The 72,089-nt window shown below is 37.3% G+C and overlaps 1 protein-coding gene, 3 long non-coding RNA genes and 1 pseudogene across 6 annotated transcripts; all 5 read right to left on the bottom strand.

The window, feature by feature from the left end:
- Positions 1-950: 950 nt before the first annotated feature.
- On the bottom strand, positions 951-2,322 carry LOC147522583 (uncharacterized). The gene is made up of 3 exons (XR_015195439.1): positions 2,099-2,322; positions 1,831-1,930; positions 951-1,004 (listed from the first exon to the last, which is right to left on the bottom strand). It is a non-coding gene; the product is annotated as an uncharacterized LOC147522583 (long non-coding RNA).
- Positions 2,323-10,210: 7,888 nt separating this feature from the next.
- Positions 10,211-10,893, bottom strand: LOC147522582 (uncharacterized). Its single transcript, XR_015195434.1, has 3 exons — positions 10,801-10,893; positions 10,604-10,720; positions 10,211-10,502 (listed from the first exon to the last, which is right to left on the bottom strand). It is a non-coding gene; the product is annotated as an uncharacterized LOC147522582 (long non-coding RNA).
- Positions 10,894-23,514: 12,621 nt separating this feature from the next.
- Positions 23,515-26,332, bottom strand: LOC147522581 (uncharacterized). 3 transcript variants are annotated; one of them, XR_015213154.1, is made up of 8 exons: positions 25,727-26,332; positions 25,332-25,548; positions 25,143-25,257; positions 24,763-25,045; positions 24,501-24,606; positions 24,298-24,410; positions 24,080-24,205; positions 23,515-23,945 (listed from the first exon to the last, which is right to left on the bottom strand). It is a non-coding gene; the product is annotated as an uncharacterized LOC147522581 (long non-coding RNA). The 3 variants fall into 3 exon arrangements; XR_015213155.1 differs by having other exon boundaries at positions 25,332-25,526; XR_015213153.1 differs by having other exon boundaries at positions 25,332-26,329.
- A 2,003-nt stretch (positions 26,333-28,335) lies between these two features.
- Positions 28,336-34,364, bottom strand: LOC147522580 (putative protein phosphatase 2C 43). The gene is made up of 4 exons (XM_086568062.1): positions 34,155-34,364; positions 33,446-33,575; positions 28,694-29,067; positions 28,336-28,464 (listed from the first exon to the last, which is right to left on the bottom strand). The coding sequence occupies exons 1-4, from the start codon at positions 34,362-34,364 to the stop codon at positions 28,336-28,338; spliced, it is 843 nt and encodes a 280-aa protein (XP_086424188.1).
- Positions 34,365-48,004: 13,640 nt separating this feature from the next.
- LOC147522579 (small nucleolar RNA R71) lies at positions 48,005-48,098 on the bottom strand (annotated as a pseudogene).
- Between the last annotated feature and the right edge of the window lie 23,991 nt (positions 48,099-72,089).

Below are 72,089 nucleotides of genomic sequence, written 5' to 3'. Positions count from 1 at the left end.
ATGCGCGAGCGTGATGTTACACTACTCGCCTCGCACATCCAACCGGTCCAAGTAAACCAAAAGACTAAACTTCCAAAACTTAAACTTTGTCTGGGCTTAATCACTTATTTTTTCTAAAAAGAACCGTCAATTATCTGGTGAATTAGTGAATTAGTAGAAAGATACCATGTCAATTAGACAATTAGTAAAATGCGTCTTAGAAATAAAAGTATTAACATTTGAACTAATGAATCCCGGTGAACAAAAAGCATTTGCCATAGAAAGATACCATGTCAATTAGACAATTAGTAAAATGCGTCTTAGAAATAAAAGTATTAACACTTGAACTAATGATTTCATACTAACTCCGAGATAAAATCAAACAGTAAAACCCCAAATGACAAAACAAACAAAGAACGATTCAATAAAAGCAATACAACATTAATCTAGAGATTAGAATCATGTTTTTTTTTTAATCATTAATAGAACATTTGAAAATAAGAAGATGGCACAAACTATATAGGAATCTATATTGTCTAAAGTATTAAACCACTAAAGAAAAAAAAAATCCTTGTACCTTGATCGATATTGATTTCATCTCAATGGGTGAGGATGAAGAATCTTCTGCAATATCAAAGAACACGTGAAATTAATGTACTTGGGGATAACAGAAAAGATAAAACCAAACACACTATATTGCATTTTAAAATGGTAACTTATAATTAAAAAATAGCATCGAAATCCCGAGGAGATCAAAGGAACTTCAGCAAGAAAGGATTGAGTCCGAGGAGATTGTTTTCTAAATAATTTTCAAACAAAGAACGATTCAATAAAAGCAATACAACATTAATCTAGAGATTAGAATCATGTTTTTTTTAATCATTAATAGAACATTTGAAAATAAGAAGATGGCACAAACTATATAGGAATCTATATTGTCTAAAGTATTAAACCACTAAAAAAAAAAAATCCTTGTACCTTGATCGATATTGATTTCATCTCAATGGGTGAGGATGAAGAATCTTCTGCAATATCAAAGAACACGTGAAATTAATGTACTTGGGGATAACAGAAAAGATAAAACCAAACACACTATATTGCATTTTAAAATGGTAACTTATAATTAAAAAATAGCATCGAAATCCCGAGGAGATCAAAGGAACTTCAGCAAGAAAGGATTGAGTCCGAGGAGATTGTTTTCTAAATAATTTTCAAACAAAGAACGATTCAATAAAAGCAATACAACATTAATCTAGAGATTAGAATCATGTTTTTTAATCATTAATAGAACATTTGAAAATAAGAAGATGGCACAAACTATATAGGAATCTATATTGTCTAAAGTATTAAACCACTAAAAAAAAAAAAAAAAATCCTTGTACCTTGATCGATATTGATTTCATCTCAATGTGTGAGGATGAAGAATCTTCTCGCAATATCAAAGAACACATGGAATTAATGTACTTGGGGATAACAGAAAAGATAAAACCAAACACACTATATTGCATTTTAAAATGGTAACTTATAATTAAAAATAGCATCAAATCCCGAGGAGATCAAAGGAACTTCAAAGAAGAAAGGATTGAGTCCGAGGAGATTGTTTTCTAAATAATTTTCTCGGTGTTGTGAGAATGAGAGAAGGGAAGCTTTTGGGTTCGAGTGAAATGAAATCAACATGCAATAGAAGCTTTATTGTTTCATGGAGGTGATTGCTTTGCCAAAAAATTTTGGTGTTTTGAAAAGCTAAAATTTGGAGAAGAAAGTACGAAAATTTTACAATTGTTATCAAATGAACTAAAATGGATTAAAACAAAAAGTGAAAACTAAAAACCAAATGAAGAACCAACAAACCTCAGCTTCTAGTGATGTTCCAGAATCCCCCTTGGTGCCACATAAATCAGCAAAAAGAGTAGCCCACTTGACTGCCTTCCTCAGTCTACCAATAAGGTGCCTTGGCGTGCATTTGGCCCATCTGGCAACTGTCTTTTCTCCATGGCATGACTCCAAGCCCTCTCTGAAGATGGATATACCTATTTCAAAACTTAAAAGATTAAGTACATCAAGATCAAGCATTGTGACAAAGAAAGCACATGACCACTGAAGAACCATGACTTTAAACAGAATGACAGCTTTCCATAATACTATTGCAATTTTGTGTTGAACTATCTAGGCTTTCCACTTCAAAAAAACAAAGATGAACATGGAATAAACCAACCCATTATCTGAAGATGGATTTCACTGGGAAAAAAATGAAAAATGAAAAATAAAAATAAAAAATAACAATAAAAATTCGGCTAACCTGCCTGTGTTTGTCCAAAGAAGAGAGAGAAAGTTATGGGAAGAGAATCCCATAACTCCACTAACTCTTTCCATCACACGCTTGGCTGCAACCTCGGCTTTCGGCTTTCCAACATCTTGGAGCCTACACCACCAACACCCGTAATCAAAGAAAGCCTTCTACTAAATCGTAAGCAGTAAGTACAGAGTACACATGAAACATAAAACACAATTATCCTAGCATCATGGTCAAAAGCACGACATAAGTGTCTAACTATCTAACAGTGTACTTTAAGCCTAAGACTCTTTCAAACAGATCTCTTCCCTCTACTTATCATATTCTATTCTTCTTTGTTTCATGACAACATTCCAAGTTCCACGCCCATAGTGGTTATTACTCAACTTTTCTTACTTGACTATCATTTTCCATACTCCTTACCAGTAGACAATCACTTACTAAGGAGGCCACAATGTATAAAGACTATTTTTTTTTTTTTTTATTTTTTTCCCCTATGAAAAGTCACTTCTTGAAATTAGGAAATAAACGTATTCGAAAGATAAAATAGTAAACCCAAGAGAAACCGGACGATTGAGATTAGTAACTTCAATAGTATCCATATCAATAACATGAAGATTAGTAAAGCCAGATAAAGCCAAATCCTTTAAAAGCTCACAACCCAATCCACCAGCAACAACTACTAAAACCTTTGTGTATTCCCCACCTTAAACCCAACTCTAATTGGTACAAACCACACCGGGTGCATAAACCCTTGAACAGACTGACATATGACGATTCGGCTTCGGCGATTTGTGTGAGGAAGATCTGAACATAGGGTTCCACACGCCTCGATTAATGAGTTTGGTTCGTGCGGGTAGAGAATCTCAAGAGATGTTTTTAATTTTAGTCATTTTTTTTTTTTTTTTTTGGGAACAAATGTGGGTTTTGAGGTGGGGTTTCCATTTTAAGTGGGAGACATCTATCGCAGTTTTTTTCTCCACTTTACTTTTTAAGTGGTTCGGCCACTTTTTTCTCCACTTTTTTCTTAATCCATCCTAATTTCTCGTGAGTAAAAAGGGTACTTAAAATTAGCCTACGTGGACACCCTCATAGAGCAGGAAAATGGACTGCTATTATATATACTAGTTTTCGAACTCGTCCTACGAACGGGTGCCGTTATATTAAATTATTTAAAAAAATATTAGCAACTATGCATAGCTATGAGATATGATTTTTTTTTAATATGGAAGCAGCAGACATTGATAAAACCCATTAGTTAATCTCTGATTTTATTTATGTAATATATCTGATTAGAGCAATTTATCTCTTCAAAGATAAATGGTTACATTTATTACTAAAAATATGATTCCATATATGTAAAAATGTCTGATAAGTCTTCTCATCTCCAAGATTGAACAGATAATTACGTAGAGAGAATCATAACTCTACCATTCTCTATTTATAATTGGCTTTAGATAATCAATATATTTTTTAGAGGGTTAAGTTTTTGAAATTTGAAATTTATAGATCAATTTATTGTTAGTAAAACACTTTAAAATTACAATTAACCAAAAAAATATAAATGTTAAATTTGTTTACCTTTTTATTGAATTTGTTGAGACTCGAAAATCGTTCTTTATTTTCCTTGATCATGAGTTTGGTATTGTCTAAAATAATACTTAATAATATCATCTTTGGATATTCCTCGGCGTGTTTCAATTCTTCTAACCTAAACTTAAAAAAAGTTAGTGATATATAACATATAAAAATCATATTAAATAAAAAAACTTGACTTTGTTTGTTGTTTGATATTCCAGTCTTTTCAATGAATTTTGATGGTCATCATTTAAAACTTATGATTTCGGACGCACCTTCCACACCAACTACATCATTTCTCACCCTGACGCTTGCATTGTACATTCTGTTATGTATTGAACTTTCGTAAACAGGTTGATCCAGATTTAGCTTTTTAATTATTTATTCCAGCATAGGTTTGAATGACACTTCAATCCCTCCTAAATATTGCTCTGTTCTCATATCCATAGTGATCCTTTTATGTGTTTTTGTATAAGATAGCTAAGAAAAAAATGTTATGTTCACATTGTAGTAAGTAGAAGATTATTTTTTTAATTGAAGACAATGTGAAGGTTGTGGAAATGGATTTTGGGCAATCTAGAGGGAGTACAAAGAGCAGGAATGGCTATTTAACCAACGATCATGTTGAAAGGGCAGATCAAAGATATTCACCACATTATTATGCAGAACTAAAGCAAAATTGTCTCTGCCACATGTTATTAGCAAAGATGAGCCCTAATGCCTGCAGTAGACATTTTGCTTTGATTACTCGCTGAGTCTGAGAATGAGAGCAGGCGACTCCACAACTTAAGTGTGTCAAAACCTGATCCAAGTTTATTAAGTATTTTTCAATTTTGGTCAAAGCTATTGTAATAAGGATGCTTTCTAGCTTATCCGGAAAATAAACATTATTTTGATATTGAAATTATATATCTAAAGCTACATGATGTTCTGTACTCATGTAAAATATCAGAACAAACCTTAATTCCACAAAATATAATTTTTATTTCCTACCCTGTGTTTTCGTCCTCCATTTACATCCAAAAAATTTAATATGGATATGTTATCTTTCCTTGGCATTGTTATCAGGCACATTGCAGCTGAGTGTTCCACCAAGTCATTGTGCTGGAATTGTTGTTAGCCTGGCCACATGGACTTCCAAAATGGGGTGACGTAGTAATGGTAGATCTTCTTGGTCGTGCTGGACACTTGGAAGAAGCCTTAAACCTTGCAGCGACGATGCCTATTGAGGAGTGTGTGGAGCACTGTTTGTTGTTTGTCAGATCCATGGAAATCCTGATTACAGAAAAAGGAGTTAGAAAGAAACCTGGCTGTAGCTTGATGGAAGCAGAGGATTCGATTATACATCAGTTATTTGCTGGTGACATTACACACCCAAAGTCAAAAGAGACCAAGGAAGCACTGGAGGATCTTTTTACGACATCATTTGGACTATTTAGTACGCATTTCTTTGGAATCCCCATTAGGATTGTAAAGAAACTCATAATTGATTGTGCTCTTGTGGTAATTTGTGGTGATTTAGGAGAGTTTATATAATGGAATTGCAAAACTGCCCGATAATACTAAAAAATCTAGACATCTAAGAATGTGTTCCGACTGCCTAATTCTTTTCGAGACTACTAATGGTGTTTTTTTTTTAAAGTTCATCCGGTATTTGGCATTAGAATTGAAGGAGGACCTCACTATCTCATTGATATTTGGAAGACAACGGCCCAAGATTTACATTGTTGAATGTTCAGGGCTTCCACTTATTTACAATTACTCACTTCTTTTAGAAGGTCAGCAAATGAAACAATGCTATGATACGAATACCTACTCCAAAGGTGACAAATGACTTATATTTTTTTCGATATCGAACACAATATAACTTGAAGTAGTCGAATTTGAAAAGCGAGTGTGCTAATATTATAAATTTAAACTAAAAATTAACGGACTCAATAGTTACAAACTTTCATAAATAAAAAGCGTTAAACTTCGGCCATTAAAAAAATACTATGTGACCAACATAATAAAGTTTTGGTATTTAAGTACTAATCCTCATGGTTTTATTTTCTTTCTTATGTAACTCTACATGCCTTTCATTCCTTTAATTTTTTCTTCGAGATAATATATTTTATCTTTGTTGTGTTTATCATCAACCAAACAATCTAGCATAATATTTTTGAGGATATCGAGTTGATTCTGCTTCTCTTCAACTTCTATTCTTTTCTTCATAAGTTCTTTGAAATTGAAGTCTTCAATTTCCATATCACGTTCATCCTTTATAAACCCGTATTACGTGGAAAAGTCTGCTTTGAATCCTCTGCTTTTGCAACAGAATATGTTGGGCTTCCATCAATTTCTTTAACTATGACGTCTTCACTGTTAAAGAATAAGTCTTTTGTTTGCTCGAATGTGTTGCCTTGGGGCATATCTAACTGATAATGATCTTTGCGTGCTTAAGCCATTGTTTTTCACACTTTGCTTGCCCATCTATTCTTTTGGAAACTATCTTTGTTTGTCTCCCTTGAATCTTTGTGTAGAATGTCTTTGGGATATCTTGAGGTTCTTTTTAACCATGATGAGGATGATGAGAGTTCGGTGGTTTAATTACTCATTCCCAATCTTACCATCCTCGCTTCTTTACCAAACCCACCTTTCTTTGGCTTTGTTTTGGACCCCAATGGAAAGGTTGTTTTGGTGTCGTCGAAGCGGATAGTTACCATTGTAAGTTTTTTTTTCTTTCTTTTTAAATATACAAGTTTCAGAAGTTCTTGATTAATACATAAGCTACTATTGGCGGGTTGACTCTACAAACAATTTGCCATTGGAGTGTGTAATAAGGAGAGTGTTGAAGTTCTCAAGGGATGACAGTATGTTGTTGTGCCCAGTTGATACATAAGTAGTTTTGTTTCTAGAGCAGCTATGCCACTTTCTTTTTATGTAAATTGTAATCGATAACTTGACTCATGCAGGTCTGTTCAGATCTTGAAGAATTACATACATCTTTATAGGTGAATGATGAGGAAGTTGAAGCTATCTTGCTGCTGCGCGGCATATGCACTTGCAAAAATTCATATGCATCTTGTATACAGTGGGTAAGACCACCATGAGTTAGGGGTTTGGTTACTTTTCGATAAGCAACATTTTTGGAAGGGATGTTTTCATTGTAGATAGTGACATGACCTTATCGGGGAGAGCATGATACATCACACGATTTTTGGCTTACTTGATTTCATTTACATTCCATCTTCTTTCTTTTTTCTGGTACCTATCGGATTACATTTATACGGCAAGGGGAGGGTTCTCGCTATTGAGAAGAGGATGTTTTGAATTTGGCAAGGTAACATCCATTTTCCTTCTTTACTTATATCTTCTATGTGGTCCATGTATCTTAGAAATTAGTTTTACCATTTCCTTAAATTGTTAAGCAAGGGGCATTGGCTTACTCAGGGTTCAGCTTTTGATCCAACTTCTGAAAAAGATTCTTTCCACTTCTTGATTTGGATGCGTGTAGTGTGTTATCATCCTCATTTAATTTATGCACAACTAACCTCGAATCTGAGTGAGTTGAGCCCATAACTTTGTGATGAAAATTTAAACTCTTTTCTCCTTTTCCGAGCTTATCCACTGTGCCTCTGCCCTTTTTGGCACCTAGTGGCTTAAGGTTTTTGGGTTGAGTATAAGATCTTCGAGCATGGCAGCTGGTTCCAACTAATTCCTCTTTCCTCTTGCTAAAGAAATAACCACCTCCCTCATCCTCATGGTTGTCATCCCACTCACACTATCGTAGATTGAGAGAGAGAGAGACCTTGGCAGATACATCTTGTCTTATATGCCATACGTAAGTGTAATAAAGCAAACATGTTGAATAAGGTGTAAAAAAATTCTTTTATTCTTGACCTGATTGGGTGTCCAGTGATTCTAGTGTCTTATAAAGGAATTTTGTTTGTTTTGGTTGAATTTGTGGGAGGGGTTGATTGACACCCCGTTTGTGTTTTGGTTGACCATCGCTTTCTTGTAGACATAGCTACGTAGTAAGAAGAACTCAAAATCATGTTAGTGTGAAAGAGATAAGGCCGTTAATCGTTAATGTAAAGTTGCTAAGAGAACTCGCTGAAATAAGACTTGTAGAAATAAGTCGATAAATATTGGAAACTTGTGTATAGATTAGGAAACTAAATTAAAACTGATCAAAGAAACATAATTAATTGGGACCCTGGAGCTCTAGTAGTTAATATTGGAGACCTTCTGCAGGCAAGACCATAGCACATTGAACTTTATAGGTATACACAATTCCTAATTGTGTATATATTGCTTTTTCCTCTATTTAGGTTTTGTCTTGTAGAGGGTGTGATTTGCGGTTTCGGGTTGTCCATTGTCTCTTTTGAAGTTGTTATTGTCATTTCCCGACTTTCCTATCTATTGGTTTATGAATAATTTTTTTTTCTTTGATGTTATGAAGTTTCATTGTCTTTGGCGGGATTCTCTTGAGAGCGTATGAAGCTTGTAGAGACTTTTGGCCGTTTGAAAGAATCATTGGCAGTTTGGGGAATTAGATTACCAGTTGATGCCAGGTATTTACATTGCTGCTGTTATTTGTATTAAATATTTGAACGGTTAGAAAAGAAATGGAATCAAGCCAGATGGAAAGAAGAAGTTCATTAGTCAACTTCAGAAGGATCAGAAAATTGTAGCCATGGTCAGCGATGGAATCAATGACACAGCTGCCTTGGCAGCATTAGACATTGGAGTTGCCATGGGTGGAAGTGAAAAGTATCAAAAAGTAATCTATATGGTGCGTTTGGTAGGATAACTTGGCAAGATGGAATACACAATGTCAGTATGCCTATTGCAGTTACACAGATTAATGTTTGATGTTTGTGTTTCATATAGATAAAAAGCCTATTAGAGGTATAATTTATTATTACAGTTCGGTGGAACCATTCTACTTTGCTAAGGAATAGAGGGTGCTAATCATTCTACTAAAATTTCAATAAACATTCACGGGTAGGTCAGCCACAACTACTTGAACATTTTTTTTTTCTTTTTCTGATTTCTTTTCAGTTATATTCTTCGTATGTCAGGGGTTCCTCTTGTCTACTTCAAATACATATGAATGTTTGCACATACACATGATGAGGTCTAAGAACGGCATGAGCTAGAAGGTCAGAAATTGCAAACTATTTTCAAGCTTAGATGGTTTGTTGAAACAACAGTCCGATCCTTGCTCATTGTAAGATGAAGAAGCACCAATACTTGTTGACCCAAAAGAAGTTAAAGCAAGAAGTTGGGGCTCAGGGTGTGTAAGTTTACATGGTTGGAAGGATCAAAACAAAATCGGCCTTGCAATAGTAGATCCAAATCTAGAGGAGTCGAGTTCTTCTACCATTATCAGCGGACACTGATCTCTATAGTAAAAGATTATTAAAGAATTGTTAAGCTTTATTTTGATTATGAAAGAAGATCTGTTAAGGTTTATTTTGAAAATAATGAGACCAGTCCAATATTAAATTTGGTGGTACTCTTACTTCGCAGTTTATTCCTCCTTTTTTTTCTCCTGATTTCCAGAGAGTACGTTTTTCCTTTCCTGGCAACAGATAAAAGCTTTCTCCGATTCCAAAATGTGGGCATGTTCCCCAAATGCATCAATGCTGGCAAAATAGCACTCACGAACTTCGATTCGAGCATCCCTTCAATGTACTATACATTCTAGTTAAAGCGAGAATGCATGTACTCATCAATCTTGAGATAAGGTCTTGACTTCACCAACCATATGCCTAATAGAAAAAGCATAAAAGGGTGCGGTAACTCACATAGTTTGGTTGGAGGCCATTTTCTTTCATCTTTGAAAAGTAGCTCCCAAATTGAAGTTATATTGTGATGCTTTGCATGTAGAGAAATTAGAATGTTGTACGTTCTCGTGTCAGGAAGACATCGAAGTTCTTCCATCTTATTTATCAATGAATCAAGCTCTTTGAACTTCCCATTGTTCCCACATATGTGAATTATTGTATTGAAAGTTACGATGGTGGGGACAATTCATTCTCGTAGCATTCGTGAAAATGTATCAGATGCATCTTGGAGTTGGCCACCGACCTTCATACATATCCATTAAGGTATTATAAGTGTAAGAGCTGAAAGTTAGCAAAGGTTCAAACTTGGTATTATTAGTATCAGCAATTTTGCCTATACCGTTAGCCATGTTCTTTGATCCATTGTCATTTATACTCTATCGTACTTGTCTTTTAACAACAACAATATAAATTTATGGTAATGAGGTTTTTATATGCTAAATCTAGTAAAGAATTTCCTAAGATCCCATTGTGTACCATGTCTGGAAGAAAATAATAGAATAAATCAGCTAAGCACATGTGCAAGTACTAATATCAACATGGATAGAATGGCGTTCATTAGATCATACAAAGCTCTAAAGAGCATGTTAAAATCAAGGTCAGAGTGCAATAAATTACAGATAACTACTATTCAATTTCCTTCCTTGCTAGGTGTTTTCCTTACATGGGCATGTCGACAATTGCTCTTCAAGTTGCATGAGAATGTAAGAGTTACCAAATGGTCTGACTCTACCAAGAACTACTTTCTTCTGAAGTTGTAGATCAATAGCTCTGGCCTTGACATGAGCTGTATCAAGAACTTATACATGAAGGTATACCTGGCAACAAATTATGAAATGAATACAGACCACACAATTTTGAATCTAGAAATTTTAACAAAACAATTACTCCAAATAAGAGTTAGTACTCAAAGACCTACCATGTGCCTAGCACCTCTGAGCACAGCTTGAGGAGTCTCGAACATCGCACAGGTAAAATTTTGAGCTAAATCTTTAGGAGATTCCTTCTTCTCTGCATCATTCAATGGGACTATGTTCTACAATCAAGTGAAGATGAAGCTTAGAACAACAACATTTTAAAGATAAATAAAAAATGCGAATAGAGAAATAGAATTACAATAGAAGTCAGCATGCCATGATGCCTAAGCTGCAACAGCAGTAGCATTGACACCTTCAGGTTCATGGGCAACAAAAGTTTCAAAGACATCAGTAGCGATTTCTGAACATAATTGGGGCACTTTGAAAAGCAATCACGTGCCTCGCTATGCCTCCCAACCTTCAAAAATGCTTCAATCATACGGAGAACTACAGAAGTAGATGGATACTTCTTATTCGATCACAAGCGTTCGAGAAAGCTAATAGCATCATCCCTGGACCGGACTTGGAGATATGATCGATAAATGGATCAAGAAAAGGTGAGAAACCGCGGATCTGTTCATCAATCCAAGAAGGATCAATGCCTCATTGAACCTTCCCTCAACCAACAACTTCCAAATCAACATTTTGTATGTTGAATGTTGAGGCTTTAAGTGGTGTTCACGAACCGTCTTGAACAGAAACTTGTACGCCTCTGTAGTTTTTCTCTGGCTGGCAAAACCCGTTCACCACTTCTTCAAAAGCGGGACCGAGCATCTGTGATCCCAAAGTTTTTGACCATCGTTCGAACAGAGTTGGATGCCTTTTTCACATCACCGGCCTACGATTGCCCAAAAATCAAAGAAGTCCAAGTCTTGGAATCGGGAATGTGTCGGATGCTTTCATCTCACTCATCATCAAAACTGCTTCACCTCCGACAAGTAGCAAGATGGTAGATGATTTTATTGTCAAGTTCACTTTGGAAGGTGCGCGATCCTCCTTTTTCCATGGCCTTGAGGATTTTATCACATTCCTTCACTTTTTTTTCAACACGATCAATGACTTAACAACTTCATCAAAAATAGACGTTGTCGGGCTATATCCACCCTCGGTGAAAGTCTCCACAACTTTAGAAAACAACCGCAAATCTAACTCTCTACCCCACTCTACAACATTTGAAGAGAGACACGCCATCCGAGCGGGAGGCTTAGTTGCGTAGAACCCATCTTGTACTCATACAACTCCCAAAGCATCCTCAATAAGTTGCTTCTCTTACAAAACAGTAGCATAACAAAAGAATATGTCTCCATCTCCATTTCATGACCACATGCCTTCATTTCCACAACAATACGCCAAAAGGCATGCACCCAATGTAACGAAAAATTGTGTGAATGGGCTAAAACCTTAACCAAGCATCATATAAGAAGTAATCGGGTTTAAAAGAGAAAGTAACTTGAAACCACCGAAGAAGAGAAGAATTTTCTGTGGATTACCAACCACCTTCTCAACTACCATTTTAATTAACCGGGGAGACCAAATACGGTTGATATCAAGTATCTTACGTTGGACGTCATTTGGGGAAATCAAACCAATCTTTTTCATTAATAACATTAGAAATCCTAGAAGCCACTTGCTTCATAGAATTCTCAGCCTGACTATTACTATACATTCCCTTCAACTTGTCCAAATCATCCAGCAACCCATCCTTTTGAAAACTGTCAGCAACCTTATCATACGTTGTCTTAGAAATCCCGGAACCCTTTTTCTTTTTCATAACTTGCAATAACCGCCAAAACTATTTTAATTATTTAACCTAAAGCCTAGTCTTACTACAAATACTATAATGGGATTTTCTCTTAGGCCTCTTAAATTGTCCTTCATCCACACCAACTTCCCCTGGAGGAAAATGCAAATTAAACTTTGAGTCGACATCATCAACCTCTCTTTCTGTTTCTGCGGTCTTAAGCGAATCGATGATTGATTCGAAAAGCTTCTGGTTTAAATTGAGTCTGGTTAGATCATAAACCCGTCTTGACTATTCTCTTATAGTATGACTAAAGAGCGCTCTTCCGCTTCTGAAGCAGCAGCCACTTTTTGTCCAAATCCTTGATGGCCCAAAGTACCTACAAAGACGTACCATCAACTGCTCAACATTTAGTTTCATCGCAGATGCAAGTGATGATGAGTGAGTATCCTTCATCTTTTCTATGAAAAACAAATTACCTTATGCCACTTCAGTTTACGTGTATCCTTATTCCTATCCTCATTCTAGTCATTTCCTTGGAAAAATCTTTCAATAATGTGGGGCAACTTTCCTTACAAGACATATAGCAATGAAGGGAATCTGAAAAAGGAAAAGAAACAATTAATGAGCATATAATAATGTTTTGGAGAATGTTTTGGAGAAGGCACATAATACTTTAGTTCCATAGGGTATATATAAACAGGATAAGGGAATCTGAAAAAGGAAAAGAAACAATTAATGAGAATGATGGGTTTTGGAGAAAGCAAAGCCGAGCGAAGAAGAAAAGTAGCTGATTTCAAGCTCCGTTGCACTTCAGGTACGAATGATTTTACAGCACCGTGAAAAATAAACAAAACAAAAACTCTTTTAGAGTTTCTCTTACCAGGTTCGAAAAGCGGTTGAGGTTAGAGTTAACCTTCCATTCTGAGTGGGAGACCTCTACAGCAGTTTTTGTTGTTTTTTTTTTTTTTTTTTTTCCGATTCATTGTTTCCTTCTTTTTTTTTCCTCCTGATTTCTCGTGACTATGTAGTCATCATGAACCATCTTAGCGAATTCTTCCTAGTCATTTTCCTCTAGAAAACAGTTATATCTTACCGAAGGACCAAATGGATCTGAATTCATAAAAAATAATTATTTCAAAAACAAATAATCAAATTAGTTCGAATAAGAAAACAACATACGCGATAATCCAAAACCCATCATTCTGAACAAAGTCAATACCTTAACTCAGGCGATTTCATCGAGTCGCTATATATTTGAACATCAGATACATAAGGCACATAGTATTGAACAACATCGTCACTATCATTGAGTATTAAAGGTGCCCTAGCGCCAAAAGCACTCCATTCTTTAAAAGACTCCCATAAATCAGCTAACATAAAATAAGATTGAAGAGTGAGTTTGGAGTGAATAAAAGAAAAGCTGCCCATGGTAATCCCCGACATTCATAATTTCTGCAATTGATTCTAGAAGAGTTTCATACGAAACAAAGATTCGGTGGGTTTTGCAGACTTTTTAAGGTGTTCACCAGCTTTTTCTCCGTTTTTTTTTCTTAATCCATCCTGATTTCTCGTGAGTAAATAGGGTACTTAAAATTTGATTACGTGGACACACTCACAGACCAAGAAAAGGAACTGCTATTATATATATATAAAGATTGCTCTATGCATTTTTCAGCAAGTCAAGAATGAATTTGGCAGATTTCACTGGCTAGCGCCCTTGCCCATTTGAATGGCGATTCTTTGCTTGGGCAGTACGCCCAACACCCCTACAAAAATGCCCAACCTCTTTCTAGTTTGTCTGCTAGCATATCCTCCAAATACCTTTTTGCCTTCCCCAGTTAAATCTTTTTGATTGAATGTGTTGTCTATCTAGTGTTCTTGAAGTGAACACGTAGATCAGACCCTTTAGCCTTGCAAGACTTGGTGGGATTAACCATGGTTACTCTCCTTATTCTTCTGAAATATTGCAAGAAATATCAAATTTAGAGAAGGGAATGTAAGGGTTTTACTTGTAAAAGCTATTGGGTTTATCTTTCCTTTTTTATAGTTTGAGACTTCTACTTATTTCTCCTAACTATTAAACAATTATGAAAAATACTTGCAATTATACAGTTATGAGATATGAATATTATATTGATCACTCATCTACATTTCTTGCACCTGAAAACCCCACCCTCCATAGAAATATATAAATAACTCACCCTTGTTAAAACCTTTCGACTTCTTTTTGTTGTTTAATAATAGTAGCTTGACTGGAGTTTTGTGAGAATACCAAATGAGGAGAATATCATATTGAAGCTACTTGAATAGAAAAACATTCTCAATCATGCGAAAGAGAGATATGATAAACACCATTTTAAATGTCGAGACATTCCCACTACTAATAATACAACTATGTTTTATGGTTAGTTTAATGCATTTTCATCTAGTTTTCAATTTCTCGTTAATCACTCTTTGAGGTTTTTCAATGCATTTTCATTTCGTTTCCGATTTCCCGTTAATTATTCTCTAAGGTTAGTTTAATGCAGTTGCATCCAGTTTCCGATTTCCTGTTAATTATTCTTCTTTGATGTAAGTTTAATGCATTTGCATCTTGTTTATGATTCCTAATAATTATTCTTTGAGGTTAGTTCAACGAATTTGCATCAAATTTCCCGTAAATTATTCTTTGAGGTTAGTTTAATGCATTGACATCTATGCTAGTTTATGATTTTTCGTTAATTCTTCTTAGAGGTTAGTTCAATGTAGTTATTAATTTACATCCAGTTTCTGATTTCTCATTTCTGATTTTTTGAGTTTAGTTTATTGCATTTGCATCCAGTTTACGATTTTCTGTTAATTATTATTTGATATTAGTTCAATGCATTTGCATCCAGTTTCTGATTTCTCGTTAATTAATCTATGAGATTAGTTAAATGCTTTTGCATCTAGTTTCAGATTTCCCGTTAATTATTCTTTGAGGTTAGTTTAATGCATTTACATCAGGTTTTCGATTTTTCGTTAATTATTCTTTGAGGTTAGTTCAATGCATTTGCATCCAGCTCCCGATTCCCCTATAATTATTCAATAAAGTTAGTTCAATGCATTTGCATCCAGTTTTCGATTTTCCATTAATTATTTTTTTAGATTAGTTCAATACATTTGTATCCAATTTCTGACTTTTCGTTAATTATTTTTTAAGGTTAATTTAATGCATTTGCATATAGTTTTCGATTTCTCATTAATGATTCTTTGAGGTTAGTTTAATACAGTTCGTTGCATCAAGTTTTTGATTTCTCGTTAATTATTCTTTTTTGGGGTTAATTCAACGTAGTTGCATCAATTTTTCAATTTCTCGTTAATTATTCTTTTTTGGGTTACTTCAAAGTAGTTGTATTCAGTTTTTGATTTCTCGTTAGCTATTCTTTCGATTTCCGGTTAATTATTCTTTGAAGTTAGTCCAATACAGTTGCACCAGTTTACGATTTCCTGTAATTATTCTTTTTTGGGGTTAATTCAATGCAGTTGTATCCATTTTTTGATTTCTCATTACTTATTTTTCTTTGAGGTTAGGTCAATGCAGTTACATTAATTTTTTGATTTCCCATTACTTATTTTTTAAGTTTAAAATGCATTTGCATCCAATTTTTGATTTCCCGTTAATTATTATTTGAGGTTAGGACAATGCATTTGAATTCAGTTTCCGATTTCCTGTTAATTATTTTTTTAGGTTAGGTCAATGCATTTGCATCCAGTTTCCAATTTCCTGTTAATTATTCTTTGAGATTAGTTTAATGCAGTTGCTTCCAGTTTATGATTTCATGTTAATTATTTTTTGAGGTTATTTCAATACCATCTATTTCCCAATTTTCCGTTAATTATTCTTTTAGGTTAGTTCAATGCATTTGCATCAAGTTTCCCAATTCTCGTTAATTATTCTTTGAGGTTAGTTTAATGCAGTTTCATCCAGTTTCCGATTTCCCGTTAGTTATTCTTTCAATGTATTTGGATCGAGTTTCTGATTTCTTGTTAATTATTCTATTGATCCTTTTGTAGTGTCCTTGCAAACATGACATGCATATAAAAAAAAAATTATACTTGATTTACTTTGTGGGATCATCAAAGATTTATATCTATCTATCTATAAATATATATGCATTTTTTTTTTATAAAAATTGTAATTGAATGCTAATAATATAACTAAGAATTAACGGCATTATATTTATTTAATGGTTAAAAAGGGTAATTCTTACGATTTCCATGGTTGCATCTTTTCCTCAATGTAGATAATAAATCCATTAAATAGCAATGATAAATTTACAAAGTTCTAGGTACGTAAAATCTTGACTAATTGAAACTGAGTACATAGATCATGAGTTTGTTTACGTTAGAATGCAATTCAAAATATTAGCATGGTGTTTTAGCAATGGACATGATAAATATATATCAAAGTTGGCAGGTTACTATTGTACTTCTAATTCGTATTGACAACGTGAACCATATGTATTGTTAAGCTCATTTTAAATAAAGTAAATACGTTTGGTCGTTACGTTGTTGCTGGATGTATTTATCAGTAGATTCTAGTAGACGGTATTATTGACTCCTGCTATGAAATTTTGTCAAGCAAGCCCATTTTACTGCTAAAGCAAAGCCTTCTTCAAATGTTCTGACTCCACAATCAAAAGATAAAGATCACACTCTGGTTGTTGCACATTATTAAGTTTAGCATGCACTGCACATTGAAGGAAAATATATGCATGGGCAGATTATTGAACTATTGATCACAGAGGAGATAATGATGGATTGGCTTACAACTAATTAACTAAAGTCCCACGAATTCAAACTTTAGGTGTTATTGTTCATATACGTATAACTTTTGTGAGGACATGTGGAAAAAACGTTGTGTGTTCTTAGGTATGTGCCTACACTGCTAGAATTGTGCCCATTTGATATACAATGTTAAGTATCACTGATCGAACATCTAGGGTGGAGCAAAGTGTTTGTTAACACTTACGGTAAATAAATAGTTTCTCTATTTAAGTCCTGTATCCACAGACTGGTTCTAATTACTGTGGGTCATGGTGTATTTCTAAAATAGAAGAAATAGTGTGGCTGTGGAGCAGGTGGCCTGCTGTCAAGAAAGTGTGCAGAAATGAGGTGTCTATCCCCACTAAAATGTGTGCATATTGTCTCTTTTCCCGCACCTCACCAAAGTCCTTGATTGAATTAGTTGAATTTAGGTTAAAAAAAGAGCATGTTGTCTGTTTTTCTCCATCCTTATTAGACTATGTGGAAGGATTTTGTTTTGTTTGTCTAGAATTAGATCCATGTATTAATACAATTCATGAGCTTAAGCCTTTCCTTTCATAGAGGATGGTTTCCATCATGTCTTGAGGCTGCCCATAAAATTGATTTGTTTTTTACCTTGCTGCAGGTTGCAGGAGTATTTGGTACTGCAAAGTTGCCGACCTGCAAATGTTAGCTTAAAGAATTCTGGAAACTTTGAAGGATCAGAGTGCAAGAATACAGAGGCCAAAGTAGTTAAAGATGAGGGCACCTCAAACTTTAAAGGCGTGCTTGCTTGCATTTGTTGGAATAAATTTGCCGAAAAGATCACTCTTCTCTGTATACCTCCCTGTAGCTATGCATTCTGGCACAATAAATCCAAAAGTACCTACGACTTGTGCATCTACATGCCTTTCTCCGTAAGGAGTTGATTTAGAAAGAACAAAATCAGACAATTTTGCACCAAAATGTTGGTCCAAGAAAATGATATGTGCCTATGGATAATGGTTTTGGAGTTGGCCAAGTGTAGATAGGTGAGTGCATCGGCAATGTCCATATATGGCAATCCTCAACTGGGTTTCCAATATCAAACTTTAGGGTAGTGAACACTTCTCTTTAACCTTAGGTGCAGACATAAGCTTAAAGTGGCATTCACCAATCATCATCTGCTTGTTGCTTTGGGGTTATATATTTTTTCTTTACAAATTTGTTCGAGTGAAAAAAAGGAGAGATACTTTAGTAAGAGCTTATTTTCCCGTAATTGGCAAAGTGTTTCACTTTTTTGAGAGACTATTTTTAGCAATTTCTTCGAATAAGTTCACGTAGTAGACCAGTTGAAGGTCCTCATGTTCGATCCATGGACCCTTACGAGTTTCTTCTTTAACCATCTTTACTACTTGCAAATTTCTGTCTTCCTAAATCTTTTCTGATGTTATAGAGGCTTATTACCTTCCTCTTTGAGAGCTGTGACTCTACTTACCAAGTACAGTGAGTCTTATACACATTTATATAAGACGATGTCCATGATTAATAATCTATATGATAGCACTTATATGCTATTTTAGTATTAGTGACACAACTTTCACCGTACACTTGGCACATTTTTGCGCATTCTTGGAGATAAATTGGGACCATTGAATTAATTGTAATTTGAACCAGATGAAAAGTACAATAGGTTTTATTTTGAACATTTTAACGAAATTTGAACAATAATGAAGAAAGTCGTGACCCTGAAAGCAAGCCTTGCTACTGAGACTCTGTGAATTGTGTACATCGATTAGTCATGATACAATATATTAGAATATGTTAGTATTAGTATATGTCCAATATGGAAAATCCCATGTTTCTATAAGTGTGGACATTCATATCTAGTAGTTGCTATTATCATATTTTAGGTTAGTATAAGTATGTAACTCTGGATAGAGAACAAACTCTCTCTCAGACTCTAAACTCCAACCCTAATTAATCTCTAGTCTTTTCTATTCTTATTCTTGGTTTCTCTAATATATCTATGTCTTAACTCTCCTAGCATCACCACTAACATAGAATTCAACATGGTATCAGAGCAAGGTTCAGTGGTATGCTAGGAGAGGAATCCCTCGCCAAGAAAATCTAAGTTTGTTTTAATTTTCAGTATAATATTCAAGTTAAGTTTCACAAGAAGAAGGTCTCAATTGAAGTTTCAATTTTTTCTCTGTTTGCGGGTTTACTATTCACCGCACTGTTCACCGGTGACACTATTCACATGTACTGTTCATCGTCACTATTCACCAGTATTGTTCATCGACATGATTAAAGTAAGTTTTCAAGATTCTGCTAGTGTTTAAAGTTTGTTTGAAGAATGCTAGGAGAGAGATCCGAAGTTTAAAGAATGCTAGGAGAGAGATCTGAAATTTCTCAGTATTGGTTTCTTAGTATTGTTTCGCTTCCACAATCTACATCTTCCGCAATCTCTCTGTCTTAGTATTGATAAGAGGGGCACAACCTCTCTGTATCTTAGAGTCTTTGAAGTTAGTATTGGACGTGGCGCACATGCGCTCAGTCCGCATGCCAAAAGTTGTTTTCAATATTGTTTGTTTTTTATTCAGAGAAGAGGGCGCGGGGAGCGCTCCAGAATTGCCTGAGATGGGCGCGGGGTGCACTCTTGCTTGACTCGACTTCCAGGCAGTTGGGCACGGGGCGCGTTCCAATATGCCTTGACGAAGGCGCGCACGCACTCATGCCTCCACACATAAGTTTTCGAGATTTTTGAAGTATCAAGCCTTTGGAAGGTAGTATGACAGCTGTAGGTAGTGAAGAATCCCCTGTGCGGTGTGACGTGATAGGATGCTCCTGTATCTATCACCCACTATGTATCCTGGCATAAGGTACTATGACAACACTCACCACAATCTGACATAATTCCCACTAGACCATCATCGACTAGTGCGGTAGTATCTCTGCCTGAGTTTCCATTCCTTTTTACCATGTTTTTATGTACACAGTTATTATTCTCATCCCCCTTCAGTGTTCTGCACTCATATCTGAAGTGGCCCTTGGTGGCACAACAGTAGCACTGTCTCTCTGCCTTAGGAGTTCTAGCTTCACCCCTAGATTTGCTTCTGTCATCACCTCTAGAATGAGATGGTTTTCTGCTTCTACCTCTCCTCCATTTCTCTGTGACAAGGATCCCTGAGTGAGAGGAGCTGCTTTTTGAACTCCTTTTAGTCTCCTCATTCAACAAAGATGCGGTAACCATTTCCATATATGGAAATGATTCCATCTTTGGCTGCTCCGTGTAGAGAAACTGCTAATGTTTCCCAACTTTCGGGTAGAGAGCCTAATAGAAACAAAGCCTCAACTTCGTCTCCAAAATCAATATTCATCAAATGCATCTGATTGATAGTATTCTGTACTTCGTTAAGATGCTCAGACATTGAAGAACCTTCTTGGTACTTCGTCTTGGCAAACTTCTTAACGAGCAATACTTTGTTTCCGCTCGACTTCCTCTCATAGAGGTCTTAGAGTTTCTTCCACAAACCGAGGGTTGTAGTCTCTTGGGATACATGGTGAAAAACACTGTCGTCAATCCACTGTCGAATGCACCCAATCGCTTTTCTGTCAAGCTTTTTCCACTCAGCCTCATCAGTCTTTTCCGGTTTTACTCCCTCATTCTCAATGGGTAGTGCCAAGTCCTTGTAGTATAACAAGTCTTCCATCTTGGCTTTCTAGATGGTGTAGTTCTTCCTATTCAGACTCGTCATGCGAGTGTTCATGGAATTGTCCATCTCTACAAGTTATTTAAACTCAAATCTTCTCTCAGGAGTTTTGTCAAATACCTTCCGACCAAGATTTGGATAACTCCTTAGGCTAATCTAACCAAGGTTCTGATACCACTTGTTGGGGTTAACCACCAATACCAATCGATTCCCCACTACACAGATAACTTGTATTTGAACAATAACCACTCCAATCGACAATCTAAATATCAACTACAATCTAGCTAACATGCCCAACTCGCTAAACAACTATTAACAACAGATAATAATGTAAAGCAGTAAAAACAAACCACAACACAAAGATATACCGTGGTTCGGCCAATGGTGCCTACTTCCACAAGAGCTGAGCTGTCATTTTATAAAGTGGGAAGGAAGATTACAGTCACTCCTTTCAGTCTCTCACCTTACTAGATCACTCCTATCTCTTTATAGGGTTATTTCTTTGTAAATGTTTTCTCTTAATCTTGATTGCTTTCAAGATTGGGTTTCCTCTCTGTGTGCTGTGTATTTTCGTGTCTCAGCATGTGTTAGGTTTTGCCAAAAACCCCAACCCTTATTGCAAACTCGCGATCCACAAAAAAATAGAATTCTCCGAAAATCGACATGAGCTCGGGTCGCGCCTTGGGCAAGGCCAAGTCGAGCGCAGGTCGCACTGAAGGTACTGGAGGTCGACCAAGGCATGAGCGCGGGTCGCGCTCAGGCTTTTGCATGCAAGCAGAATTCCTTTTCTCCTCATGTGAGGGATAACTCCAACATAATACTCGTAGCTACTACAAAGATCACATCATATACAAAGTAGATTATAAAATTTTTGAACAAAATCCTACAAACCTCATTGCTTCAGAATAACTTGGTAGAGATTGGAGATGGAATTTTGAAAAACCAACATATTAAGGATTTGCTAAGCCTATACAGCAAACATGAAAACCAAGGCACAAAATAATGTATGGAGAGACATTAGCATATTATACAAACACACACAATCTCACGATATTCTAAAAATTAAATATTTGTGTTTCATTTGATTAAAGAGTGGAACAAAATCAGAAACAGATCCAAATCATTCCATTAGACCAAATTCATTCGAATAATACCGGATTCGAGCCATAAGAAGAAGTTCAAGAGTGAAACCGAACTCACCAAAAAATATAAACTGGACAAAGATAAACTTCTTTGAGGGATACACACAACGGGGAAAATAAATCCGCAGAGTGCTTCTAAATCGAATTGATTGCATCTAAATCGAATTGATTGCAAACAAATGACGAACTTAAATACTAAGCATAAAACATCGTAAAGTAAGTAAGTTCAAGACAGAGTGCTAAGTGCTTAATTTTTCAAATAAAAAGTAATTAAAAATGAATAACAATTATGGTGTACAGCAAAAAAAAAGTGCAAGGATGGCCCAATTTGTAGATCAATAATGATAAGAGAACCCTTACCCATTAGCGACATATGTTGATTATGAAGATAGATTATAGCGTTGAACATTACAATTCTAAAGAGAGACAAAAAGAAAAAGAGCTAATCAGGGAAAAAAAAACATAAATTGATGCTGGGGTTTAATTTTTGATTACCATTTTCCTTCGCCTTTTTATTAGCAACTGATTCACTGACATTGGGGCATGAGTAAGATAGTATTCTTATGGGAGAGAGAGGCCGGTTTGGGAAAAAGATTGGAGAAGTTTCTTCCGCTGTGTGCATTTGTGCATCTGTTACCATAATTAAGACTCCTAATTAATGGGTTTGCACACGAAGGATTTTCACAATTAAGATATTTAATTAATTCCTAATCCAACGTTGCATGGTGACCCTCCATTTATACCCTGAAACCGAATCCCAGCATCAACTCAGAAGACAGCCCTGTCTTGTTAAGTTGATTGAATGATTTTATTTTCGATGAAATTTTGAAAGTCTTGTTGGTAGCAATATCTGGAGTAACGCGTGCTAATTTTACTTCGGTGTCTGTATATTCTTTTAACCCACTCATTGCCTACGTACTCCTCTCCTCACATTTCCGCTAAATGTCACCAGTACCACCTTGTTTTCTTGCCAAAATTGTGCTTCTGCTACTCACCGGAGCTGAGTCTCTTTGCTCGTTTTGTACACTACTGTAGAGCCATAACTACACCTGAACCTAATATGATCTCAAACTTTTATCCCAGGGATGGCTAGACTACAATTAGGATGAGTAATTTTATCTCATACAGTTGTTGAAACAAATAAAGATAACCAAAAGTGAAAAAATCAAATGGGACTCAATTAGAGTGAATTTTGTGCTTAAGATGAAGAGGAAAAAGACGAGAGAGAGTAGAGAGCGAGACCATCTATACTTCATTTTCTGATTTGTGCATTAGTTTTTAGTATCTTCGAATATCCAATTTTGGAGGTCTCACCTAAAAGAATTTTGTTAGCATTCATTCCTCCTGATAATTTTTTTGTGTGGTGTCCTTTGCCATGGGAAGTGAATATCAACAACATATCAAGGGAAAAGGAGAAAGGAGATCCTCAAGTTAATAGAGGCGGCATTCCTGTTGGATGCAACTCTTTTCTTTTCAGTTGAAATGACATGTTGGCAATATTCTGATTTCCCTTTCACCAAACGACCAAAGATTGTTTTCATGATTTACTACTGAAAGACTTCTATAATTGATGCGGTAGGCAGGAAGTAGCAAGGCTATATAACATCAAAATTAAAGACACGGTGTAAGATGCACGAAAAAGTGTGCACGTATATTATATGCTTTTCTTTCCAGACCAAAAGCATACGAAGATACGTTCAAACTCTCTCTTGCAGTTGCAGGCTTGAGCCCTACAGCTCCTCAAAAATTTTAAATTGAGCACGAAAACTTTAGTAAGAAAGAAAGTATCCCAAAGTGTGACTTCAGGTTTTGTTGTCCAACAGAAAATTACAACGAATAGACTGGACACTGTCATTGAACAGCTTCACAGATGGTGAAACAAATTTGTTTCTCACAGAAATTGATGTACATCTGCACAGGATATGAAGCAAGTATTAGTTGTTTGAAGCGACAAATCAAAGGACTCCCTTCCAAAACCATCTTCCTAACTCCTATTGTTCAGGAGCTCAAGAGAATCCACAATTTCCGATATTGTTAGCCTGAACTCCGGCTCAGTCTGTGCATTGCAGCGAAAAAGCAAGTATCATAATATTGATATCTGCTAACTTCTGAACAATATTATGACGTACTGCAATTAAATGCATATCTGAAATTTTTGTCAGAGGTATCTGAATCTTTGATCGGCCTTACCTGAATACAGAGCTGGAGAAGAACATTGGTCTAGTTGTTGGATCAACCATCGCTTCTAAACATTCGTAATCATGTAGACGGGTCAAAGCCCATTTCACCATAGATTGTTCCTGTCTTGGTCTTGAACTATAATAGATAGCAAAACATGATCAGTCAAATATAACAGTATGTGTTCCCATTTAACTTAGGAGGGAAGAGAAGGTTAAGACTTAAGACACCTGTCAATGGGTTGTCTTCCTGTTAGAAGCTCCAACACGCGGAAGGCATAGAGATCCCTCTTCAGTTGATCTACTCCGGGTGGCTGTTTTCTTGAGCAGTGTAGTCCGTGAAACTAACAGGTTCAGAAGCCTGTTACTTTATATGCCATCTTATATTTTACATCCAACTTGATTAGGATATGATTTCTGTTCAAATTGCTCACCTTAAGCTTAATGATATTGGTTGTGACTTGTGAGAGACCTTAAAACAGCTAGTCCGCAGTCACAGAGACGAAGCATAAGCTCATTATCAAGTATGATGTTAGCAGGCTTTAGATTGCAGTGTGAGCCACAGGTGACAAGCAAGTCGAATGCAAAAATATGTACAGCACAAATATTTCATTAAATCCAGAAAACTAAAACACACAGACAACTTTACACTCCCTCCAACATAACAGAACCATTGACGAGTAAAGGCAAACTTACGTTTGTGACGCATTGACGAGTGAAGGCAAGAAGTAACGTATTTCATCCTGTTTGGAGTTGGAGCAAACATCCCTAAGAGCAAGTCAAATGGGGTGCTATATGGGTCTGCTAAAGGCCATATAGCAATAGCACCCCAAACACTGTGACGAGCAACAGACTTCTCAACATGATCACCTCCATGATAATGCGGAGAAAGCCAACTCAACAGACCGGAACCAAATTCAGGGGGTCTACGCTTCCTCTGGCTGGATAGTTGATTAGTTGACCTGATGACCTCCACTACCTACATAAAAAACAGACACGTCTAACAATGGGATACAAGAATATGTTTCAAGGAAAAAGCAAAGCATTCTGTAACTTTGAAACTGGTGATAACTTACAGGTGGTCTTTTCGATAATAGTACAGCATCCCTTGGCTATCAAGAACAAAAGACCTTCTCTTCCAGTCACCTCTCAAGTTTGATGAGCGTGTTAAAAGAAAGCATTGTCGAATGGCTAAAAATATGTAGATATTAAAATCAGAGACTAAAAAGTAATTAATGATGATTCAAGAGTTCCCTGACATGTACCTTTCCCTTACAAGCAGATTGCATAACTGCCTCGGTCACTTTAAGGGAACTCCTACCAATGGTTTGTATATCATGTCCATTTGGATAACCACGCAAACTATTACAAGACCACCGACTTTCTAGGTCGATCTTCCTTTTCTACTCTTGCATCCTTTCAGCAAGAGCCGCTTGTTCATAGCTCGACCTTTCCCTTGACTGTTGCGCATTAAGTCAAGATCTTCAATATAACATGACAGTAGGGGATTATGTCAAAAATCAAATAACATGTAAAAATATTGCAGAGGCCATGCCTAAAAAAATTAAACGAAATTAAAGGGAAAAAACACACACAAGCAACAGGATACAGGTAAAAGGAAAACAGGATTAATATTACTTGTTAGACTTGAATTACGTACTTTCAAATGCCAAATAAGGAAGCCTCAACTTGTTAGACTGATGATGATGATGGTGATTAATTGATCGATGCACCAGCAAATAAGTAAAGATGGAATCATAGAAAGAAGATAAAGCTACAAAGATGATGGTTAAAGTGAGATCCCCATAAAAATTAGACACAGCAGTATCAAGAACAAAGGAAGGGATGAGAAACATTATGAATAATTAATGGACGTCTAAGCATCGAGCCAAACCAAAAGGTGGACGGTGGTGGTCAGATGCGACAGTAAACTTTTAAGTGTTTTGGATCAGCTATTCTGTGGAGACTTGGGCCAAACAAAACGAATGCAAAACAGAAACAAAGCAGCAACCTTCTACCCAGTCAAACCCTTGGATCATATTAATCTTACTGTCACTAAAATGAAAAATGCTCTTTAGGTTTTGCACTAATTCATGGCCACAAAACAATCACAATAAAATGTATACATATTGATATAAAAACTGGTGAACAAAAATTTCACAGTAAAATGTAAAATGTATGCATATTGATATAAAAACTGATGGCCAAAAATCAGATGGATAATAAATAAATATAAATAAAAGAGGAAAAATAGAAGAGAGAGAGAGAGTATACCTCGTTAATATGCAATTTCAAAAAATCACTTCTGTTTTGGAGGGGAGGGAAAGGGGTGAAATTGAAACGAAACGGGGAAACCAATAATCGTAATAATAATATTGGACGGAAACCAAGTCCGTACCGAACTCGGTGTCATCTGGCCATCTATATAAAATTATAAATACAATACGAGCATACAAAATTACAAATACTTGGAACTCAACTATAGTGAATAGATTGTTTTATTTTTTCTCGCAGTCCACGTAAGTCTTGTATTCTTTACTTTTGTCTCTCAGTTTGTTCTTCATCTTGATTCTTTTAGTGCGTGATCTTGTTATATGGTACGTGATCCGCAACATTCCCTCACAACTCATATAGAAAAGTTTTTTTTTTCCCTATAGTTTTTGGGGCTGTGTGAATTTGGAGTCTAAAAAATGTTCATCTCCAACAAAATATTAAGTCGGGCACTTACTTCTTGTTCTAACTTTTTTTCCACTAAAGAAGAAAATAGTTTACCGATGACATCATCTTCCCACAGATACTCACCCACCTATCAGCCCACATTCTTTCCAAACTCAAGTGTGTGTCTAAGCATTGGAACAAAACAATTTCTGGTCCATGGTTTGTAAATCTCCACTTCCATCGATGGAGATCTCTTCCACCCGGATTCATCAAGTATGACAAAACTAAATATTCACACTACTACTACAACAACATTACTGGAGAGAAGTTTGACATGAATCTATCTGACATTTTGAAAGTCAACTTGGATCCAATATGCTCTTGTGATGGCTTGCTTCTTGTTTCGGCTCCTAATTACTGCCAAGAACTTGGTGATGATTGTGATGTTGATTCTTACTACATTGTCAACCCAGTGACTCGCATTTCAACCAAGATACCTTGTCCCTCAAAGGAGATTAATGACGATTTTGATTATTTTCAACTTGTCTTTGACAATACTAAACACCAGTATAAGATTCTGGTTTGGTGTTCAAAGGATGATGATTATGATGATGAAGATGATTATGATAATGATGATGATTATGTTGATGATGATAATGGCGATGATTATGAGGATGAAGAAGAGGAAGTTGATGATTCTACGGAGGAAGTGCGAAACATAGGATCATTATTCGAGTATTATAAAAATAAAATATGGAACTATCTCTCTTATATGACATATTTCACTCCAACACGGGAAGAAGAGGATTACAAAGACTATGAAGGTCCTACTGATGGTCGTACATTTTACACTGGTGCTCATCAGGAGCTTTTAGTGTTCACTTTAGGTGGTACATGCAACGAAAAAACATCTTGGCGGGAGTTGAGACTGCCAGAGCGTTGTCCAGCTGGATTACCTGTGGTGTATAATGGAAAAGTGTATTGGGTTTCTTATCTTAAGAGTGTCGAACGACATATAATTTTCTCGATGGACATTGCAAGTGAAAAGTTGCAGCAAATTGAAATGCCAAACCTTAGCAAGTTTGATATGAATTTGTGGTTGAACTTAATGGATGTTGAGCTTAAAGTTAATGGTGTTTAGGGGATCTTTATATCTTATAATGAGTTCTCTTGATTACCATTGTTACATCATATGGATTTTAGAAGACGTTGAGAAACCAACATGGACTAAACTTCACCAAAAGAAATATGAGTTGACTCATGAGTCTTGTGCTTGCAGCTCCGACTCTGACTATACTATGGTTCATGGTTGTGAAGAATCGGCTTTAAGTGAATTAGAGTCTCAAGCACGAAGTTTTATTTGTTTAGAAAAGGCGAGCCGAGTGACTCATATCAATAGCTTCGTCTGTCTGGAGACTGCCGACCCAAAAAAAAAAGAGATGACATTATACCCATCAAGTTGCACAAAAGATGGTGTTTGCTCAGTTTTATTCTTGTTACTATTGAAAAAAGTTTTATGACGGATATTTTATTGTTTTTATTAGGCTTTTTGGTAAAGTTTCAACTGTACCAATTATTGCTGTCATAAATAAATGGGTTTGATTAGAGTTCTCAATGATATAGGCTCAGTATGAACCCTTTATCAATTGGTGATTCAGGATGAAAACGTGGTTTGGTTTCACCAAGGCGATCAAGAAATCCTGGCCGCTTCAAGTACACATCCCCAATGGATCTAGTTATCTGTATGCATTAAAAACATGTTGCATAGTATTAGACACAAATTCACATTGTTACTACTTACTACATCAGTACGCCCACAAAATCATCAGTGTGATGTCCCTATATATTTTTCATATTGATGTGTTTGGGATAAGAAACTTGAATATAAGAAGCGGTCTACGTGATACGCATATGATGGGAATAAAAAACTAAGAACTATCCAACACATACAGAAGTTAAAATGACAGACCTGAATAATGCCTTTGACACACCACGTCCTATCCTCCCTTTCAGCTACAAGGCCTGCTTCGTCTCCATGTTCTGCAACAAATTTGTTCCTAAAATCCAAGTCCTTTACATTGTGGTCCACGGTCAATTGCGTTGCAACAGCTTTTGTCTCTGACTTACTGGTGGAACGGCCTATTACTGCTTGAGAGTAGCCCAAGTTAGCAAAATACAATGCCCCTTTCCATATAATTCCAACCAGACAGCAAGTTCCAATAGCAGCGAACAACGGTGTAGTTTTGAGTTCTCTTTTCACATCTGAAATAAATCCTTCTTCTGTTTCATAAAATGCCTGCCTAATAACATTTTCAGATATACACCCTTGTGCTTGTGCAATATCTGCAATAGGATAAAAAGGAGTTGAGAATCTGGACTGACTGAAAATTTGTATTGTTAGGAATATACAACTTAATTGTACTTACTCTTTACCAATTACCAAATTATACAAACTTTTTGTCTTGTACGTGTCTTGTAATTCTTAGTTAAATCCGAGCCTATTGTAGATACATTATGTCTTTAAGACAGATTTTTCCCCTCACGGTGCTTGAAGGTTGATGGGAAACTATCTCCAAAGATAGAACGGATTTCATTCTATAGAAAGAATTCTATAAAATCAGTGAACACAACATAGTATATGACTAAGAATAGGGGGAGAAGAGAAATATCAAAACTCTGTGTGATCTGGTTTGTCTTTCTCTCCAAATTCATCCACTATTTATAGGTGAGTGGTGCCTTTTCGAAATAACACAGTGACTCTTCGGAAAAAGTAAGCAACTCTTTGAAAAATCACATGTTTCGAAAAAACACACCATTTCGGCATAAAGTACTGTTTCGAACCAGTGCCTATTTCGAAAGGTCACACCATTTCGGCATAATGCACTGTTTTGAACCAGTGCATATTTCAAAAGGTCGCACCTTTTCGGCATAATTCACTGTTTCGAATAAATGCATCCTTTTGAAAAGGTTTTTCTCACTTTACGTACTGTTTCAAGGAAAACCCATTTCATCTTAAGTGGGGTAACTTGGGAGACAAATTACTCATTCATATTTGGATTTGTGCAAATTCATTTTTCTAACAATCCCCCACATGAATGAAAATTTGGCTTTTTCTATCATAAACATCGGATTTCTGTTCTTTTACAAATGAAAAGATACCGCATCAGGTCAAGCAGCATGGGAGGCCTTGAACTTGCCTTAGTGAAAGACGATCGGATTTAATTGGACGATAAGTAGATTTCAATTAATGTCCTTGAACTGTCAGCCGTTTGTATAAACCTAGACAATCATCTTCACGCAGTACCTTCTCGAATACTGTTGGTTCTCACGTTTGTTTGTGTTCATTTTGGCCTTGAGCACTTTTTGGTTTCAGATAGTGCTTTTGAGACATTTGCCTTTAAAATTCTCATAGAAACGGCCCTACTTCACACTAACATAGGTGATTTCTATAAAGAGTATCCTGCAATACTCCACTTGGATAACATAACTTTCCAAGATATAATAAATTATTAAAAACTTGACTTATCCTGGGTTTCGCAGCAGATATACACTGTCTTATATAGGAATGAGTTAGAGTATAATATTACTTTCCAGTGCTAACTGAGTCACAAACATAATTCAGTTGGCCCATTGAACCTAGATCTTGGGATCTGCAGTCAACTAGGTTGGTTTTTCCATTATGATGACTCTTGGTTGATTACCTCAAAGGCTTTAATCCCATTCCCCTGGATAATCTTTCCACTTGCTCTCTTGTTAAATCTTTTGTAAGCGGATCCGCAATGTTATCTTTTGACCTTACATAGTTAATTGAGATAACTCAATTTGAGAGAAATTGTCTAACGGTGTTATGTTTACGACGTATGTGTCGAGACTTCCCGTTATACATGCTACTCTGTGCTCTACCAATAGCAGATTGGCTGTCACAGTATATACACACAGCTAGCACAGGTTTAACCTAGTTTGGAATATCCTCTAAGAAATTTTGAAGCCACTTTGCTTATTCTCCAGCCTTGTCCAATGCTATGAATTTTGATTCCATAGTGGACCTCGCTATGCACATTTATTTTGAGGATTTCCAAGAAACAGCTGCACCTCCAAGTGTAAAGACATATCCACTTGTGGACTTTGAGTCTTTAGTGTCAGATATCCAATTAGCATCGCAGTACCCTTCTAGAACGGCTGGATATCTTGTGTAGTGTAGACCAAAATTCTGAGTATACTTTAAGTGTCCCAAAACTCACCAAGATGGCGATCAATGATCTCTCGCGGGATTACTTTGATATATCGACTTAGCTTGTTCACAGAGTATGCTATATCAGGCTTTGTACAGTTCATGACATACATTAAACTGCCAAGTATATGAGAATATTCTAGTTGAGATATGCTATCTCCAGTATTTTTGGCTAAATGAAGATTTACGTCAACTGGTGATCTTTTTGGTGTGATGTTATATTTCTTGAACTTGTCAAGAATCGTCTCAATGTAATGAGATTGTGATAGAACAAGTCCATCCTCCGTCCTAGAGATCTTAATTCCTAGGATAACATCAACGACACCTAAATCTTTCATGTCAAACTTACTAGACAACATTTGTTTGGTTGATTTTATGACATCCATATTACTACCCAAAATTAGCATATCGTCTACATATATAGAGACAAATAATGACACATCCCTTTTGAGTGCTTTTGACATAGACACACTTGTCATACTCGTTTATTTTGAAACTGTTTGACAATATTGCATTGTCAAATTTCTCATGCCATTGCTTAGGTGCTTGCTTTAATTCATATAAGGATTTAACAAGCTTGCAAACTTTCCTTTCTTGTCCAGGAGCAATAAACCCTTCGGGTTGTTCCATGTATATTTCTTCATCTAACTCACCATTCAAGAATGTCGTATTTACATCCATTTGATGTATCTCAAATCCATGTATTGATGCTATTGCTATTAGGATCCTTATGGAAGTTATTCTTGTAACTGGAGAATAAGTGTCAAAATAATCCAATCCTTCCTTTTGTCTAAAGCCTTTAACCACAAGTCTAGCTTTATACTTGTTGATTGATCCATCAGTCTTACATTTCTTTGTGAATATCCACTTATATCCCAAAGTCTTGGAACCTGGTGGTGTAAATCCACCAATTCCCATGTATGATTTTGCATTATGGATTCAATCTCGCTATTTATTACTTCTTTCCAATAAGTAGCTTCTGGAGATGGCATTGCCTCCTTGAATGTTTGAAGATTATTTTCCAATAAGTATGTTAGAAAATCAGGTCCAAAAGACGTCGACGTCCTTGACCTTTTGCTACGTCTAGGTTCCTCCTCAATTTCGCTTTGTGTAGGATGGTTACTAGTTGTAGCGTTTAAAGTTCTCTTTGTTGAACTTGGTTCTATACACATGTTATACGAAAACGTATTTTCAAAGAATGAAGCATTCCTTGACTTAATAATCGTATTAACATGTATATATTGAATCTCTGATTTATGAACGAGAAAACGATATGCACTACTATTGTTTGCATATCCAATGAATACACAATACAATCAATAGTCTTGGGTCATATCTTCATCTTCTTAGGTTTAGGGACTTCCACTTTAGCAAGACACCCCCACACTTTTAAGAATTTGTAGAAAGTCTGATGACTTTTCCATAATTCGTATGGTGTTTTAAGCGTCTTCTTGTTAGGAATCTTGTTGAGAATGTAATTGGCAGAAAGCAAAGCTTCCCCCCACAAATTCTGGGGTAAACCAGAACTTAACAACATAGCATTCATTATCTCTTTTAGAGTTTGGTTTTTGCGTTCCGCAATACCATATGATTGAGGTGAATAAGGAGCTGTAGTTTGATGAATGATTCCATGTTTATAACAGAAACCTTCAAAAGGTGATTCATATTCACCTCCTCTATCACTCTTTATAGCCTTAATCTTTTTGCTTAGTTGATTTTCAAATTCATTTTTATAGTGTTTGAACACTTCGATTGCCTCATCTTTACTTCTCAACAAGTAAACATAACTATATCTAGTGCTATCGTCAATAAAAGTAATGAAATACTTTTTACCACCTCTAGTTTGTATGTACTTAAGATCACATATATCTGTGTGTATTAAGTCTGGAGGTTCAGTACTTCTTTCAATGGAATGAAATGATGATCTGGTCAACTTGGATTTTACACAAGTTTCATATTTATGGTGTGGGTCTATTTTTATCTTTGGTATATAGTCTAAATTAATTAATCTACGCAAAATATCATAATTAACATGTCCTAATCTACCATGCCATACATGTGAAGACTCAATCAAGTAAACAGAAGATTCAACTTTATTGGTGCTCTTTGGCGCAATAGTAAAACAAGACATCCTAAAGAGCCCATCCTGAAGATAACCCTTTCCCATAAATACATCATTCTTAGTTAGTACAAATTTATCAGAAACAAAGACTAACTTAAAGCCATTCTTGCTCAGCAGCGACCTAGAAACCAAGTTCTTGCGAATGTCAGGCACATAGAGCACCTCATTCAGAGTTAGTTCCTTCCCAGAAGTCAACCTCATCACCACCTTTCCTTTGCCTTCAACCTTGGACGTAGAAGAGTTTCCCATAAAGAGTTGTTCTTCCTTTTCCACAACATGATAAGTGGTGAACATCGACTTGTTAGGGCATATGTGGCGAGTAGCACCAGTATCCACCCACCATTTCCTTTCATTTCCAATCATGAGACATTCAGAAACCACAACAGATAGGTTCATGTCGTTAACATTATCAGAAAGCGTGTCCATTGTCACATTTGCTTCAGTCTTTTGCTTCTTGTACTTCTTTGGCTTGCGACATTCACTTGTCTTATGTCCAGCCTTCCCACAGTTGTAACACTTGCCCTTGAACTTAGTAGGCATACTACTCTCTTCACCTTGAGCTTTGTCTTGGTGCTTCCTCTTTCCCTTAGCACTTGATCCTTCCACAACATTGGCTTTTGCCACCATGGGATCCTTGCCCTTCTTCTCAGATAGGCGGTTATCTTCCTCTATCCTTAGACGGACAATCAGTTCTTCAAGATTCATATCTTTGCATTTATGGTTAAGATAGTTCTTAAAATCCTTCCAAGATGGTGGTAATTTCTCAATCATAGCAGCCACTTGGAAAGATTCTCCTAGGGTCATTCCTTTAGCAATGACATCATGGAGGATTACTTGAAGTTCTTGGACTTGGCTTATGACGGTCTTACTATCCGTCATTTTGAAATCAAGAAATCTGCCAACTATGAATTTCTTCATGCCAGCATCTTCACTCTTGTATTTCTTGTCCAACGAATCCCAAAGTTCCTTAGCACTCTTGAACACACTATACACATTATATAATGAGTCAGCCAACCCGCTAAGAACATAATTTATACACAAGAAATCAGCATGAAACCAAGCATCCTTGGCCAAAACCTTCTCCTTGTCGGTTTCATCAGGGCTTACATCAGGAGCCTTATCCCACAGAAACCTTGCCAAGTTAAGGGTGGTTAGATAGAAAAGCATCTTCTGTTGCCAGCACTTGAAATCAGTTCCATTGAACTTTTCAGGCTTCTCCCCATGAGGAACAAAATGGGAAACATCAGTAGGAACAGTAACAGCAGGAGTAACTGGTGGTGTTGCCATATTCTAAAATACAACTACACTTTGTTATTCCCTTAAACCAAAAAAGAAAAGAAAAAAGAAACAAATTCTGTTCAGTAAAAAAGAAGAAGAAAATGAAATCTGTCTTAAGTTGTTAGGAATATACAACTTAATTGTACTTACTCTTTACCAATTACCAAACTATACAAACCTTTTGTCTTGTACGTGTCTTGTACTTCTTAGTTAAATCCGAGCCTAGTGTAGATACATTATGTCCTTAAGATAGATTTTCCCCCTCACGGTGCTTGAAGGTTGATGGGAAACTGTCTCCCAAGATAGAACAGATTTCCTTCTATAGAAAGCTAGCACTTCAATTCTATAAAATCAGCGAACACAACATAGTATTTGACTAAGAACAGGGGGAGAAGAGAAAGATCAGAACTCTGTGTGATCTGGTGTGTCTTTCTCTCCAAATTCATCCACTATTTATAGGTGAGTGGTGCCTCTTTGAAGCAACACAGTGACTCTTGGGAAAAAGTAAGCAACTCTTTGAAAAGTCACATGTTTTGAAAAGACACACCATTTCGGCATAAAGCACTATTTCGAACTAGTGCCTATTTCGAAAGGTCACACCTTTTCGGCATGATGCACTGTTTCGAACCAGTGCATATTTCGAAAGGTCGCACCTTTTCGGCATAATGCACTATTTCGAACAAGTGCATCTTTTTGAAAAGGTTTTTCTCACTTTACGTACTGTTTCATTTCATCTTAAGTGGGGTAACTTGGGAGACAAACTACTCATTCATATTTTAATGGATTTGTGCAAATTCATTTTCTAACATGTATTAGACTAGTGATCAACCTAAACTCTAATCTGATAATGACCCAGGTTGGTAACTTGATATAGATCGAGAGAAATCAATAAAAAAATCTATCAGCCCAAAACAACCAATTGATAAAACCTTTGTACGTAAATTATGCAAGCTTTAAGGGGCTTCAACCACTTGGTGGATGGTTATACTTAATACTTAATAGATATATATTATAGCTATACTCTCTTGGCTCTATTTTTTAGAGCCTTCACAGAGACTCTAATATTTTCACAACACTTAAACTAATTACAAAATTTAGGAAAAACTTTGCGTTGTCTCAAACTAGAAAGGAAAGCTTCTCCCTATTGCCAAGTTCTCTTTAACCTTACCAAGAGAAGTCAATATACTTCCATCATTATTCTCCCTATTACCAAGTTCTCTTAAACCTCACCAAGAGGAGTCAATATACTTCCATCATTATTCAATACCGAAAAAGTAAAAAAAATAAATAAACAAAATTTAGCAAGTCTGGTTAAGATATCAGATCAAATCGTATACAGCTTGAGCTTCTTCATGTGTTTGTGTCTTCGGAGAACTTGATAGATGGTGAAGCTTTCCATTATCAAATTGTCTATGGGACTATGATTGTTGTTTGTAATTGCAAATTTTGGATGGTTACCTTTTTCTCCGACGTTGCGACATTTCAAATCAAACTACGCTTATGGGAGTAGTAGAGTGACTTCCGCTTCTTACATGCTTTAAAGTTACAAGTTATTAAAAGAGGTAGTGGAACCTGAAATTGTAAATGTGTTGCTAACTCTTAACATGTTTTGATGATTCTGGCTGATAATTTATACATCAATCTCAATTTTTATCCAATGTCATTTTTTGCCAGCAACTTTCAATCAACTTTCTTAGAGAGTTGACGCTTAATCACAATTTGGATCATTACATATTCTTGAACTATTTTATTAAATGGATAGTAGGATGCATTATAGACTAGTTACGTAATTATGTAGAATATGTAAAGTACTTAGCAGTAAATAATCACTAGAGAAAAAAACATTGTGGTAGTAAACACTCTCAAAACATATATGTAGGTTTATGTTTTAGGAAATTGGTCTACAAGGGACACGTAGACCACAAATGAGATGTAAGACCAAAAGAAATATAGGTTATGGATAAGTGTATAGGTAGGGTTTGTTAGAAGCTAACAGGTGACTAATTCTCAATTTATATTTTCATATGCACTACTATATCTAGAGTGTAGACTCCATATAGTTCAGTTTAATAGGAAATGGAAGGAGGCAAAAAGAAAAAGGAAATCAATTGACTTGAGGTGAGTTTTAAGTATGGGGTAAGATGTATGTTGTATACTTATATTAAACTTTTAAACATGATGTAGGTGAATGAAAAATCCAGCAAAATCAAGATAACATAAAGAAGAAGTTATTACTACTTATTTCGTTCACAGGGGATTCATTAAGAAAGATGTCACAATTACTAAGACTAGCAATAGAGTAAATCTCAATGCAAAGTTGCTTGAGAAGGAGGGACATGAAGCAATTTTTATCTACGTGCACTGTGTTACTATTGCGCATTCAAAACCCAAAATGAAATTGGGATTTCCCTTGCTTTAGAGTCGACTCCACTATTTTACCGTACCAATATTTGAGTTGCATTCTAACGTAAACTCATGATCCATGTACTTTGTCTCAATTGGTCTAGATTTTACCAAGAGCATTCAAAATTCAACATTGCTATTTGATGGATTTATTATCTACTTTGAGGAAAATATTCAACTATGTATATTGTAAGAATTATCCCTTTTAACCATTAAATAAAAAATATCTAATGCAATCAATTCTTAGTTATATTCATAGCAATCAAATACAATTTTTTTTAAAAACAAATGCAGTTAGAATTCTTTGATGATCCCACACAGTGAATCATGTATATATAGCAAACCTCAAAGAAAAATTAACTTAAAATAAAAAACTGAATGCAAATGCATCGAACTAACCTCAAAGAATAATTAGCGGGAAATCAGAAACTGGATGAAAATGCATCGAACTAACCACAATGAATAATTAACTGGAAATTGGAAATTGAAAACTTGATGCAAATGAATTGAACTAACTTCAAAGAATAATTAACGGGAGATCGAAAACTGGATGCAACTGCATTGAACTAACCACAAATAATAATTAATATAAAATTGGAAACTGGATGCAAATGAATCAAACTAACCTCAAAGAATAATTAATGGAAAATCAGAAACTCGATACAACATCATTGAACTAACCTCAAAGAATAATTAACGGGAAATCAGAAACTGGATGCAAATGTATTAAACTAGCCTAAAAAAATAATAAACGGGAAATCAGAAACTGGATGCAATTGCATGCAAATGCATTGAACTAGCCTCAATTCCCTTAAAGAATAATTAACATGAAATCGAAAATAGTTTGCAACTGCATTATTGAACTATTCCGAAATAGTAATTAATAGAAAATCAGAAGTTGTATGCAACTGCATTAAACTAACCTCAAATTATAATTAACGGGAAAAATAGTTGCTAATTAACCTCTAAAAATAATTAACTGGAAATCAGAAATTGGATGCAGATGTATTGAACTAATCTGAAAGAGTAATTAACGAGAAATTGAAACATGGATGGAAATGCAATGAACTAATCTAAAAAACTAATTAACGAAATATCGAAAACTGGATGCAACTGCACTAAATTAACCTTAATGAATAACTAACGAGAATTCATAAACTTGATGCAACTGCACTGAATTAACCTCAAAGAATAATTAACGGAAAATCAGAAACTTGATGCAATTGCATTGAACTAACCTCAAAGAATAATTAATCAGAAATCGGAAACTAGATGCAATAACTACATTGAACTAACCTCAATGAATAATTAACAAAAAATCGGAAACTTGATGTAAATGCATTGAACTAACCTCAAAACATAGCTCTATTATTTGTAGGGGGAATATAATGTCTCGACAAGTATAGTTTTGCATTTTAAATTGTGTTTATCATAATTCTTTTATTATGATTGAGAGTGTCTGGCTATTCAAGTAGTTTCAATATCATCTTCGCCACATTGAGCATTCTCATCAAACTTGTATCAAACTTCAATTATTAAACCTAACAACTAAAAGAAGTCGATAGGTTTTATCAAGGTTTGGTGTTTTCTTTTTATTGAGAGTAGTACAAGAAATTTGAATGAGTGATTAATATAATTTTCATATATATATATATATCTCATAGCTCTGCATAATTGCTAATATTTTTTTAAATAATTTAATATAACGACATCCGTTTATAGGACGAGTTCGAAAACTAGTATATTTAGGTGATTCCATCCGTCACTCATCAAATTGGATTGGGCAACCCCTAAAAAAAAGAAATTTTACAAGTTTGCCATCAAAGCCCAGGCCAGCAACCAATTCAATCGGTCTCGCCAAAATGAACTCTCCGGGCCGTTTCTGTATACACTCAAACGACATGACCATATCGTACACTCAAACGATATGGCCACGTTGTTTTGGTATGCACTCAAATGATATGACCATATCCTTTGAGTGTATTCTCAAACGATATGACCAAGTCGTGTCGTGTCCATATCATTTGCGTATACACTCAAACGACTTGGCCATATCGTTTAAGTATACAAACGATATGGTCACGTCGTTTGGGTGTTAGTTTGAGTAATACTCAAATGATATAGCCACGTTGTTTGAGTATACACTCAAACGATATAGCCACGTCGTTTTGGTATACACTCAAGCGACTTTGCTATATCGTTTGACTATACAATCAAATGACGTGGACACTCTTCTTAAACTTCTGTACAGGTTACCCAATCAAAATGCCAATGCTCTTGGTATGTCTCACTCTGCTTTTTGCCAAAGATTGCTTCTCTAGTTACCAGGTTTATCCCTCTCACCCACAACTCAGCTACTTCAACCCCACCTTCACAAACGAAGTGAAACTCTTTGTTTTTAGTTGTTATGACCCGAAACACTCCTGCCTAATAAGCATCACCTTTTCTCCGCCGGTTTCTCTCAAATGCTGAACTTGGCCCCAACTCTGTGTCCATGCAGATCACATTCCTCTTACTTGACTTTCCCCACTGCAACCCCCTTGCTGCTCCCACCATTCTCATCACCGTCCTGTGTGGAGCACCCTTGCCTTTCTTTGTGTGTTTTTTAACAGAATCTCCATTAAGCACAAACGCTAAGTACAAACACGTGAGCAACCTCATCCAGTATCACACGCTCTGTGTTATTTCGAGCACTACAGAAAGAATTACCAATATCAAGACGATAAGTAAGTTAGCTCAATCAACTTAGGAGGGAAGTTGCTTCATCCAAAGATAGTATATTATTCTCACTAGAAGGAGGATAACAATGAAAACAAATCTCCCAGTAAATATAATCCAAAGCACAGGGGGAATAAGTTAAATACCAACTTACCACACATGGCATAATGTCGCAAAGAACTGGGCTTCAAAGTTACAAACAGATGAGAGTGTGTGCTAACTTGCACGAAAACAACTACCAAAGCAAAACACACTAAATCAATACTTCTTATCCAAAAGTAAGCATACCGACATACCGTGCAAGAACCCTGGGTGACAATGATCCAGTTTAGGCAATAGGCATATTTTTTATCAGAGGCAATATGCGTATAACTTGCACAAACATTGGCCAAACCAGCCCACCATTGAATGGTTTGATTTTCCACAAAATAGAATCCTGATTCCTGAGATCAACCCTGGGCAAGAGTTAGATCTAAAGTTCCTACATTAGATCACACTGAATGATGTTGAGTGTCCAGTCAATATCAATAAAAAAAGTGAAGACAACATAAGGTTTTTTTCATAAATGTCATACGTAATAAGACAAAGAAATTAGACAAAGTTGGTATGAAATAGTAACCCATGGAATAAGAGGTTTATGAGTTCACATAATGAATTAGATCATACTTAATTCATTTCCTAGTGTTATTTTTTCACAGTACTATAGGAAATAAAAACGCAATCTTCTCCTCGGCTTCTAATGCAGTATCATCAAATCACCATTCCAGCATACACACATAGTATTTCTGCAAAAAACATGTATACGATTTTAGTGGTAAGTCCTTCACTACAAAAATCAGATAGTAATAGAGCCTTACAATCACTTGCAAAGGAATTTCCAACGCAAACAGAAAATATTAATAATAATATTACAAAAAACATTAAGTATTATGATGTTGATAAGTTTAATCATAAGTGATAACCCGTAAAAACTCAACTAGATTACTCTAACCTTATTCTTACGATATCAATTATTTATTTTCTACTATCACATATAGATTTATGCAATATATATAGAGTACGTAATCGTTCCACTCCTAAACTACCAAGACATAAAGAAATCAATTAATCAATACAAGGGAACAATGGTGAGAGTAATATTTATAGAGGTGAATTTATACTATGAAACTAAATATATGAATTTAACTTATACTAATTTAACTAAGTAATTGAATATGAATTGAATAAAATATAGAGAAGAATATGGAGAAGAGATTAGGGGAATTTGATTTCACTTAAATAAATTGCTAATATGCTAGTGTAGATTATTGCAATTATAACTAATTAAGATTAATTGTGATCCCTAATTATTCATGGCAATCTCTGCCAATTAATAATTAGTATGTGAGGAAGTTTAATCCATTCTCATGGCGAATCAACTAACCCACTAGAGTGAACTCTTAAATGCAATAATTCTAACTAACACATCAAGTCTTCATCCAAGCTTCATCAAACCCCTCTAATGGAGGTTTAGCTAGAATTCATTAGACTATCATTTCTAACACAAGAACAGTAAAAACAAGTTATTATTGAATAACTAATTAAACTTTCTTAATCTAAATTAACAATAGTCTAAGATTCAAACATGGATTACAATTGAAATTTAAACTAATTTAGAACTAAGATTATGAATACTAATTATCAATTTAAAACAACTAAATCTATGAATGAAATATTGAATTCAAATTTAAATATTGAAATATAACTAAGTAATTTATTCTAAAATTCAAAACTTGTTCTCACAACTAATAAAATTAACAACTAACTAGATTAATCTATATAAACTAATTTAATCAATTAAAACTAATTCTATATTACAAAACTAAATTTTATAAACTAGAACTAGGTTTTGATCTCCATCTTGGTTATAATAGAAATTGACATGGTGGTAGAAATAAGCAGTTAGCTGGGGTGAATATGAGTCGTCATCACTTACCAGTAGATGGCGCCATCCTAACTGCAAGATCCTATCGCAAAACCAATGTCCATAAGACTCGCTTCCCATAAAGTCTTCTAAAGATGGCTCGGGTATGACTGTAGGAGATGTCATCACAAACTACCCTGTAGAACAGCTGCAAACGAGTCTGGAATAATCCATGAAAAATCGGAATTTTTCAAGCCCACGGGGGTTAGGGCGCGGGTTGCGCTTAACTGAAGCCTTGTATGGGTGCGGGTCGCGCTCAACCTATGCTTGGGTAGGGCGCGGGTCGCGCTCAAGGTAAAATTTGACTGGCAGTACCTAGGGCACAGGTGGCGCTCCACTGGGGCGCAGGTGCGCTCCGAGGTGTTGAAATAGGGAAGTGAGAAGGAAAAAGAAGGAAAACGTGGGAGTGAAAGGTGAGAGATGTGAGTTTTGTGTGGAGAATGAATGAAGTTTATATAGGTTTGAGTTTCCAAAATGAATCGGGAAGTTTCCAAAAAGTTTTAAGGCCCGGAAACAAAAATTTCCAAAACCGAAAACGAAAACAACCCATATTCTTGATTCTATTACAAACCTAATATCTCTTAGACTGAATCTAGAATAGTAACTTCTAAACTCTTATAGATTTCATCCTACCACCACATCTAATCCTAGGCATGCCAATATCGACAATATTCTCAACCATCACTCCAAAATAACTTCTAAAATGGAGGATCATATAACAAATCATGCTATAGTAAATAATACCACCCCCAAACAATTCGGGAAGGTGGGATTAACAATAAAAAACGCACAATTTGAAAAGAACTGCATTATATTAAAATTGAAATTCATACAACATATAACTACCAAATTCAAATTTAACTACAGAATCCAAAATTTAACATCCGAACTAAATAAAAACAAATACAAAATAACATCAACGCATAATATCCCTAAAGAACGCGCTGCTGGTAGTGGATGGCACATGGGAATGAGATGACTCCTGAGCTCCCGATGGGCCAGAGCCATCCGTCCTTTGGCGACGACGCTCGTGCCTCACAGACGCCTCCTCAGAAGAAGAACCCCTGTGGGGTGGGTCTTTTAAAGTCAGATTCCCGAGACTTCCTAAATTACTATTTTTAAGGATTTGATATGTTTTACTTTTTATGAATAAAATTTAATATAAGAAAAACACTAAAGCAATAAATGCATAATTCACACCATAGAGGAACATGACTAAAAAATCGAGAAAACATGCAAGAGTGGAAAACGTGAATTATGTTAAATGTGGACTTAGGATCCGGTACTTACAGCCACACACTCCAAAGGGAGGGCCTGGTTACCTGAATGGTGCACTTATCAATATATGGAAATGAACGGAAGTACACCAACGAAAAGGTTAGTCTTCATAGATAGGGTCCTGTAAAAGGACTTCCTCTACATCAGGGGACAAAAGCTCGTGGAAATATTTCAACCGTTGGCCATTGACTTGAATGGTACTGTTGTCCTTGGGATTTACTAAGGTGATTGCCCCGTGAGGGGTGACTTCAGTAACCAGAAAAGGACCAGACCAACGGGTTTTTAATTTCCCTGGAAAAATATGTAGACGGGAGTTATAAAGTAAGACCTTTTGACCTACCACAAACTCTTTGCACAAGATTTGCTTATCATGAACACGTTTCATGTTAGCTTTATAATCCTTCGCGAGATCGAAAGAATCGCTACGGATTTCTTCAAGCTCATTCAATTGCAACTTGCGCTTGACACCCGCCTCATCAAAATTGAAGTTAAGGCTTTTTATAGCCACATAGCGTGGTGCTCCAATTCAACGGGCAAATGACAAGGTTTCCTAAATACAAGTCTAAAGGGAGACATACCTATAGGAGTTTTGAAAGCAGTCCTATATGCCCATAAGGCATCAGATAGACGCTTTGACCAGTCTTTTCTATCAAGATTTATAGTTGTTTCTAAGATCTTTTTGATTTCCCTATTAGAAACTTCTACTTGTCCTCTAGTTTGTGGATGATACGGAGTTGCTACCTTATGTGTAACTCCATACTTTTTCACGAGAGATGCAACAACTCTGTTGCAAAAATATATTCTACCATCACTAATGATGGCTTTGGGAATGCCAAATCGACAGAAAATATACTCTTTAACAAAAAACACAATTGTCTTATGGTCATTGCTACGGCAAGCCATGGCCTCTACCCATTTAGACACGTAATCCACGACAACTAGAATATAAATGAAACCGTGGGAAATTGTAAAAGGACCCATGAAATCAATGCCCCATATGTCAAAAATTTCTACCACTATGATTGGATTTAAGGGCATCATATTACGCTTCGTGATTCGCCCAAGTTGTTGGCAACGAACACATGTCTTGCAATGCACTTGGGCATCTTTAAAGAGAGTAGGCCAATAAAACCCACATTGAAGAATTTTAGCAGCTGTTTTCATACCACTAAAATGGCCACCATACTCTTTGTCATGGCAAAATGAGAGAACCTCATTATATTCCCATTGGGGAATACAACGACGAATAATCTTATCCGCACAATACTTGAAAAGGTAGGGCTCATCCTAGTAGTATAGCTTAACTCTGGCCAAGAACTTCTTACGTTCATTTCTTGACCAATCATAAGGAATAACATCAGATGCTAAATAATTCACAATGTCAGCATACCATGGTGCAGAAAAAATAGCATACAAATACTCATCAAGAAAAGAGTCCGGTATGGACTCAGAATCACTATCATCGTCGTTTGTAAGTCTAGATAAGTGGTCGGCAACTACACCCCTCTTTTGTCCTTTATTTCTAATGTGAACTCTTGCAGGAGAAGAATCAATCGGAGTAGTCTCTGCTTAGCATCCTTCTTTGCAGAAGGTACTTAAGGGCTGCATGGTCCGTGTAAACTAGAATCTTAGAACCAACCAAATAAGGGCAAAACTTATCTAAAGCATAAACGACAGCTAAGAATTCTTTTTCAGTAGTTGTATAATTCCTTTGAGCATCGTTTAGAGTTTTACTAGCATAATAAATAACAGTGGACTTATTATCTAGTTTCTGTCCCAAGACAGCACCAACTGCATAATCACTAGCATCACACATGAGTTCGGAAGGTCTAGACCAATCGGGAGGCTGTATAATGGGTGAAGAAGTTAAGGCCGTAGCTTTTAAAGTTTCAAAAGCCTGTTTACAGTTAAAATAAAAATAAAAAATGGCATCCTTTAAAAGCAGATTAGTTAACGGTCTAACTATTTTCGATTTTTTTTTTTGATAAAGCGCCTATAAAAACTTGCATGGCCTAGAAAGGCTCTAATATCACGGACAGTCCATGGTATAGGTAGAGTCGCTATCTTATCTAGTTTGGCCTTATCTACTTCGATGCCATCACTAGATACAATGTGACCTAGTACTATGCCTTTTTTCACCATGAAATAACATTTTTCCCAATTTAAAACCAGGCTCTTCTCTTCACATCGTGTCAAAACTTTAGACAGGTTAGACAGGCAGTCCGTGAAAGAGTTTCCATAGATAGAAAAATCATCCATGAATACTTCCATGAAACGCTCTACCATGTCACTAAATATATGAAGCATACACTGCTGGAAGGTACCAGGAGAATTACAAAGGCCAAAAGGCATTCGTTTATAGGCGTATGTTCCAAAAGAATATGTGAAGGTAGTCTTTTCTTGGTCATCAATATCAATAATAATTTGGAAATAGCCAGAGTAGCCATCCAAAAAATAATAAAAAGCAAGACCAGCTAGACGTTTAAGCATCTGATCTATAAAAGGTAAAGGAAAATGATCCTTTCGTGTCATGGCATTTAAATGTTTGTAATCAATACAGATCCTCCATTTCATAGGGCCATGTGTGGCAACATATTCACCCTTGGCATTACGTACCATGGTAATCCCTGATTTTTTAGGAACTACATGAATGAGACTGACCCATTCGCTATCAGAGATTGGGTATATGATACCTGATAAGAGCCCAAAACTGTAGTTTTAACCCTATAATAGACATACTTTTAGACCAATTAGGTGAGTAATAATTAAGAGTTAACACTGATTACGTATTTTTATGCATTTCAGGCTTCAAAGTCCATTATGTGCAGAAATGTGCCACTTTAGCGAGATAAAGGAGCAAAGGTCGGTTACTAAGGAGTTCCGTGATTAAAGGCTAACATTCAAGAAGACAAAGCCTTTCTAAAGCCCGGTCAAAAGCTGAAAAGTCGACACGGGCAGAAACAGCACACAAAGTCAGCAGAACTTCCGAAGGCCATATCTTTGGACTCAGACCTCGGAATGGGGCCTACCTTATGTCAAAACGACCGGCTCGGAAAGAGCTTTCCAATGGTCTAAGCCCTGATCCAATCAGAGGAGCAGAAGTGGACTAAAAGTCTGTTGAAGCCAACTGCAGCTGAAGAGGCCTTTTTGGACTGAAAGAATTGGGTTTTGGGCCTGATTCTCTGGCCCAAAACATGGCTCCAAGCCCATGCACGATTTTTGGATCTGAAAGTGTAAAAACAAAAGCTTAGCTCTTTGTTAATGGTAGATTTTTGAGTAGAGAATAGTAGATTTTTAGGTTAGAAAATAAAGGAGCTTAGAATAGAAAGTAGCCATTAGAATAGCTTCTAGATCTAGATTTAATTGTTTTAATTAAGTTTAATTTCAATCCAATTCTTGTTTTAGATTAAACTATTAGAATCATTACTCTTAATTAGTTTGATTAATAAAATAGCTAGTTGTTAAATTTCGATTATTGTCATTTACATTTGTGTTAGATCTGATTCATTTACTACTTGTTATTCAATTCTTAGTTATTAATTAGATTTTAATTATTGTTTAATTTAGATTAGTAAATTTCAATTCTTATATCATGTTTAGTTTAACTTTAATCGAAAATGATTGCGTAATGATTCTCGGCTAAACCTCCATTAGAGGGGGTTGAGAAGCCTTAATGAAAGCTTGATTCCGACTATCGTAGAATCGTCGTAATTTCCTTTCCACTCTAGAAACGATTAGTTCACCATGAGAATGGGTTTAATCGTTCACATGCTAGTTATGAATTTGTAGGAATGCCATGTGTAATTAGGGATTAGGAAGAACCAATTGTTCTCGCTGGGCGATTCAATTCGGATTCTGACGATTAAATGCCGTTAATAGGATTAAGTCGAGTTAAGGTGGAATCAATCCCCCTCTAACTCCTTATCATCGAATCAACATAGCATTCCCTTAGTTATTTTGATAACCGACTAGTTGCATCTTGTGGGTAGTTGCATCGTAGTCTAGTTGCCTTTTCGTAAATCTCTCATTAGACTTTTGAGTTAAGAGTACTTATACGTAGAGAACATTAACATGCGGAAGGACTAGGAGTGGAACGAACTTCCTACTCCACTATATCTCATAGGATTGAGAGTAGAATCTTTGATAAGCATATAGGATCATAAATAGTTTTAGTTTACTTACGTTTTGAGTTTCATCGTTCATTTCGTAGGTAAGCTATTCAATTTTATCATTACCAAATGGCGCCGCTGCCATCTTAGTTGCACTTTCGCATTGTTTTCGTAGTGTAAGTACTTTTCTTAAAAGTCCCATTTCACCCACCCACCCGTGTTTGATTCATACTGTGGCTTTCCGTTTCATCGTTGAAAAATTTCAGCGAGAAATTACACCTGAAGCGCGCGCTGCGGAAAGGAGCTTACACTGCACCCTATACTTTGAACAACGAGCGACCGCCCCATGTGGGAGCTGACCGACCCTAAAAAACACTATAATTTGAAAAATTACCCGAGCACGATCCCTATGCAAAGCGCACCCGCCTTTGTTGTTTTTTCCGAATTCTACAGTTTTTGACTCGAACTTTGATTTTTCAAATTTTTCGGTGTTCTAACTCGGTATATATACCGAACACGCCGTAAACAAGACGCTTATTCATAAGCGAAGCAAAGGGCCGCAATCAGGTATTCCTTTCTTCCACACCTCGCGATCTCCTCGTTAGAGTTTTATACTAGTATATCGAATTGTTTGGAGTGTTGATGTGTTTAGTTAAGTTTGGTTTTAGCCTTGTATGAGATTAAGGTCCGGCGAACAAAACACCGAGCGTAATTACACAACAACGTCAACAAATAAGTCTATCTAGTATACCACCCACTACACCTCTAGCTACTATTTCACACATCATCACCGACCAATGATGCGGCGAAGAAGAGACTCCTCTCTCGACTTCTACAAAGCCTTGAGCGATAGCCCCAAATCTTGCATCGTTCTAGCGGACCCGATTGGGGATTTCGAATCCCCAAATATTTTAATTTGTTACCCGTTTTCATGGATTAGACTATGAAAAACCTTATCGGCACATCGCGTAGGATTGAACAAGTCCTAACAACATTCCACCATCCTACGGTTGGTGCGGAACAAATTAAACTCGTGGTATTCCCTTTCACCTTAGCCGATAAAGGCGTCTTGGTTAACTTGCCCAAACGCCTAATTCTCGTGGACTCATGGGCTAAACTTGTTCATTTGTTTATGGAACATTTTTACCCACCCCTAAAGACGGACGAGATGCTTTCCAAGATTCATTTCTTTCTACAAAATCCTCATGAATCATTTGAGGAGGCTTGGAATCGTTTCAGCGATCTCCTTATAGAGTGCCCACATCATAACTTAGCGAAAGACACGTTAGTTTCGTGCCTTTTCAAAGGACTTCTACACCACCATAAAGAAGTCCTAGACATAATGAATGGGGGTAGTTTCTTAAGCAAAGGAGCCTCGGAGGCTTATAAATTTTTAGAGGATCAAACTAAGCGAAATAACAACTGGGGGGTAGTGATGATATCCACCGCTCCGCTAGTTCATCAAATCTGATTTAAGGCGCCCGGTATGTTTGAAATTAAACACGATTCGAGCTTAAAACTCTAATCGAATCACTCACTAAAAGGTAGAGGCCATTTCTGTTCAACAAAAGCCTATCCCCGTCATGAATGTAAATTCAAATCCATGTAGTTTTGTTGGAGCCCCCGAGCATCCCGGACTTAATCACGCCCTATAGCCTATGAACAGGCTTGTTCTATTAATAGTGAACCTAACGCCCTTGGAGACAAAATCCCAACTTCGGGTTGGAGAAATAACCAACACGCCACACCTCAAGGGTACAATAATCAATATGTTAGGCCTACGCGACGGCTTTAACCAAGCCCCACTACGACAAGGACGTGGTCGGGGAATTTCAATAATTATAACAACCAAGTGCAACCTCGACAAGGTCAAGCACAAAGTCAAGGTAGTTATAATAATTATAATGCTAATAGAGGTATCGTTAGGTAAATAATAACTATCAAAATCCACCCATAAATAATTCACGTGAAATAGTTCGATCCACACCACCCGTGACTACTACACCCACACAACCGGATCGTCTTGACACCTTCATACAAGTGAGCCAAAACTTTTCCAAACCATGGCTCAATCTAACCAACGGCTTCTACAACTGTTAATAATTTAACCCAACAGTTTGGCTCAAGATAAAGCCCAACCCAAAGGTGTGTTTCCGTGTCACGCAATACCTAATACTAAAACAACAAATACAGCCTTTGAGGTAACCGATAATACTAGTAATGAATATGAAAATGTAGGTGAGCTAAAGGCCATCACCACTCCATTCGGCAGAGTGGTTGATAACAAAGTAACTATGCCTATAGTTACCCTACCCGATCGCCTACACCGCTATTTTACTAGATACCGAAATAGAAACCGAAGAGCCTACCAGCGTAGAGGTACCGATTATAACACAACCTAAGAAACAGAAAGTCACGCGGTTAAACATCCAGGTGATACCATTGCTAAATATAAACAGAAACCGCCGTTTCCACAAAAATTAGCCGTGTTAACTAGGGATACAAATTATGAGGAGATTAGGGATGTTTTCAAGAATCTAACTATAAACCTTCCCTTCCTCGAAGCTATAAAAAAGCTACCACACCATGCTAAGTTTCTTAAGGAATCAGGTACTACTAGGCGTAAGACCAATATACCAAAAGGCGCCTTTTAACGAACAATTCCCAACTTTTTATCGAACATAATGGAATTGTTAAGTACAAGGACCCTGGTCGTCCTACTGTACAATGCACCTTAGGAGATTCTTATACGACGACCGCGTTATTAGACTTGGGGGCTAGCGTTAACTTACTCCCGTTTTATTTGTATAGACAAATAGGTCTAGCGAGATGCAACCCACTAAAATGACGTTGCAATTAGCTGATCGGTCTATTAAGTATCCTAAGGGTGTCGCCGAAAATGTTCGGTAAAAATTCAGGATTTTTACTATCCGCTGATTTTGTCATCCTCGATACGCGAAGTCGATTAACGACTGGTCCCGATCATCTTAGGGCATCCTTTCCCGGCAACCGCCAATGCTCTCATTAATTGCGCGATGGTTCAATGTCCATGTCTTTTGGCATCATCTTGCTGTTGAAGTCAATGTTTTAAAACAAAGACACAGTTACCCGATTCGATCTATGGATGGAGAGGTTAGCATGATCGAGCTTTGCTCGAGGTTATTTCAACAACACGCTCCCGGATAATCATATGCCCAAATTTCTTTCCTTTGGAAGTTCGGACTCAACATTTCCATCCCTACACTAGTCGATACACATATTACGGATGAGGATGAGATAGATGACTTTCTTAAAGATGTAGAGGACTATCATAGTAACGAGAATATGACCAATCTAGATGAGCAATTCAATGAGTTTCTTAGCGGTGATAATTCACCCTATCAAGAACTACTTTCCACAACATCCACCTCATCTCCCCTCCTTCCACCCTTTCAAAGGAATCTCGAGTTTGCACTTTCGATCCTGTTGTTTCTTCAGGCTTCATAATTTTTAAATTCACCTAGTAAACAAATACTTGAAGAAGACAAAAGCGTGTGACACCTTCATTTTCATACTTGAGACAAAGTCCCTACCTACACTATGAATGAGTTTTGTGCTAAACCCACATCCTCATTTTTCCATGCTTTCCTTCTACAACTTACCCATATCCACCATATTCTCCACAACCATTCACTCTTCCACACTTATTCACTAGGACACCCTCTCGTTCAAAAATAAAAAAAAAAGGTGCATGCTAGGTTAAGTAATAGGGTTATCCGACTTCGCTTTCATTTTACTAGGTTGCGTCATAGGAAATATTGGTGCTTGATTGTGTTTGGATATGTTTTCTGTGATATTTATTTATGGAATGATCCACAACTATTTCGGTTGTTGATATATGATAAACTGCATGTTCATACATATGTTTAGATAAGTCTCGAGTATCTGACTATAAACGACTCAACTTTTGTGTTTGGTGCATTTCCTTTCATTTCCATATATTGGTGAGTGCACCATTAAAGTAACTGGGCCCTCCCTACGGAGTGTGTGGCTGTAAGTACCGGATCCTAAGTCCACGTTTAAACATAATTCATGTTTTCCACTCTTGCATGTTTTCTCGGATTTTTGAGTCATGTTTCTCTATGGGGTGAATTATGTCCTTCTTGTTCATTGTTTTTTTTTTAAAATTAAAATATATATATATATATATATATATATATATATATATATATATATATATATATATATATATAAAGAATAAACATAGTAATATAGGAAGTCTCGAAATCGACTTTAAAAGACCCCATCGCTAAAACAAATTTTCTAAGCTCCGTTGTAAAAAATTTGTTTGGGGGTGGGGTGTTCATGTTTCCGTCCTAGAATGTTTATGTCCCATTACAGTTGCTTAGGCCGTTTAATTGTATTACGATTCGGGTTGACATAATCCATGATTTTAGAGTCCAATTGGTCGCATAACGTACGTCATGCACGCACTTCGAGACATTTTCCACTATCTTATATGTCATCCACGGTTGGAATAGAGTGTTTTATGGATCATTGGATTGGAAATTCTCTCCTGATCATTTCCATAACTCATTCGCAAAAATCGGACTGGTAACGAAGCGGCAATTTTGATTGGAAGTTTCGCGAAAAATCGAAAAAAATCACAAATTTCGATTTGGGCTTGGGCCCAACCCACGCCCAACCCGCACCCACCGACAGTGCACCCGCGCCCTTACCTTCACCAACAGTTGCGATCATCTTCCACAATCCGCCATTAACGCCCAAAGCTTAAAACAAAACCTAAAAAAAAAAAAAAAATAAAAGAAAACCTAAATTAACCCACGCCCACAATCAATACCCAACCCAAATCGACTCCAAACGCGCTCTACCACCACCTCCACCAAATTAAATAAGCAAAACCACCGAAATTCCAAATTTTGTTTTTGCCGCGACCACCACCACCACCACCACCACCACTGTTTGTTTCCAGTTGGTCGATTAACAACCCACCACCACATCCCATTTAAACCCCCACTACATTCCAAACACCAATGGCTCAACAACGCCGAATTTTGTCGGAGCAAGCTTTTACAGGCGACCACTTCGCGCCGTTTTACGGTGACGAAATGATCAGTCGAGACTGGAATAGCTTGTGGTACTCGACTGAAGCCTATTACCATGAGGACTTAGTTCGACGGTTCTACAATATGAGGGAGTTGGAAGGGACGAGGATTTTTGTTGTGGTGGTGAAGAGGAGGAAGGAAGTGACGACTGGGTTGTTGGCTGAGATTCTAGGCATCCCGCCTAGAATCCATTTGGATGTCACGTTGCAGGAGTCCCAACATAATGGGGTAGAGCCATTGATGAACGAGACAGTTACTGAAGGGAACTACAATGCGAGGTCGCATTGTGTTCGTCAGGCTTCCCTTAGGACCAACCAGCTGGCTGCAGCTCAGTGGATTGGTCGGAACGTCCTGGGGAAGGAGAAGGTCAGCGACTTATCGCCCGAAACTGCCTCCACATCTTATGGATACTCCTCCAGAGCAGAAGTATGAGTTCGCATCTTGGAGTTTTACTTAGCATGATTAGGGGAGTAGGGAAGTCTGTTGCCCCTCCCCCTGTGTTGATAACCAAGATCATGTTGAAGTTGAGAGCAGCTCAGGCGACCGATAGGACTTACATCACCCTACACCGTAACCCTCGCGATCTATAAAGAGTGTGTCCAACGAGTTTGGAGGTTGGCCGAGGATAGAGAAGAAGAAGAAGAGGATGGTGGAGATCGAATGCCGAGGAGGCCGGGGAAATCAGAATGCCTTGAGGATGAGGAGGATTTGACTTGTTTTGATGCGGATGCCTTGGAGAGGTGTTGGTCGACGCAGAACGCATGGCTGTGATTCATCGTGGCATCGCGCTCGCTTCAACACCATCTCGCGAAGACCTCTCGGACTCGACTCGACAGCAACGATGCATCATAACTTCGAGATCCGCATTACGAGAGAGAGGATGAGAGGTGGGAACAGATGAGGGCCGAGCTAGAAGCTCAGCGCCAGTTCCGGGAAGAGATGCTTACGCGATTCCCACCTCACGGGGACTCTCCTTCTGAGGACACACCATCGAGGCACGAGCGTCGTCGCCGAAAGACGAATGGTGCTGGCCCATCAGGAGCCCAAGAGCAGTATCCGAACTGTGTGCCCTCCGCTACCAGTACCGGAGTAGTTAGGGATAGCATCGTTTGATGTTTTTATGTTTATTTGTAGTTTCATTATTGTTATTTATTTTAATGTAAGTTTTATTTCCGTAATTTGAATTTTGTAGTGAAATGTACTCCGAATGAAAATTTTAATATAATGCGGTTATTTTTATTATGCGTGGTTGTCTCATATTGATCCCACCTTCCCAAATTGTTTGGGGGTGGTTTTATCTATTCCAGCATGATTTTTATATAACCCTCGTGTTAGAATTTATTGTGGAGTCAAGGTGAAAATATGGCCGTTTAGGCATATCCAGGAATAAGTATAAGGGTAGGATGAAATCTAGATTAAATAGGTAGATTCTATCATAAATTCAACCTAAAAGATACTAGGTTTGAATTAGAATCAAGATAATGAGTTGTTTCCGTTTTCGGGTTTGGAAATTTTAGGATTTCCGGAAACTGCCGTAATTAGTTTTGGCAACTTCCCGATCTGTTTTAGCAACTTAAAACCTATATAAACTTCATACATTCTACACTCACAACTCACACTACACCTAAACTCCATCACTCACCTTTCACTCCCACGATTCCCACGTTTTGGCTCATTTTCCTAGTTTCAGCAACTCCAAGCTTTCGCCTCTCTACAGGGACTCTTTTCGCATGATATTTTTTCTGAATTTTTGTCGAGCGCATTCAGGCGCAAGCCGAAGCGACGACTAGGCCAAACACTGGAAATTCCAACTATTCAGAGCGACTTTTCGCTTCTATCGAGTGCACTCGCCCTATCGAGTGCACTCACCGACTTCCGCGGGACGTAAAAATTTCCAGTTTTATGCGGGAAGTATCCGGATCATTCGCAGCTATTCCAGAGCGTAAGTTTGAGATGACATCTCCAACATTGATACCGAACAGCTCTTCAAGATTTGTTCCAAAACACTACTTATGGTGCTTGGTTTTGCGAGGCACATCACATACGCTGGGGGGAGCCGCTTTTATGGTAAGACCCGATGCACTTTATTCTCCAACACTAGCATCTTATTTTTACGATAACTGCATTTTCTTTGAAAGACCGGATGGAGAACACCCATCAACATTGATAATGAACCAATGGAAATTACCGTGTTCTTGCTAGCATTTGTTCTCGACTTGCTATGCATTTGAAATACAAGACCCATGGTGCTATTGGGTAGATAATATGTATGTCTACACTTACGAAGTTCTTGCATGAGTCGTGACGGCGCAGGCATTTTCCGTGATCGAGGACCAAAGGGGACTATAACGCCGCTTTTGGTAGCCCGGGTCCATGAACATAGGAACTGTTATGTTTTGGATCATGCTAAACATTTTAGGGGAATGGCGTTTTTCTTCCGCGGAATGATGCCACTTGCAGCGTTTTCCTTGCTTTTAGCCACGGGGACGATGTGTCATGACCTTCCCCGAACCTTGATGTCTAGTTTAGCTCGATCCCATAGCATGCGGCATAAGTTCCTTCTTATGCCCGCTCTAGTTTCCGTATTATGCTATGTTTCTTTCCTGCTTTTTTGTACACGCGTTTCACGGATTGGATTACACGGCATTAACGCATGCGACCCACTAATAGTATTATTCGATCCTTCCGCGTAATGATTTGGCAAGGGTGGAGGATACAACCTCATCGTTGCACCCTACACCCCATCAGCACTCAAGTGGCTCTTAATAGGTTAGCAATAATAGATGATAAATGGCGGAAGCCCGGCAAATTATCATGGCATGGCAGATCTAAAGGAACCTCACTTCTTTATGGAAGAAGAGGATGAGTAAGATGATGAGTAACGGGGAGATAAGGTAAGTTTTCATTCTAGTTAGTTTTCGCTTATGTCCCAAACAATTTCATTCTTGTTAACCCCATAATGGGTAGAACTCGTATAGAGTTACGCTTTTATTTCCTATATTAGTACGTTCTAACTTTGTTTTATAGATATCCCCTGAATTTCACGCAGCGTTTCAATGGTATTTTTCCTACCCTCTTTATTTAAATGCTTTGAGGACAACGATGCTTCTTGTTGGGGGGGCATAGAAACACGTGTAATTAAGGCATCCTGATAGGATATAGATAGAGTTAATATGCATTTGTTTTCTAGTTAAAATTCTAAAAATTCAAAAATATAAATAAATAAGTTCATGCTATACACTTAGGAATAGTGGTATTGTTTTCCTTCTCTATGCTCTTAACAATCTAGAAATCTCCGTAGCTTTTGCATCGAATAATTTTTAGAAACATAGGTTAATATGTAGATAATAATCTTTGCATCTATTTATAAATATATTACATGAGTATCGATGATTGTTAGCGGTAAGTTTTCAAATCTAGGCTAGAGTACTTATTTTACAAATCCTCGTGAGAATATAGCCTAAAAGCCTTATATGAGCTTTAAACATTTGAGAAATGACACAAGGGAGAAGTAAAATCCGGATAGAGATATCACATGTCCACTTGCTTGATCACTAAACCATATCCTAAGCGAGAATTTAGGCCCTCTTTGGATCGATATAGCTAGAAATTCAAACCTATGAATTACTTTCCGCTAGTCGCCCCTCTGAGCATTTCTTTAGCCTTTCATAAACCAGAAATCCTTTACCCTGTTACCAAAAAAAAAAAAAAAAAATAAATATATATATATATATATATATAACCTACCCAATTAAGATAAGTCTGAGAATAGAATGAGGAATATATATATATATATATATATATATATATATATATATATATATATATATATATATATATATATATATATATATATATTCAACCTACCCAATTAAGATAAGTCCGAGAATAGAATGAGGAAGAAAGAAGAAGAGAAAACCCGTGTAAACAAAAAGTTAGTTAATTGCTTCAGAAAAAAAAAAAAGAAGTTTCCATCCAAAGAAAAGAAAAATAAAAATAGAAATAAAATAAAAACTCCAAAAAAAAAAAAAGAATAAAAGGGAGTCAAAAGCCAAAGTAAATAAAAAGGAAAAAAATATGGCTAAGGATGGAAACAAAGTATAGAAGCAAAAGAAAATAACAAGGTTTTTCTAAGTTACATAATATGAAGACTCTATTATCTCGGACTTGTCTTTTTGAATATCCATTTCCTTCCTTCTTAAACCATCTCCTAATCCCCCAGAACACCTAATAAAGACCTCTAGCTCAATTAGGAATAGGTTAGTGTGATAGTAAGTGGCAGATGTGTTTGATCGACTCGCTTCCTTGTTGTCATTGAGATTGTAAGGTAAAGTGTGCCCATTTCAAGACTAGAGTATAAAACTTGAGTGAAAAATCAAAGTGTTGTATCTTGACTATTATTGTGAGAACCTACTTAAGGACGCTATTCCGAGTTTCAGAAACGGATCTGCTATTGCATTTCATAGTATTACTCATTGTATATATGTTTATTGTAGATGATTGATTATTATGCATATATTAGCTTACGTTTCGACTTGATTACTCTATATGCATTGCTAATGAGAGGTATAGATAATTTGGAGCATGAATAAGGAAACAATAGTTTTATTTCTTAGTCGTTGTAGTATAGATGAAGTTTGTGAGTACCTTCTTTCGAAAACTCTCACGAGGTTATAACTCGGCCCACTAGGGAATTCCTAGTGGTTTAAGGCCTTGTCATTCGATATGGTCAATGCAATCGCGACTCAAATAAACGAGTAGTTAGAACTCCATTTTTGGTCACTTATTCTAATTTCTCATCTTTGCTTGAGGACAAGCAAAATGCTGTTTGGGGGTGGTTTGATAAGAGCCCAAAACTGTAGTTTTAACCCTGTAACAGACATACTTTTAGACCAATTAGGTGAGTAATAATTAAGAGTTAACACTGATTACATATTTTTATGCATTTCAGGCTTCAAAGTCCATTATGTGCAGAAATGTGCCACTTTAGCGAGATAAAGGAGCAAAGGTCGGTTACTAAGGAGTTCCGTGATTAAAGGCCAAGATTCAAGAAGACAAAGCCTTTCTAAAGCCCGGTCAAAAGCTGAAAAGTCGACGCGGGCAGAAACAGCACACAAAGTCAGCAGAACTTCCGAAGGCCATATCTTTGGACTCAGACCTCGGAATGGGGCCTACCTTATGTCAAAACGACCGGCTCAGAAAGAGCTTTCCAATGGTCTAAGCCGTGATCCAATCAGAGGAGCAGAAGTGGACGAAACATCTGTTGAAGGAAACTGCATCTGAAGAGGCCTTTTTGGACTGAAAGAATTGGGTTTTGGGCCTGATTCTCTAGCCCAAAACATGGCTCCAAGCCCATGCACGATTTTTGGATCTGAAAGTATAAAAACAAAAGCTTAGCTCTTTGTTAATGGTAGATTTTTGAGTAGAGAATAGTAGATTTTTAGGCTAGAAAATAAAGGAGCTTAGAATAGAAAGTAGCCATTAGAATAGCTTCTAGATCTAGATTTAATTATTTTAATTAAGTTTAATTTCAAATCCAATTCTTGTTTTAGATTAAACTATTAGAATCATTACTCTTAATTAGTTTGATTAATAAAATAGCTAGTTGTTAAATTTCGATTCTTGTCATTTACATTTGTGTTAGATCTGATTCATTTACTACTTGTTATTCAATTCTTAGTTATTAATTAGATTTTAATTATTGTTTAATTTAGATTAGTAAATTTCAATTCTTATATCATGTTTAGTTTAACTTTAATCGGAAATGATTCTCGGCTAAACCTCCATTAGAGGGGGTTGAGAAGCCTTGATGAAAGCTTGATTCCGACTCATCGTAGAATCGTCGTAATTTCCTTTCCACTCTAGAAACGATTAGTTCACCATGAGAATGGGTTTAATCGTTCACATGCTAGTTATGAATTGGTAGGAATGCCATGTGTAATTAGGGATTAGGAAGAACCAATTGTTCTGTGAAGCAGTTCAATTCGGATTACGACGATTCGTCGTTAATAGGATTAAGTCGAGTTAAGGTGGAATCAATCCCCCTCTAACTCGTTATCATCGAATCAACGTAGCATTCCCTTAGTTATTTTGATAACCGACTAGTTGCATCTTGTGGGTAGTTGCATCGTAGTCTAGTTGCCTTTTCGTAAATCTCTCATTAGACTTTTGAGTTAAGAGTACTTATACGTAGAGAACATTAACATGCGAAAGGACTAGGAGTGGAACGAACTTCCTACTCCACTATATCTCATAGGATTGAGAGTAGAATCTTTGATAAGCATATAGGATCATAAATAGTTTTAGTTTACTTTACGTTTTTGAGTTTCATCGTTCATTTTAAGTAGGTAAGCTATTCAATTTTATCATTACCAATACCCCAGATCGAAAGTAACCATAAAACTTCTTCCCGACCACTTCTTCTTTCATGGGGGGTTCAAATGACGTTCGAGGTTCAGAAGTCTTTGCGTTATCCTCCAAATGGATACGATGAGTGCATACATTAGGGTCAATTCCTTTAATGTCATTAGGGGACCAACCAATCTTGAACGATGTTCCCTAATCACCACGATCAAAGCGTGTCTCTTCCTCCTTAGATAACAGAGAAGATATAATTACCGGATGACTACCATCCGGATCAAGTTGAATATACTTTAACTCAGGAGAAAGAGGTTTAAGCACCGGGGTGGAAGAAATATCGATAAATGCTTCTGGAGGGTCCTCATTTTAAGTAATGAATACTTGCTTAGGCAGCAGGTCTTCAAACTCTGTAGATGGAACAACATAAGGGTCTACGATTTGTGTAGACTCGAAGATTGTGTTGACTTCCTCTAAGTATGAGTCATCGACAAAATCTGAATTTCCAAAAGAAAGAAATTTATGCATATGGTTTTCTGGAAACGTGTTATTAAAGTAATCTTGAGCTAAACTCTCGATCATGCTAATCTCCCCATCTATAGACGAATCTGGTAACTATTTCATCATTTTAAAAACATTTACCTCAATAGAAAGATGACCAAAAGATAAGGATATCGAACCATCGCGGCAATTTATAAGCACATTGGCAGTCGCCAAGAAGGGACGCCCTAAGATGATCGGAATAGAGTCGTTAGCGACTTCTGTATTGAGGATAACAAAATCAGTAGGATAGTAGAAATCCTGGACCTTAACAAACACGTTTTCAACCACACCCTTAGGGTACTTAATAGATCGATCCGCTAATTGCAACATCATTTTAGTAGGTTACATCTCTTATAGACTTATTTGTTTGTATAGATAATACGGGAGTAAGTTAACACTCGCCCCCAAGTCTAGTAAAGTAGTCGTCGTGTGGGAATCTCCTAAGGTACATCAGATAAAGGGGCGACGTGGTCCTTGTACTTAATGATTCCATTATGTTCTGATAAAGTTGGAAACTGTTCAGTTAGAAAGGCGTCTTTAGGAATATTAGTCTTACGCCTAGTAGTGCACAACTCTTTAAGAAACTTAGCGTGGTGAGGTAATTTTTTAATTGCTTCGAGAAAGGGTAGGTTTATTGTTAGATTTTTGAAAACTTTCCTAATCTCGTCGAAGTTTGTATCCCTGTTTAATATAGCTAATTTCTGGGAAAACGGTGGTTTCTCTCTATATTTAGCGTATAGATCAACTGGGTGTCTAACCTTTGCTTTCTGTTTCTTAGGTTGTGGTTTAACTGGTACCTTTACAGGGTAGACTCATCAGTTTCTATTTCGGTATCTAGTTCAATCTCCGGTGTAGGGACTACTTGTGGGGTAACTATAGGCATAGTTATGTTGTTATCAACCACTCTCCCAGAATGGAGAGTGGTGATGACATTTAGCTCACCTACGTTTGCATTTTCCGTACTAGTATTACCGTTCACCTCAAAGGCTGTGTTTGTTGTTTTAGGATTAGTTATTGCTTGACCTGGAAACACACCTTTGGGTTGTACTTTCTCTTGAGCTAACTACTGTAAGAAAAGTTGGATGGCTTGTAAAATCTGTTGTTGAGATTGCATAAAGGTATCGAAACGATCGGATTGTAGAGGAGTGTTAGCTATAGGTTGTGTGACAGGAACTATGTCACGTTGATTATTAATTGGTGGATTTTGATAGTTATTATTATTAACCGGAATGATACCTCTATTAGCATTATAATTATTATTGTTATAATTATTATAATTACCCTGACCTTGTCCTTGACCTTGTCGTGGTGGGCCTTGGTTATAATTGTTTGCTGGCCTAACATTTTGATTATTAAACCCTGGAGGTGTTACTTGTTGATTATTTTGCCAACCGAAATTGGGGTTTTGTCTCCAAGGTGCGTTAGGTTCGCTATTAATGGAATAAACATTGTTCGGCTGTGCGGATGGATGTTCATAGACTAGAGGACAATAGGAGTCGGGATGCCCAGGACTTAAACAGAAATTATAGGGAATAGAGTTGACATCCATGACAGGGGTAGGCTTTTGTTGAATAGCAATAGCCTCTACCTTTTTAGTGAGAGATTCGATTAAGTTTTTAAGCTCAGGATCGGGTTTCATCTCAAACGTCCCGGTGGCCTTAACTGTTGAAGAAGAACTAGCGGAACGGGGGATATCGTCACTACCCCCCAGTTATTATTATGCTTTGTTTGATCTTCTAGAAATTTATAAGCCTCTGAGGCTCCTTTACTGAGGAAACTACCCTTGTTCATTATGTCAAGCACTGCTTTGTGGTGGTGTAACAGATCCCCTTGAAAAGCAATTTAACTAACGTGTCTTTTCGCGAGTTATGGTGTGGACACTCTATAAGAAGATCGGTGAAATGATTCCAAGCCTCTGAAAATGATTCATGAGGATTCTGTCAAAAGAAATGAATCTTGGAAAGCATTTCATCGGTCTTCAGTGGTGGGTAAAAATGTTTCATAAATTTCGGCCCACGAGTCCATAGAATTAGGCACTTGGGCAGTTAACCAAGACGCCGCCTTATCGGCTAAAGTGAAAGAAAACACCCTCAGTTTAATTTGTTCAGCACCAACCGTAGGATGGTGGAATATTATAAGGACTTGGTTAATCCTACGGATGTGCTGATAAGGTTTTTCATGAGCTAACCTATGAAAAATGGGTAACAAATTAAATATATTTGGGGGGATTCGGAAATCCCCCACTGGGTCTGATAGAACGATGCAAGATTTCGGGCTATCGTTCAAGACTTTGTAAAAGTCAGAGAGAGGAGACTCTCTTTCTTCAGCCATTATATCAGGTGTGGTGTGTGGTATGTGATAAGAGCCCAAAACTGTAGTTTTAACCCTTTAACAGTCATACTTTTGGACCAATTATGTGAGTAATAATTAAGAGTTAACACCGACATTTGTTTTATGCATTTCAGGCTTCAAAGTCCATTATGTGCAGAAATGTGCCACTTTAGTGAGATAAGGGAGCAAAGGTCGGTTACTAAGGAGTTCTGTGATTAAAGGCCAAGATTCAAGAAGATAAAGCCTTCCTAAAGCCCGGTCAAAAGCTGAAAAGTCGACACGGGCTGAAACAAAGACACAAGTCGTGAGAACTTCGAAAAAGTCGATCTTTGGACTCAGACCTCGGAATTGGGCCTACCTTATGTCAAAACGACCGGCTCGGAAAGAGCTTTCCAATGGTCTAAGCCTTGACCCAATCAGAGGAGCAGAAGTGGACGAAAAGTCTGTGGAAGCCAACTGCAGCTGAAGAGGCCTTTTTAGACTGAAAGAATGGGGTTTTGGGTCTGATTCTCTGGCCCAAAACATGGCTCCAAGCCCATGCACGATTTTTGGATCTGAAAGTATAAAAACCAAAGCTTAGCTCTTTGTTAATGGTAGCTAGTTAGACCTAAAATAATATAGATAATTCTAGATCTGTTTTCATTAATTAAATTAAGCTTTAGTTCCATTTTCAATTCTTGTTTTAGATTAAGTCTTTGAATCATTGTTCTTGATTGATTAGATAAATAAAATAGTTGTTTTAGCAATTTCGAATTGTGTTATTTCAATCTATTAGATCTAGTTTTAGTTATTGTTGGTTACCATCTCTTAGTTGTTAATTAGAATTTAATCATTGTTTAGTTTAGATTAGTAAATTTCGAATCTTGATAATATATATGTGTAGTTTAGATTCATATGGGAATGATTGCGGAATGATTCAAGGCTAAAACCTCCATTAGAGGGGTTGATGAAGCCTTGATGAAAACTTGGTGGTATAGTGTAGAAGCATTGTAGAATCTATTCCAATCTAGAAGGTCGTGATTCGCCATGAGAATGGGTGGACGACCTCACATGCTAGTTAGTCTTTTCGGTAGAAATGCCATGAACAATAGGGATTAGAACTTCGAATTTCTTGCCGAAGAAGAACGTAAGAATCGAGATACAAGAATCTATACTAGGTTATTAAGTTGGATTCGAGGTGGATTCAATTCCCCTCTAATCCTTTATCTAGATTCAAAACAATCATATTTCCATAGCATTAAGTAGTTAAATTCAAGTAATCAAATTCAGTAAGTATCGTAGTATATATATCACCTTCGTAAAGCTCTCATTGACTTAAGACTGATTAATTAGATTAGAAAACAATTCCATGCTAGAGCACTAGGAGTGGAACGAATTTGTTACTCCACTCTATTTTGATAGAATTGAGAGTAGAAACTTTGATAAATATAGACACGTAAAACAGTTTAGTTTTCTTTACGTTTTGAGTTCATCGCTCATTTCAGTAGTAGGAAACTATTCAATTTTATCGTTTATCAAATGGCGCGCTGCCATCTTAGTTGCACTTTAGCATTGTTTTCATAGTAGAATTAGTCATTTTTTAAGTCCCATTAAACCCACCCACCCTTGTTTGATTCATACCTGTGGTTATTCGTTTCGCGTTGAAAAATTAGGACAAAATTACACCGAAGCGATCGCTTATAAGGATGCTACCGCTCTATGTCTGGAACACACGGAAGCCGATCCGCCTCATCTTGGCGACGACCCTCACTTATTGGACTTCGAAAGCACGACCCGCCACTTATCGGACAAGGAGCCGATCACGCTTCTATGCGAAGACTCCTGCGCTCTAAGCAAAATTTTATGGATTTCAACAGTTTGTTTCAAACTTCGATTTTTAAGTTTTTCAGTGTTCTAACTTGTTATTTACACCGAACACGCGTAAACAAGACGCTATTCATAAGTTTAAACAAGGACGCTTATCAGGTATTCCTTTCTTCCATACCCGCGTCTCCGTTAGAGGTTCATACTAAATATCAAGATTGTTTGGATTGTTTTTTCGTGTTTAGACTTAGACTTGCATGAGATTAAGGTCCTGGTGGGAGAAAAACACCAAACGAATTAACCGTCAACAAACAAACATATCGAAAGTATACCAATCACAACACCTCTAACTACTATCCCACCAACCATACCGACATAATGGCTGAAGAAAAGAGAGACTCCTCTCCCGACTTCTACAAAGCTTTGGCGATAGCCCTAAATCTTGCATCGTTCTAGAAGACCCGGTGGGGGATTTTCAAATCCCCAAACATATTTAATTTGTTACCCGCTTTCCATGGTTTAGGCCATGAAAAACCTTACCAACACACGCGTGGGATTGAACAAGTCCTTACAACATTCCATCATCCTACGGTTGGTGCGGAACAAATTAAACCGAGGGTATTTCCCTTCACCTTAGCCGATAAGGCGTCTTGGTTAACGCCCAAGTCACTAACTCTGTGGACTCGTGGGCTAAACTTGTTCAGCCTATTTATGGAACATTTTTACCCACCCCTAAAAGACGGATAAGATGCTATCCAAGATTCATTTTTCTTCCACGTAACCCTCATGAATCATTTTCTCGAGGCTTGAATCGCTTCACCGACCGCTTATAGAGTGTCCACACCATAACCTAGCAAAAGACACGTTAGTTCGCGGTGCCTTTTTCAAAGGACTTCAACATCACCATAAAGAAGTCCTTGACATAATGAATGGGGTAGTTTCCTAAGTAAAGGAGCCTCTGAGGCTTACAAATTTTTAGAAGAACAAACTAAACTAAATAACAATGGGGGAGTGATGATATCCCCCCGCTAGTTCTTCTTTAATGCTTAAAGCCACGGTATGTTTGAGATGAAACCCGATCCGTAACTTAAAAATTTAATCGAATCTCTAACTAAAAGGTAGAGGCTATTTCTATTCAACAAAAGCCTATTCCCGCCATGAATGTCAACTCCAACCCATGTAATTTATGTTTGAGTCCCCGAAAGCACCCGACTCCTATTGTCCTCTCGCCTATGAACAACAACAAGTAGAGCAAGATAATGTTTGTTCCATTAATAACTATCCTATTCCTAATGCCCCATGGAGACAACATCCCAACTTTAGTTGGCTTAAACAATCAACAAGTTACAACTCCAGGGCTTTAATAACCAAAATGTTAGGCAAGCAAACAACTATAATCAAGCTCCACCTAGTAAAGGACAGGGACAAGGTCAAGGAACTTATAATAATTATAACAACCAAAGCTAAACCACGACAAGGTGTAAGACAAGGTCGAATAATTATAATAGTTATAATACCAATAGAGGTCTCGTTCCGTTAACAATAGTAACTATCAAAACCCACCCATAAATAATCGAGATAGTTCGGTCGCCGCACACGTGACTACTACACCTACACAAACCGGACCGTGATCGACGCTTTTTTATACAAAGTTACCTAACAACTTTTCCAATCAATGACTCAATCAAACCAACAGATATTACAATCCATAAATCAGGGCATACAACAGTTAGCCCAAGAGAAAGCCCAACCAAAAGGCGTGTTTCCAAGACAAGCTATACCAAACCCTAAAACAACAAACACAGCCTTTGAGGTAAACGGTAACACTAGTACGAAAACAACAATAGTAGGTGACCTGAATGCCATCACCACTCTCCGTTCGGGAAGAGTGGTTGATAACAAAGTAACTATGCCTATAGTTACCCCATCAGTACTCCCTACATCGGATATCGAACTAGATACCGAAGTAGAAACCCGAAGAGCCTACCACCGTAGGAGAGGTACCGCTTAAACCACAACCTAAGAAACGAGAAAGCCAAGGTTACACATCAAGTCGAGCCATACACTAAATATAGAGCTAAACCACCGCTCTCAAAAAAAATTAGCCATGCTAACTAGGGATACAAACTTTGAGGAGATTAGGAACGTTTTCAAGAATCTAACGATAAACCTTCCTTTTCTCAAGCTATTAAAAGCTACCTAATCACGCTTAAGTTTCTTAAAGAGTTGTGCACTACTAGGTGTAAAACCAACATACCTAAAGACGCTTTTTTAACCGAACAATTCCCAACTTTATCCGAAAATAATGGAATTGTTAAGTACAAGGACCCCTGGTTGTCCTATTGTAAAATGCACCTTAGGAAATTCCCACACGACGCACCGCTTTATTAGACTGGGGCGAAGTGTTAACTTACTCCCCGTGATACTTGTATAAACAAATAGGTCACGTGAAATGCAACCTACAAAAAATAACGTTGCAATTAGCGGACGTGTCAATTAAGTATCCTAAGGGTGTAGTGGAAAACGTTTGTTAAGGTTCGTGGATTTCTACTATCCCGCTGATTTTGTTATCCTCAATACGAAGTTGCTAATGACTGCATCGATCATCTTAGTATGCCCTTTTTAGCAACCGCCAACGACTTATTAATTGCCGCGATGGTAAGATGTCCTTATCTTTTGGCCATTCGGTTGAGGTAAATGTTTTCAAGATGATGAAACAATTACCGATTCGCCTATAGATGGGGAGGTTAGCATGATCGAGAGCTTAGCTCAAGATTATTTTAACAACACGTTTCCCGAAAACAATATGTACAAATTCCTTTCCTTTGAAAGTCAGATTTTGTAAATGACTCCTACTTAGAGGAAGTCAACACCATCCTTGAGTCCACACAAGTTGTAGACCCTTCGGGTTGCTCCTTATATCGAAAGTATGAAGACTTGCTACCTAAGCACGCCTTCATTATGCAAAAAATGAAGACCCGAATTTAAACATCTAGTGATTTTCCTTCCACCCCAAGCTTAAACCCCTTCCCCGTGAGTTAAAATATATACCACTTGATCCCGATGGTAATCATCCGTAATTATATCTTCTCTCTATATCTAAGGATGAAGAGACACGTTTAATCCGGGTGATTAGGGAACATCGGTTCGCATTGGTTGGTCCCTAGTCGACATTAAGGGAATTGACCCTAGTGTTTGCACTCATCGATCCATTTGAGGATAACGCAAGACTTTCGCGAACCTCGCCGCTTGAACCCCGCTATGAAAGAGGTGGTTAGGGAAGAAGTCTTACGATTACTCGACGCGGGTATCATATACCCAATCCTCGATAGCGAATGGGTCAGCCCCATTCATGTAGTTCCTAAGAAATCGGGGAGTTACCATGGTTCGTGAACGGAAAGGGTGACTATGTTGTCACACAAGGTCCTATGAAATGGAGGATCCAGATTGATTACGTGACGCTTAAATGCTATGACACTAAAGGATCACTTTCCTTTACCTTTTATAGATCAAATGCTCGAACGCCTTAGCCGGGTCATGCTTTTTATTGTTTTTCGGATGGCTACTCGTGCTATTTTCAGATTATTATTGATATTGATGACCAAGAAAAGACTACCTTCACATGTCCCTTCGAACGATGCCTATAAACTAATGCCTTTTGGCCTTTGTAATGCTCCCCGAACCTTCCAAATGTGTATGCTTCATATATTTAGTGACATGGTAGAGCACTTTATGGATGTTTTCATGGATGATTTTTCTATCTATGGAGACTCCTTCACAGATCGCTTTGTCTAACCTCGCCTAAGGTTTTGACAAGGTGTGAAGAAAAGAGCCTCGCTTTTAAACCGGGAAAAGTGTCATTTCATGGTGAAAAAGGGCATAGTACTAGGTCACATTGTATCTAGTGATGGCATCAAGTAGATAAGGCCAAACTAGATAAGATAGCGACTTTACCTAAAACCACGGACTGTCCGCGGATATTAGAGCCTTTCTAGGCCATGAGGTGTTTTATAGGCGATTTATCAAAGACTTCTAGAAAATAGCTAGGCCTTTAACTAATCTGCTTTTGAAAGATGCAATATTTGATTTTAATTTTAACGTGAAGCAGGCTTTTGAAACTTTAAAAGCCACCCTAACCCTCGCACCAATTATACACCTCCCCGATTGGTCTAAACCTTTCGAACTCATGTGTGATGCTAGTGACTATGTAGTTGGTGCGCCTTTGGGACAAAAACTAGATAATAAGTCCATCGTCATTTATTATGCTAGTAAAACATTAAACGATGCTCAACTAAAATTATTCAACTACGAAAAAGAATTCTTAGCCGCCATTTATGCTTTAGATAAGTTTCATCCTTATTTGGTTGGTTCTAAAACTTTAGTTTACACGGACCATGCAATTTTTTAAGTACCTTCTTGCAAAGAAGGATGCTAAGCAGAGATTAATCCGATGGATCCTTCTCCCGCAAGAGTTCACATTAGAAATAAAAGGACAAAAGAGGGTCGAAAACCTAGTTGCCGACCACTTATCTAGACTCACAAACGACGATCGATCGATTCGAGTCCATACTGGGACTCTTTTTTCCGATGAGCATCTCAGATGCCATTTTTTCAAAGACCATGGTATGTCGACATTGTAAATTACCTAGCGGCTGATGTTATGCCTTATAATTGGTCAAGAAATGAACGAAGAAGTTTTTGGCCGAGTTAAGTTATACCACTTGGGATGAGCCCTACCTTTTAAGTATCAGGCGGATCGATTATTCGTCGTTGTATTCCCCGGTGGGAATATAATGAAGTTCTATCGTTTCGCCATGACAAAGAGTGTGGTGGCCATTTTTAGTGGGATGAAAACAGCCGCTAAAGTTCTTCAATGTGGATTTTATTGGCCTACCCTTTTAAGGATGCCCAAGTGCATTGCAAGACGGTATTCGTTGCCAACAACTTGGGCTTAATCACGGCGTAATATGATGCCATTAAATCCAATCTTGATAGTAGAAATTTTCGACGTGCCCGGGGCAATGATTTCATGGGTCCTTTCCGGTTTCCCACGGTTTCATTTATATTCTAGTTGCCGTGGACTACGGTCTAAATGGATAGAGGCCCTAGCTTTGCCGTAGCAATGACCATAAGACCGTGGTATTTTTATCAAAGAATATATTTTCTCTCGGTTTGGCATTTCAAAGCCATCATTAGTGATGGTGGAACACATTTTGCAACAGAGTTGTTGCATCCCTAGTGAAAAAGTATGGAGTTACACACAAAGTAGCAACTCCTTATCATCCACAAACTAGCGGACAAGTAGAAGTTTCTAATAGGAAATCAAAAAGATTTTAGAAACAATCGTAAACCCCGATAGGGAAAGACTGGTCAAAGCGTTTATCGGATGCCTTATGGGCGTATTGAACCGCTTTCAAAACTCCTATAGGTATGTCTCCCCTTTAGACTTGTTTTGGGAAATCATGTCATTTGCCCGATTGAATTAGAGCACCGTGCTCGTGGGCTATCAAAAGCCTTAACTTCAATATTGATGAGGCAGGTGTCAAACGCAAGTTGCAATTGAATGAGCTTGAAGAAACCGTAGTGATTCGTGACGATCGCAAGAAAGGATTATAAAGCTAACATGAAACGTGTTCATGATAAGCATATCTTGCGAAAGAGTTAAGTAGTCGGTCAAAAGGTTTTGCTTTACAACTCCCCGTCTACATATTTTCCCAGAAAACTAAAACCCGCGTTGGTCCGCCCCTTTCGTTATCAAGTCACCCCTTTACGGGGCAATCACCTTGGTAAATCCAAACGACAACAAGATTACCTTTCAAGTTAATGGTCAACGGTTAAAACATTTTCACTTAACTTTCGCCCCCTCGATGTAGGAAGTCCTTTTACAGACCCCGTCTATGAGGATCGACCCTTGTCATTTGGTGTACTTACTTTCATTTCCATATACTGATAAGTGCACCATTCAGGTAACCGGGCCCTCCCGATGGAGTGTGTGGCTGTAAGTACCGGATCCTAAGTCCACAGTTCATATAATTCACGTTTTCCACTTTTGCATGTTTTCTCGGTTTTTGAGTCATGTTCCTCTAATGGGTTGAATTATGTATTTATTGTTTTTCGTGTTTCTTATAATAAACAAATAAAAATAAAATTAAAATTTTAAAATCATAGAAATAGCAATCCAACAAGTCTTGGGAATCGACTTTTAAACGACCACGTTGTAAAAACAAATTTTGTGTTTAAAAATTCGTTTGGGGGTGGGCGGTCGATCTTTCCATCGGGATTGCTCGAACTTTCCATTGGTTTTGTTTAGGCCCATTACTTGTAGTTCAATTGGGTTGACGTAATCTAAACTTAGATTTCCTTCGCTCGCGATAACTTACGCCACACACGCGCTTCGAGGCGTTCTTCCACCCTCTTATACGTCACCCATGGTTGGAATTGAGTGTTTTATGGATCGTTGGATTGGAAATTCTACCGATCATTTCCATAACTCATTCGCCAAAATCGGGCCAAGAACGGCGGCAAATTGAGTTTGAATTTGCACGAAAAATCGGAAATTTCGAATTCAAACCGGGCTTGGGCCCAAACCGACGCACGACGGTCGTCACCTTCCTTCAAAAACCGCGACGCGGTTGTTTCCACTTTCATCCCGCCGGTTACAAGTTAAATAAAATTTTGGAAACCAAAATAAAAAATAAATATAGAGAGGGGAAGAAAACCTAACTACACCTACACCAAGGAAATCAAATCCACCTAAATCTTCTCTAAACAATCATCACCGCCAACCCAACTTCAAAAAACAGCCAACAATTATAGTTTCCACCACCACCACCACCACCACCGCCACCAACGCCGTTTTTAGTAGTTTTCTTCAAAACTCGCCTCCCCCACAGTCTACAAACCATTAGTAGTCTAAGAAATTTCAATGGCGCTACGACGTAGAATTTTGCCGGAACACGCGTTTGCTTCCGACAGTTTCGCGCCATTTTACGACGCGGAGATGTTCAAGAGACATTGGAACGGACTGTTGTACTCAACTGAGGAGTTCTATCACTATGATTTGGTAGAACAGTTTTATAAAAAGCGAGAATTGGAAGGGGATAGGATTTTCATAAAGTTAGGAGGAACGCGGAGAGAAGTAACGAGACAGTTGTTAGCTGAACTGTTAGGAATTACGCTTGAAAGCAACCTAGTAACGACAATTCAGGAATCCCAAGATATCGGAGTTCCCGCTTTGATGAAGGATCTTGTCGTGGAGGGTGAATACAATCCGACATCCCATTCGTCCGCCATCATTTCTCGAACCAATCAACCGGGTCAGAGCTCGGTGGATTGGTAGGAACGCCCCTCGGGAAAGACAAAGTCGCTGATATCGGCCCGCAATGTCCGCGACGTTCTCGGATTTTGCAAACAAAGAAGTATAATTTCTGCATCCTTGATTTAATGTTTAATGTGATTCGAGGAGTGGGGAAGAGTTTAGCCTCTTCCCGTGATTGATCACTAAGATCATGCTCTCCTTTAGAGCTGCCGCAAGATCCGCTCCTATTAAGATCAAATTGCATTCTAATGCAAGTATCTATATGGATTGCATCCAAGAGACTTGGCCGTTTGTCCAAGAAAAAAATGGATGAGTCGGAGGATGAAAGGGAAGATATGACATGTCCGGATGAAGATGCATTAGAGAAGTGTAATTTAATGTAGAACGATGCAAGTGTTGCAAACCGCCTTCGGCGCGCGTTATGGTATCTCGTGGAGATATCCGAAATAGAGGCGGATAGTAGTCAAAAGAAGTAAAGGGAACCTTCGAGGAGATTTGAAATGCTCGAAGGGGTTCTGGACTATATCTTGTCTAACATGGAGACTATCCACTAGCAACAACAAACCCAGTATGCAGTACTCGGTACTGAGATGGAAGCCCAACGCTTGTTCCGAACAGAGATGCTACGACGCATGCCACCCGTGGAGGACTCTGTTTCAGCCGAGTCCGATTGTGCATGAGGCGCCGTCGCTGAAGCGACGATGGTTCAAGTCATTCTCCATCCCAGAGCCAATCTCCATCTCATGGTCCATCATCATCACAAAACTAGGTGTTCACCCCAGTTGGAGTTCGCTGTTATTTCATAATTTCGTTTTATTAGAAGGATTTTAATTCAGTAGTTAAATTTAAATAGTAATGTGTTTATTTAATGTTGTTTGGATTTAAATTTTATTTTTAATATAATTGGTTATTTTCGAGTACTGTTTGTTTTATCATTAATTCCACCTTCCCGACTCGTTTGGGGGTGGAAATATTTAGACCGAGCATAAGTCGTGATATGATCATATGCTGTAAGTTGTCTTGGAGGGAAGGTTGATAATTTGGCCGATATCGGCATATCTATGACTTGTGTGGTGATAGCATGAAATCTACAAGAGTTTAGAAGTTACTATTCTAAATCCAAGATGAAAGATACCGTGGATTTTTTAGAAAATCATGGAAATGGTTTGTTTCCGTTTTCGGTTTTGGAATTTTCCTATTTCCGAAATTGCCTTCAAACAAATTGGGAACTTCCCGATTCGTTTTTGGTAGCTCGAGAACCTATTTAAACTCCTTTCTTTCTACACTAACAAACCACACTACATCCCACCATCATCCCAAGACCTTCCACTCCAAGTTTTTCTTTCTTTTTGCTCTAAACTCCGGTTTCAAATTTCTTCAGGCCGCCAAGGCTTCGCCGAGCGCTTTTCGCCCTTTACATTTTCGAAAAATTTTGTCGAGCGAATTCGCCTCCTTGAGCGACCAGCGCCTAAAAAACACTGTAAAATCATTAAACACGAAGCGACGACGCTTCTACACTACAAGGCCGCGCTACCGGCTTCGTGGAACGCGAAATTTCCAATTTTCGACGGTCATTCCAGGATTTTTGTGGAGCTATTCAAAGAGTTATTGTGATGACATCTCCTATAGTCATACCTGAACAGTCTTCGAAGAAGATGTGTTGGGCACCGAGACCTATGGACATTGGTTCGAACCACGAGGATCCCGCAGATTAGGATGGCGCCATCTAACGGGTAAGTGATGACGATTCATATTCACCACAGTTTCATCGCTTATTTCTACGACCACGTTAAATTCTATTGTCGG

The sequence above is a fragment of the Coptis chinensis genome, chromosome 1, assembly GCF_015680905.1.
Source record: "Coptis chinensis isolate HL-2020 chromosome 1, ASM1568090v1, whole genome shotgun sequence".
Taxonomy (NCBI): Eukaryota; Viridiplantae; Streptophyta; class Magnoliopsida; order Ranunculales; family Ranunculaceae; genus Coptis; species Coptis chinensis.
The sequence above is the reverse complement of the archived record's forward strand: the minus strand, read 5'-3'. Positions and strand labels throughout refer to the sequence as shown.

Excerpts from the sequence above, each read along its gene's own strand:
- LOC147522580 (XM_086568062.1), bottom strand. The coding sequence starts at position 34,364 with ATGGCAACACCACCAGTTACTCCTGCTGTTACTGTTCCTACTGATGTT. Across the intron at positions 33,576-34,154 it reads ATGAAACCGACAAGGAGAAG|GCTGGACATAAGACAAGTGA; the intron begins GTTTTGGCCAAG and ends AACTGTGGGAAG. Across the intron at positions 28,465-28,693 it reads GTGTCAAAGGCATTATTCAG|ATAACTAGATCCATTGGGGA; the intron begins GTCTGTCATTTT and ends TAATGCATACAG.